The following is a 72,089-nucleotide window of genomic DNA, read 5'->3' on the forward strand; positions in this document are numbered from 1 at the left end:
GCCAAAATGGATTTTCCTGAAAAAATGTTAAGGAACATTCTTTCCAGGGTACTGACTTGTATATAAGGCAAAATAAATAACCATAAACAAAAAATGCTCCTCCACACCTTGGGCTATGTTCACACGTAGCACTTTTGATGTGTTTTTGCACTTTTGGTGTATACCGGACTATTTTAAATTGATATATTTGCCACTGAACAGTGAGCAACACACTCAAACTGTTTTTTTTTAGGTAAAAATGGCCCAAAAGTGGATAATACAGAGGTTTGAACCGTGGAACTGCAAAACTACACTTCTATTTCTCTGTCCTACACCAGACTCTTTTAAAAAAATATATTTGTGTCTGAACTGTCACAGACACACATTTTTTTTTTGGGGGGGGTGGACACCAAAAGGTTAATAAGGTGGGTATTTGTACAGTGTGAAGGAGGAAAAAAAAAAAAGAGGATTTAGATAAAAAAAAAAGGATTTTTCCTGGTCCCTGGTCCCTGAGACTTGGAGCTAAGTCCAGCAATTTCAGCAACAGGAGCACACAGGACTGTAATGCAGCGTTTGCTGGTATAACCACTGCGTCTCCTATACAGCCTGCCTGCCTGATATCTGGGATGGTTATTAGTCCTGAGAAAGACTGTTTGATCTGGCAGCCATTACAGACCCTACACTAACTATTTCGCAGTATATATCTCTCCTTAAATCAGCAGCGCTGTCCCTACACTGTCTGATCCGGAGCGACTGTGTCCAAGATGGCGGCGCCCGGTTTTAAATTCTCGAGGTGACGCTGTGCGGCCAGCCAATCAATGTAATGCCCACAACCAACATGGCTGCGGCATAATAGTGACTGGCTGGCAATCCCTGCATGTTCATTGGCTCTGTAAAGAGCGCCAAACATGCAGGGTGGAGAACCGAGCTCCTGCCCGAGTAACCCGGAAATGCTCGGTGCTCGCCGAACATCCCTAGTAACGTGATGCTCGGGGGAGTACCGAGCAGTGTCGAGCATGTTCGCTCAACACTAGTGCTCACACAGTAACTACAAGAATCAGACAGTAACCGCGCCGCCGCCCTAAGCAATCAGACAAGAGACATGCACACAGCAGATACTGGAGCAAAGTGTGCAGCCAGGACTGATAGGTAAGATGGCGGTCTTGCATGGTGGGAGGTGGTAAGCCATGCCAGCACGCCGCCAGGGATGTTACAGTACCCCGCCCCTTTATGCCCGCTCTTCTTCAAGCCTGCAAGGATTTTCTGCAGAGAATTTGTAGGCCGATCCTTCTCTTCAAGAAGATTACCTCTTCTGTCCACTAGAGGGAATGAAACATGTCTCACCATCTTGGTGACTAGGATGCTTCCTCCCATCGAGCCATCCTCAGCAACAGATGAAGTGAGTGAAGTACCCGGAACAGGACACAGGAAAGTCTCTTTCCATTTGTTAATATCGGGTAGCACCCCAAAGGATTCACGGGACAATTGGAAGTCCTCCGCCTGGTTGGAGGGGTGCAGAGACTTGGAGATAGCCACCGCCTTGATGGACTTATTGCCAGATTTATTAGAGATGGAGGAACCTTGTTTAGGGACCAACTTCAGTCTGATTTCTGAGATGACACGTCTGCGAGGCGGGATGGTACCTGAAGCCAGATCATTGGTACAATCATCGAGACTGTGTGGGGACAATGCCTCCGCTTCCCTTCCTTCGGAGACTTCAGCACACAGTCAGTCAGCGACTAGCAGATCTGGTGAAGAAGATGAAGACACTGCTGACAGTCATGAAGATATGAGGACTGGACACCCCTTGTACCTCAACAGTCCCCCAGGAAACACCATACAGGATCTCCAGACCTGAGCAGGCACTAGATCTCTCGGCTCTGGACGACCTGTGGGTAAACCAGACAGCACCTGGAATGTGAACTTCTTCATGTGTTATGCTTCAATCTGGAGCTTAATTTGTACAGACATATTTTGACTGTTTCTAAGTAGGGCTCGTCCTTCCACTGACAATGCCCAAACCAGATTCTGGAGTTGTCGGATGGGAATCAGACACCGACTCTTCAAGGCAATACGCCCGAAACTTCCGTTTAATCCGAGGTCTTCACTTGTCATGGAGACTGTCACGGTCATCTGTGGAGAGGAAACACTAACGCCAAGGGCAGCCTCTCCTACAGGTCTAATGTCTTGGGATTCTCCAACCTTCGCTGGACAAAGATCGTCAGGGTGTTCCAAACAACCGCAGCGGGACCGCAATCCAATTTTGTGACTGAGTTCCGGCCTCTGCTTTGCCTGACAAACATGATCATCCTTCATGGATTCTGTATGGGTAGCTGCCTCTACAGGCTGGGGATCAGGAGGTCTTTGGGAGGACAGAACCTGGCGTGATGATTTACCTCTACGCCTAGCACGTTTGGACTGCCTCTTGAGGTTGGGAAGAGAAGAATTCTGTGGAGCATTGTCATCCTGTGTGGATTCTGTGTGGGCAGCAGTCTCGTCAGGGTTAGGGTCATCGAAGACCATTAGAAAGGCCACCAGGAAGGCCTGCAGGTCAGAGACGATAGGATCCCATGCTTCCCATAGGGGGGTGATCCAATTCAAGGCATCACCCGCTAAGTAGGACATCATAAATGCTACTTTAAACCGATCAGTGGGAAAATAGTGAGCATAGAATTTGAAATGCTGCATACATTGCTCCACAAACGCATGGCTTTGTTTTGGATCCCCGTAGTACCGAGGTGGATCCGCAGGAACGAGTGCGGATAGCTCCATTTGGACTGGTGCGTAAATCGCCTGGACCTCAGCTTTAGAAAAAAAATTTCCTTGGAGCACGTATTCTCCAGACAAGAATTCAAATGTCTCCGAGAGCGAAGGGCCGTGGGGCTCAACGGGGACCATGGCCTGAGCAAACTGTTACGCACATGCCCGGACAGAATGGCGTGAGCGTGGTTAGTGATCCCACTGGACCATGAACTGAGGAGTGCCTGGAGGGGTGTGACTAAGTATCAACTCAGTCTGACCAAGGTCGCACTGCGGCTCAGTCGACTCCGTGAACCAGGGAGGAACCGAGCAGAGGGACCAGGTGCTACTCCAGGTCAGACCCCAGTCACAGCTGTTGACCCACACCAGGGAATGCAGGAACAGACAAGTTAGGCTGGCATACTGAGAGGTGGGTTCTGGCAGGCACGGATGGTATGCAAACAGGTGGGTACTGGCAGCTAGGAACACAGGCAGGATAGGGACCAGTACAGATTGGGATAGAGGAAAAGCGCCGCAGGTGCGGTAAACGAGCAGAGCAGAGCAAAACCCACAGGTGCGGTAGACAAGCAGAGCAAAGCAAAACCCGCTGGTGCGGTAGATAAGCAGAGCAAAGCAAAACCCGCAGGTGCGGTAGATAAGCAAAGCAGAGCAAAACCCACAGGTGCGGTAGACAAGCAGAGCAGAGAAAAACCCGCAGGTGCGGTAGAGAAGCAGAGCAGAGCAAAACCCGCAGATGCGGTAGACAAGCAGAGCAGAGCAAAACCCGCAGGTGCGGTAGACAAGCAGAGCAGAGAAAAACCCGCAGGTGCAGTAGACAAGCAGAGCAGAGAAAAACCCGCAGGTGCGGTATACAAGCAGAGTAAAGCAAAACCCGCAAGTGCGGTAGACAAGCAGAGAAGAGCAAAACCCGCAGGTGCGGTAGACAAGCAGAGCAGAGCAAAACCCACAGGTGCGGTAGACAAGCAGAGCAGAGAAAAACCCGCAGGTGCGGTAGACAAGCAGAGCAGAGCAAAACCCGCAGATGCGGTAGATAAGCACAGCAGAGCAAAACCCACAAGTGCGGTAGACAAGCAGAGCAGAGCAAAACCTGCAATTGCGGTAGACAAGCAGAGCAAAACCCGCAGGAGCGGTAGACAAGCAGAGCAGAGCAAAACTCGCAGGTTCGGTAAACAAGCAGAGCAAAACCTACAGGTGCTGTAGACAAGCAGAGCAAAACCCGCAGGTGCAGTAATCAAGCAGAGCAGAGCAAAATCCGCAAGTGCGGTAGAGAAGCAGAGCAGAGCAAAACCCGCAGGTGTGGTAGACAAGCAGAGCAGAGCAAAATCCGCAGGTTCGGTAAACAAGCAGAGCCTAACGCGCAAGTGCGGTAGACAAGCAGAGCAAAGCAAAACCCGCAGGTGCGGTAGACAAGCAGAGCAGAGCAATACCCGCTTTTGCGGCAGACAAGCAGAGCAGAGCAAAACCCGCAGATGCGGTAGACAAGCAGAGCAGAGCAAAACCCGCAGGTGCGGTAGACAAGCAGAGCAGAGAAAAACCCACAGGTGCAGTAGACAAGCAGAGCAGAGAAAAACCCGCAGGTGCGGTATACAAGCAGAGTAAAGCAAAACCCGCAAGTGCGGTAGACAAGCAGAGCAGAGCAAAACCCGCATTTGTGGCAGACAAGCAGAGAAGAGCAAAACCCGCAGGTGCGGTAGACAAGCAGAGCAGAGCAAAACCCACAGGTGCGGTAGACAAGCAGAGCAGAGAAAAACCCGCAGGTGCGGTAGACAAGCAGAGCAGAGTAAAACCCGCAGGTGCGGTAGATAAGCAAAGCAGAGCAAAACCCACAGGTGCGGTAGACAAGCAGAGCAGAGCAAAACCTGCAATTGCGGTAGACAAGCAGAGCAGAGCAAAACCCGCAGGTGCGGTAGACAAGCAGAGCAGAGCAAAACTCGCAGGTTCGGTAAACAAGCAGAGCAAAACCCACAGGTGCTGTAGACAAGCAGAGCAAAACCCGCAGGTGCAGTAATCAAGCAGAGCAGAGCAAAATCCGCAAGTGCGGTAGAGAAGCAGAGCAGAGCAAAACCCGCAGGTGTGGTAGACAAGCAGAGCAGAGCAAAATCCGCAGGTTCGGTAAACAAGCAGAGCCTAACGCGCAAGTGCGGTAGACAAGCAGAGCAAAGCAAAACCCGCAGGTGCGGTAGACAAGCAGAGCAGAGAAATACCCGCTTTTGCGGCAGACAAGCAGACCAGAGCAAAACCGCAGGTGCGGTAGACAAGCAGAGCAGAGCAAAACCCACAGGTGCGGTAGACAAGCAGAGAAGAGGAAAACCCGCAGGTGCTGTAGACAAGCAGAGCAGAGCAAAACCCGCATGTGCGGTAGATAAGCAAAGCAGAGCAAAACCCGCAGGTGCGGTAGACAAGCAGAGCAGAGCAAAACCCGCAAGTGCGGTAGACAAGCAGAGCAGAGCAAAACCCGCAGGTGTGGTAGATAAGCAGAGCAGAGCAAAACCTGCAAGTGCAGTAGACAAGCAGAGCAGAGCAAAACCCACAGGTGTGGTAGACAAGCAGAGCAGAGCAAAATCCGCAGGTTCGGTAAACAAGCAGAGCAGAGCAAAACCTGCAAGTGTGGTAGACAAGCAGAGCAGAGCAAAACCCGCAGGTGCAGTAGACAAGCAAAGCAGAAACACAGAAGATACTTACAATGAAGTAGCGAGTGAACACGAAACTCACAAACAGAATTACAAAGAAAATGAATTGGAGTTAGGTGCAGGTTCAGACACTGCAGGAAAAGGGAAGATACGGACATAGAAACAAACAAGTAACGGGCTAGGACACTGTTCAGACAGGAACTGAACCAGGAACAAGATACAGGAATGAGCCTGGGAACTCAGCCCCCAGGGTGGCGGAAACAGACTAAAAGTCACAGATACAGGTAACGGGCCTGGGTATACAGCCCCCAGGGTGGCGAAAAAGACTAGAAGTCACAGATACAGGTTACAGGCCTGGGTATACAGCCCCAAGGGTGGCGGAAAGAGACAAGATACAGGACAGGATCTGGCAACTCAGTTGCAAGAACAGACTGAAAGAAAGTGTTGCTCAGGCACCTCTTACTGGGTGGAGGGGATTTAAGTACCAGTGACTCACAACAATAGGCTGGGGACGCATTAGTAGTGCTCACACAGTAACTATAAGAATCAGACAGTAACGGCACCGCCGCCCTAAGCAATCAGACAAGAGACATGCAAACAGCAGATACTGGAGCAAAGTGTTCAGCCAGGACTGATAGGTAAGATGGCGGTATTGCATGGTGGGGAGTGGTAAACCATGCCAGCACGCCGCCAGGGATGTTACAGTACCCGCCCCTTTACGCCCCCTCTTCTTCAAGCCTGCAAGGATTTTCTGCAGAGAATTTGTAGGCCGATCCTTCTCTTCAAGAAAATTACCTCTTCTGTCCACTAGAGGGAACGAAACTGGTCTCACCATCTTGGTGACTAGGATGCTTCCTCCCATCGAGCCATCCTCAGCAACAGATGAAGTGAGTTAAGTACCAGGAACAGGACACAGGAAAGTCTCTCTCCATTTGTTAATATCGGGGAGCACCCCACCAGTACGGCTTTGTTTTGGATCCCCGTAGTAACGTGGTGGATCCGCAGGAATGAGTGCTGATAGCTCCATTTGGACTGGTGCGTAAATCTCCTGGACCTCAGGTTGAGAAAAAGTTTTTCCTTGGAGCACGTATTTGCCAGGCAAGAATTCAAATGTCTCCGAGAGCAAAGGGCTGTGGGGCTCAACGGGGACCATGGCCTGAGCAAACTGTTACGCACATGCCCGGACAGAATGGCGTGAGTGTGGTTAGTGATCCCACTGGACCAAGAACTGAGGAGTGCCTGGAGGGGCGTGACTAAGTATCAACTCAGTCTGACCAAGGTCGCACTGCGGCTCAGTCGACTCCGTGAACCAGGGAGGAACCGAGCAGAGGGACCAGGTGCTACTCCAGGTCAGACCCCAGTCACAGCTGTTGACCCACACCAGGGAATGCAGGAACAGACAAGTTAGGCTGGCATACTGAGAGGTGGGTACTGGCAGGCACGGATGGTATGCAAACAGGTGGGTACTGGCAGCTAGGAACACAGGCAGGATAGGGACCAGTACAGACTGGGATAGAGGAAAAGCGCCGCAGGTGCGGTAAACGAGCAGAGCAGAGCAAAACCCGCAGGTGCGGTAGACAAGCAGAGCAAAGCAAAACCCGCTGGTGCGGTAGATAAGCAGAGCAAAGCAAAACCCGCAGGTGCGGTAGATAAGCAAAGCAGAGCAAAACCCACAGGTGCGGTAGACAAGCAGAGCAGAGAAAAACCCGCAGGTGCGGTAGACAAGCAGAGCAGAGCAAAACCCGCAGATGCGGTAGACAAGCAGAGCAGAGAAAAACCCGCAGGTGCAGTAGACAAGCAGAGCAGAGAAAAACCCGCAGGTGCGATATACAAGCAGAGTAAAGCAAAACCCGCAAGTGCGGTAGACAAGCAGAGCAGAGCAAAACCCGCATTTGTGGCAGACAAGCAGAGCAGAGCAAAACCCGCAGGTGCGGTAGACAAGCAGAGCAGAGCAAAACCCACAGGTGCGGTAGACAAGCAGAGCAGAGCAAAACCCGCAGGTGCGGTAGACAAGCAGAGCAGAGCAAAACCCGCAGGTGCGGTAGATAAGCAAAGCAGAGCAAAACCCACAGGTGCGGTAGACAAGCAGAGCAGAGCAAAACCTGCAATTGCGGTAGACAAGCAGAGCAAAACCCGCAGGTGCGGTAGACAAGCAGAGCAGAGCAAAACTCGCATGTTCGGTAAACAAGCAGAGCAAAACCCACAGGTGCTGTAGACAAGCAGAGCAAAACCCGCAGGTGCAGTAATCAAGCAGAGCAGAGCAAAATCCGGAAGTGCGGTAGAGAAGCAGAGCAGAGCAAAACCCGCAGGTGTGGTAGACAAGCAGAGCAGAGCAAAATTCGCAGGTTCGGTAAACAAGCAGAGCCTAACGCGCAAGTGCGGTAGACAAGCAGAGCAAAGCAAAACCCGCAGGTGCGGTAGACAAGCAGAGCAGAGCAATACCCGCTTTTGCAGCAGACAAGCAGAGCAGAGCAAAACCCGCAGATGCGGTAGACAAGCAGAGCAGAGCAAAACCCGCAGGTGCGGTAGACAAGCAGAGCAGAGAAAATCCCACAGGTGCAGTAGACAAGCAGAGCAGAGAAAAACCTGCAGGTGCGGTATACAAGCAGAGTAAAGCAAAACCCGCAAGTGCGGTAGACAAGCAGAGCAGAGCAAAACCCGCATTTGTGGCAGACAAGCAGAGCAGAGCAAAACCCGCAGGTGCGGTAGACAAGCAGAGCAGAGCAAAACCCAGAGGTGCGGTAGACAAGCAGAGCAGAGCAAAACCCGCAGGTGCGGTAGACAAGCAGAGCAGAGCAAAACCCGCAGGTGCGGTAGATAAGCAAAGCAGAGCAAAACCCACAGGTGCGGTAGACAAGCAGAGCAGAGCAAAACCTGCAATTGCGGTAGACAAGCAGAGCAGAGCAAAACCCGCAGGTGCGGTAGACAAGCAGAGCAGAGCAAAACTCGCAGGTTCGGTAAACAAGCAGAGCAAAACCCACAGGTGCTGTAGACAAGCAGAGCAAAACCCGCAGGTGCAGTAATCAAGCAGAGCAGAGCAAAATCCGCAAGTGCGGTAGAGAAGCAGAGCAGAGCAAAACCCGCAGGTGTGGTAGACAAGCAGAGCAGAGCAAAATCCGCAGGTTCGGTAAACAAGCAGAGCCTAACGCGCAAGTGCGGTAGACAAGCAGAGTAAAGCAAAACCCGCAGGTGCGGTAGACAAGTAGAGCAGAGCAATACCCGCTTTTGCGGCAGACAAGCAGAGCAGAGCAAAACCCGCAGGTGCGGTAGACAAGCAGAGCAGAGCAAAACCCACAGGTGCGGTAGACAAGCAGAGCAGAGGAAAACCCGCAGGTGCTGTAGACAAGCAGAGCACAGCAAAACCCGCAGGTGCGGTAGATAAGCAAAGCAGAGCAAAACCCGCAGGTGCGGTAGACAAGCAGAGCAGAGCAAAACCCGCAAGTGCGGTAGACAAGCAGAGCAGAGCAAAACCCGCAGGTGTGGTAGATAAGCAGAGCAGAGCAAAACCCGCAGGTGCGGTAAACAAGCAGAGCAAAACCCGCAGGTGCTGTAGACAAGCAGAGCAAAAACCCGCAGGTGCGGTAAACAAGCAGAGCAGAGCAAAACCCGCAAGTGCAGTAGACAAGCAGAGCAGAGCAAAACCCACAGGTGTGGTAGACAAGCAGAGCAGAGCAAAATCCGCAGGTTCGGTAAACAAGCAGAGCAGAGCAAAACCTGCAAGTGTGGTAGACAAGCAGAGCAGAGCAAAACCCGCAGGTGCAGTAGACAAGCAAAGCAGAAACACAGAAGATACTTACAATGAAGTAGCGAGTGAACACTAAACTCACAAACAGAATTACAAAGAAAACGAATTGGAGTTAGGTGCAGGTTCAGACACTGCAGGAAAAGGGAAGATACGGACATAGAAACAAACAAGTAACGGGCTAGGACACTGTTCAGACAGGAACTGAACCAGGAACAAGATACAGGAATGAGCCTGGGAACTCAGCCCCCAGGGTGGCGGAAACAGACTAAAAGTCACAGATACAGGTAACGGGCCTGGGTATACAGCCCCCAGGGTGGCGAAAAAGACTAGAAGTCACAGATACAGGTTACAGGCCTGGGTATACAGCCCCAAGGGTGGCGGAAAGAGACAAGATACAGGACAGGATCTGGCAACTCAGTTGCAAGAACAGACTGAAAGAAAGTGTTGCTCAGGCACCTCCTACTGGGTGGAGGGGATTTAAGTACCAGTGACTCACAACAATAGGCTGGGGACGCATTAGTAGTGCTCACACAGTAACTATAAGAATCAGACAGTAACGGCACCGCCGCCCTAAGCAATCAGACAAGAGACATGCACACAGCAGATACTGGAGCAAAGTGTTCAGCCAGGACTGATAGGTAAGATGGCGGTATTGCATGGTGGGGAGTGGTAAACCATGCCAGCACGCCGCCAGGGATGTTACAGTACGCCCCCCTATACGCCCCCTCTTCTTCAAGCCTGCAAGGATTTTCTGCAGAGAATTTGTAGGCCGATCCTTCTCTTCAAGAAAATTACCTCTTCTGTCCACTAGAGGGAACGAAACTGGTCTCACCATCTTGGTGACTAGGATGCTTCCTCCCATCGAGCCATCCTCAGCAACAGATGAAGTGAGTTAAGTACCAGGAACAGGACACAGGAAAGTCTCTCTCCATTTGTTAATATCGGGGAGCACCCCACCAGTACGGCTTTGTTTTCGATCCCCGTAGTAACGTGGTGGATCCGCAGGAATGAGTGCTGATAGCTCCATTTGGACTGGTGCGTAAATCTCCTGGACCTCAGGTTGAGAAAAAGTTTTTCCTTGGAGCACGTATTTGCCAGGCAAGAATTCAAATGTCTCCGAGAGCGAAGGGCCGTGGGGATCAACGGGGACCATGGCCTGAGCAAACTCTTACGCACACGCCCGGACTGACTGGCGTGAGCATGGTTAGTGATCCCACTGGACCATGAACTGAGGAGTGCTGGATAGGCGTGACTAAGTATCAACTCGGTCCGACCAAGGTTGCACGGCGGCTCAGTCGACTAAGTGAACCAGGGAGGAACCGAGCAGAGGGACCAGGTGCTACTTCAGGTCAGACCCCGGTCACAGCTGTTGACCCACACCGGGGAAAGCAGGAACAGACACGTTATGCTGGCATACTGAAAGGTGGGTACTGGCAGGCACGGCCGCTAAGCAGACAGGTGGGTACTGGCAGGCACGGCTGGTATACAGACAGGTGGATACTGGCAGGTAAGAACGGAGGCAGAATAGAGACCAGTGCAGACTGGGACAGAGGAACAAAGCCGCACGTGCGGTAAACGAGCAGAGCAGAGCAAAACCCGCAGGTGCGGTAGACGAGCAGAGCAGAGAAAAACCCGCAGGTGTGGTAGACAAGCAGAGCAGAGAAAAACCCGCAAGTGCGATAGACAAGCAGAGCAGAGCAAAACCCACAGGTGCGCTAGACAAGCAGAGCAGAGCAAAACCCGCAGGTGCGGTAGACAAGCAGAGCAGAGCAAAACCCGCAGGTGCGGTAGATAAGCAAAGCAGAGCAAAACCCGCAGGTGCGGTAGACAAGCAGAGCAGAGCAAAACCCGCAGGTGCGATAGACTAGCAGAGCACAGCAATATCCGCAGGTTCGGTAAACAAGCAGAGCAGAGCAAAACCCGCAAGTGCGGTAGACAAGCAGAGCAGAGCAAAAACCGCAGGTGCTGTAGATAAGCAAAGCAGAGCAAAACCCGCAGGTGCGGTAGACAAGCAGAGCAGAGCAAAACCCGCAGGTGCGGTAGACAAACAGAGCAGAGCAAAACCCGCAGGTGCGATAAACAAGCAGAGCAAAACCCGCAAGTGTGGTAGACAGGCAGAGCAGAGCAAATCCCGCAGGTGTGGTAGACAAGCAGAAGAGAGCAAAACCCGCAGGTGCAGTAGACAAGCAGAGCAGGGCAAAACCCGCAGGTGCGGTAAACAAGCAGAAGAGAGCAAAACCCGCAAGTGTGGTAGACAGGCAGAGCAGAGCAAAACCCGCCGGTGTGGTAGACAAGCAGAGCAGAGCAAAATCCGCAATTTCGGTAAACAAGCAGAGCAGAGCAAAACCCGCAAGTGCGGTAGACAAGCAGAGCACAGCAAAACCCGCAGGTGCGGTAGACAAGCAAAGCAGATACACAGAAGATACTTACAATGAAGTAGCGAGTGAACACTAAACTCACAAACAGAAGTACAAAGACAATAAATTGGAATTAGGTGCAGGATCAGACACTGCAGGAAAAGGGAAGATACGAACATAGAGACAACCAAGTAATGGGCTAGGACACTGTTGAGACAGGAACTGAACCAGGAACAAGATACAGGAACGAGCCCGGGGACTCAGCCCACGGGTGGCGGAAACAGATTAAAAGTCACAGATACAGGTAACGGGCCTGGGTATACAGCCCCCAAGGGTGGCGGAACAGACTAGAAGTCACAGATGTAGGTAACAGGCCTGGGTATACAGCCCCCAGGGTGGCAGAAACAGACAAGATACAGGACAGGACCTGGCAACTCAGTTGCAAAAACAGACTGAAAGAAAGTGTTGCTCAGGCACCTCCTACTGGGTGGAAGGGGTTTAAGTACCAGTGACTCACAACAATAGGCTGGGGACGCATTAGTAGTGCTCACACGGTAACTATAAGAATCAGACAGTAACCGAGCCGCCGCCCTAAGCAATCTGACAAGAGACATGCATACAGCAGATACTGGAGCAAAGTGTGCAGCCAGTATTGATAGGTAAGATGGCGGTCTTGCATGGTGGGAGGTGGTAAGCCATGCCAGCATGCCACCAGGGAAGTTACACCTTATAACTATTCAGTATCCAAGCTGGACACGTGGCATGAACTGGCTCTCTATGCCTTTGAGGTTCTGGCCTGCCCTGCCACTAGTGTTTTGTCAGAGCAGGTTTTTACTACCCCCGAGGGAATTAAAACTGATAGGCGCATCCACTTGTCAACTGAAAATGCTGTCAGGCTGACTCTTATCAAAATGAACAGGGGCTGGATTGGGCCAGACTTCTCATCACCACCGGATGATAGCAGCGGAACACAAAGTTTTTGATTTTGTCTATTTTCTGTTGTCCTCCTTCTTCTCCTTCTTCTCATCCCCCACCACAGTATCATCAGGGTGACCGTGATGCAACACTCAAATAATTTTTTTAAGGGTGTTTACGATGCTCGTAGGAAATTGTTTTAGAGGCCTACCTCCAACATTCTGTATGTTATACAGTATGTTTTTGTGTACCCCCCAGGGGTAAATGTTTTTCAGCCCATGCTTTTAGTGCAAGTGTTTTACCAGTATAGGAGACCCACTCCTTACCAATATAATAATTATTTACAATTAAATAATACTATGGCATAATTTTTTTTAGTGAGGACCTCTTCTACGTCTCTTGAAAGGGGTATTGTAGTGCGGCCAATTTTTTTGAAGTCCTTGCAGTTACTTCATGGGCATTACCACTATAGGAGACCTACTCATTAATAATGGGAACAATTATTTTAATGACGCCATTCTTTACGTCTCTTCAAAGGGCTATTGGAGTGTGTCCTAGATTTTGGCAGCCCTTGCAGTTACTGCATACACAATAACAGTATAGGAGACCCACTTTTTAATAATCGTTTTTGTATGTTTTATTGTGAGTCAGTAAAAGTGGCGTAATACCACTGACAACATTATTCACAGCAGTGACCTGGGAGTCAGAAAAGCTTCCAGGGGTCTTCCCCATGCTGTTCCCATTTCATTTTAGCACTGTTCCCATCGATTTGGCCAATTTTTAAGTCCACTCCAGACTTCCGGGGGGTGGGCCACCAGAAAAATGCTCGAGTTTCCCATAGACTTACATATGACTCGTTGCTCGGGTCGAGCACCCGAGCATTACGATTTGCTCAAACCGAGCAAAGAGCACTCAAGCATTTAAGTGCTCGCTCATCACTAATAGAGACACATGGAGGCAGGATGGAGACACATGGGGAGAGAACATATGGCTGGGGCCAAAAATGAGTCTCATGGGGCTAGGAGTGAGACATAAGGGTGCCAGGATGGGGGACACTATTACTGTAGTAGCTAATTACCGATATTATTACTGCTATGATGAATTTTATTTTTGAAGATACTGTTTTCAGTGAGGGGGGTCATGTTACGGTGAAGGGCGGCACAATATCGCTTTTTTTTCTTCATGATGCGTAGTGTAGAAGTTGGGGATAAATTGGGGAATGTGCTCTGGAAGCTGCTCTAGATAACTGTGTTATTTTTTGCTGAGATGAGTCCTGGCTGGAAGAAGTGATGGCGCTGTGCCCTGGATGAAGAGGAAAAGTGAAGATAAAGGACTTTAACTAGAGATGTCACTGGTGAGTCAGTGTGTTACTTATACACTATACACTTCATACAGAGCTCTTGTGTATAAAGTCACTGGTGATCACTGTATTACCTATACACTTGCACTATACTCTGTATACTATGTACAGAGCTCCTGTGTATAATGGTACTTATGTTAATATGAGTATTGTGTTTTTTTTTAATGATCAGTATTGTAGTATTCAGTCACTATGTGGTGGTAATATGTGGTCGGGTCATGACGTGGCAGTATCTATCCCCAGTATGTGGTATTATTCGGTCACTATGTGGTGGTATTATTTGGATGATCATGATGTAACAGTATTTGTCCCTTGTATGTCGTATTATTCTGTCACTATGTAGTTCGGCCATGATGTAACGGTATTTGTCTCTTGTATGTGGTATTATTCAGTCACTATGTGGTGGTAATATGTGGTCTGGTCATGGCGTGGCAGTATCTTTCCCCTGTATGTGATATTATTGGTCATTTTAAAAAATGTATGTGACACATTCCCTTAAAGAAAAATAAAGAAAAATATATCTGAAAAGAGAACTGGATATTTTAAGACATGTTTAATAGATTAGAGTAGAGTAGGACCCTAACTTGTCGCAGTGGCGGCTTAAAAAATCTTTTGGCGAAAACAAAAGCTGCTGGCTATGTATGTGATCAGGTGTTCGATGGGAAATGATAACGTGTGATTGGTGAGGACGTGATGCAGAATGGAGTTTTTCCAACAGTGGGCGGTGGGACTGTAAAAGGTTTGAGGGGTGGAGGCGCAGCTGGGGTGGAGCGTGGGTGGAGTCTCAAAGGGACCCGAAGATTTTGCCAGCATGGGGCCCCAAAATTCCTGGTGGCAACCCTGCTGGAATACAACAGGATCAAGAGGCATGATTGTATTACAACATCATCAGGAGCCGCTGAATCGCCAGAGAGTCCTGATCTATCAGTAGACGTTATTTTACAGTCGTCATCTATGCGGTGAGAACCTGCTGTGAACGTCTCTCCTGTCTGTGGGAATCATTATTACAGCAGAGAGAATTATATAACGCTCCACCATCAACCACCAAGAAAGAGAACATCAGGTGGAAATTGACCGGCCTCCTAGTGACAAGAGAGGGAACAGCAACTCCTGAGAAGAGTGCGAGAGGTAGTGGGATCGATGCCTGCATCCTCTACTTCATTTTTTTTTAAACTGAGGGACTATTTTATATATTTTTTCTGTTAAGTTCAGAAAAACTCACTTAGTCTATGACACAGTACGAGACAACAATCACTGGAGAACTACGAGGTCTTACTGTGCAGAGGTCTACAACAGCCGAGTAACCGAGTGGTGACTGCACCGAGGTTGTACATCCATTGCTAATCACCAATTAATAGGAGCGAGCACCACACTTCTTATTACTTTCAATCTCTAAATGTTTGGGAAAAATTCCAGGATTTGTTGGATATTGACCTCAGCTCTTCTTGTGATGTTTTTCTAGACATTTTTCCTATTATTTCGCTGCTTTCAATAAGGACGAAAAAAACTCAAGATAAATATCACAGATTCTAGAGCTTTTTTTGCCTTTGTCTGGTTTTGTAATTTAGTTTTAATCCTTTAACCATAAACATTTATATAAGAAGCAAAACAAGAGCATCACAGCATGAAAGTCATGATTGAATTATACAAGCACCAAAGATGCCCCCCCCCGACCACAGGTTGTATCCAGTATTGCAGCTCAGCTACATTAACTTCAAAATACTCAAAAGATTTGTGACTGATCAGATCAATTTTACAAATGATGGATATTGATCCGATCTCGTCATTTACACATGGATAATTTGTCAGGATAGAACCAATTTTCATTTTCCTCACCAATTACCATCATTTTCCCCAGAGAGAAGCAAAATAAAGAAAGAACGTTCCCTTGTTTCATTATTAGTTTTCTTTTCATTTTTGTCTAGGCTGCTGACTAATTGGTCTCTCTCTTACTAAACTCTCCCCTCTCCAATCTACACCAAATGCAGCAGCAAAGGTCATATTTCTATCCAGCCGCTACATCGATGCCTCCACTCTGTGCCAGACATTGCACTGGTTGTCCATTAACTGCAGAGTACAATATAAACTTATCTCTCTCGGCCACGAGACTCTCCACAGTTCTGTACATCTCCTCCTCATCTCTGCCATATCTCTCCTCATTCTCTTCTCTCCACTAATGACCTAAGATTGAAATCCTCTACAAGATTTCTCTTGTGCTGCAACAGTTCTCCAGAACACTCCACCCCAGGCAGTCATACAGTATTAATTCCAAGTCTCCAGAGTTTTAAGCGTGCTCTAAAATATATTTCTTTAGACTCAGCATCATCAAAATGCCCTGGGGCTGAAGGCAGGAGCTCTTCACATTCCTTTTACAGGACATTTTCCTGTTTGTTTATTGGTTTTAAAATGTTTTCTAATAAAAAAGTGTTTTTTAGTTCTAATTTCTTGGTCGCTTCTGTTTTTTTCCGGATTGAAACTATAAATCTGGTAAATTATTGCTAAATTACTGTTAACGCGTTTGCAGTAAGTGCAAGGGCTGCCAAAAATAATGACGCGCTCCAATACCCCTTTGTAGAGATGTAGTGGAGGGCCTCAGTAAAAAATTTTTTCCATTGTTAACGAGGGGGTCTCCTAGACCGGTAATGCCCATGCACTAAGTGCGTGCGCTGAAAAACATTGACCCCTGGAGGGTATACATATATATTATACAGAATGTTAGAGGTAGGCCTCTTATAATAGTTCCTACTAGCGTCCTAAACACCCTTAAAAAAATTAATGGTGGTGTTGCATGATGGTCACCCTGTTGAGATGGTGGTGGAGGAGAAGGAGGAGGATGACATAAAAAGTCTAAATGCTGAAGCATCTACCCATGTCTGGGTGTGAAGGGGTGCATGGGAATAGACCAGAAAAAAATGTATTTCAGTTTATGTTCCGCTGATGTCATCCGGTGGTGATGAGACGTCGGCTCCAATCCAGAATTTATTCATTCTGATAAGAGTCAGACAATCAGCATTTTCAGTTGACAGGCGGAAATAGCACAATACAGCAATGCCAGTCACATCAACCAAATCTGGCTGTATGCTGCTAACTAGCAAATGGAGCAGTATGAATGGAATATTATATTACTGCTTACCAAAAGTATCAGGATTCAGAGCAAAAAGAATATTATCAGCCTGATATCTAGGGCTATGGATAGGAGATCCAGCAGCAGAAAGACCGTGCAGCGGCCTCTATTCTGTACTATACGAGGTCTCCACAAACTCTGCCTAACTACTGCTATCAGCGGGATTAATATCCATCAGAATTAGTCCTTACAGGGACTGTTAGTGTAGATGAAATAAATAATAGTGGTGGGATCCCAGCCTAAATGCAGGTAAAAATCTCTCCCTGACGCAGCAGCAGCAGCAACTCTCCCTACACTGTGTGATCCGGAGTGACTGTGACGAGCATGGCGGCGCCAGGTCTGATATACACCTGATGACGCTGTGCGGCCAGCCAATCACTGTAATGCCACAACCAACATGGCTGTCGCATTACAGTGACTGACAGACAATCCCTGCATGTTTATTGGCTCTGTAATGAGCGCCAAACATGCAGGAAGGAGACCTGAGCTCCCGACGAGCAACCCCAGAAACACTCGGTGAGCGCCGAGCATCTCGAGAAGTGAGATGTTCAGGCGAGTAATGAGTAGTGACGAGCACGCTCGCTCATCACTATGGGTCACTCATCGGAGGTCTCTTCTGTTCTGGCGCCTGGGGGATCTACAAATGATACAAGTCACATGGAGACCTTTCAAGCAAAATCTGCCCTCCAATATGGCGCTCCTTCCCATCTGTGCCCGGCCGTGTCCTCGGACAGTAGCGTCTGATCACATGTGGGGTATTACTGCATTCAGGAGTGATTGCAAACCAAATTATGGGGTCTATATTTTCCTATTACACCAAAAATTTGGGGATAGCCAAGATTTATGTGGAGAAATCTTTGGTGAATCTCCAGTGGGTTCATGTTCCTCACCACATCTATAGATGAATTTTTCAGGGGTCAAGTTTCAAAATGAAGTCACTTGTGGGGTTTTCTGCAGTTTTGGTCCTTAGGGGCTCTGCAAATACAAAATGACGTCCACAATTTATTACAGTCAAAATTGTGCTTCAAAAGTCTAATAGCGCTCCTTCCCGTCCTGCCGTCTGGCCAAACAGTAGCTTCTGACCAAATGTGGGGTCCTGCTGTACTCAGGAGATTGCTCAATATATTGCGGGGTCCACTGTTTCCTGTTATCTCTGTGAAAATGAAAAATTTGATGCTAAAGTAAAATTTTAGTGAAAAAAATAAAATGTCATTTTTTCCTTTTGTTTTCCTATAAAGCACCTGAAGGGTTCATACAATTCCTGAATGTGCTCTGAAAACTTTAAGGGTTGTAGCTTTGTAAACGGGGTCTTGTTTGGGCACAATATGACATATAGACCCCTTAAAACTACTTCAAGACTCAAGTTGTCACAAAAAAAAAACAGGTTTGGTAAATTTTGTACATTTCATTGAAAAAATAAAAGCTTTTAAGCCTTCTAACATCATAAGAAGATAAAAAGCGGATTAGAAAATGATGTGGAAGTAAAGTTGACATTTGGTGACAGAAGAGACTCAAGGTTTTCTCTCGAGCTCTATTTTTCGGAGGAGGATTTATTATACACAACTCAAAAAACTAAAGGGAACAGTGAAATCCCCCCTCCTAGATCTGATGAATGAAATCTCCTCATTGAATACTTTGTTCTGTAGAAAGCTGAATGTGCTGACAACAAAATCACACAACAATCATCAATGGAAATCACATTTATTAACCAATGGAGGCCGGGATCTGGAGTCACCCCCAAAATTAAAGTGGAAAAACACACTACAGGCTGATCCAACTGTGATGTAATGTCCTTAAAACGAGTCAAAATGAGGCTGAGTTTTGCGTGTGGCCTCCACATGCCTGTATAACCTCCCTACAACGCCTGGGCATGCTCCTGATGAGTCTCAGTATTGTGTGTGGCCTCCACGTACCTGTATGACCTCCCTACAATGCCTGGGCATGCTCCTGATGAGTCTCAGTATTGTGTGTGGCCTCCACGTGCCTGTATGACCTCCCTACAACGCCTGGGCATGCTCCTGATGAGGCTGAGTATTGTGTGTGGCCTCCACGTGCCTGTATGACCTCCCTACAATGCCTGGGCATGCTCCTGATGAGTCTCAGTATTGTGTGTGGCCTCCACGTGCCTGTATGACCTCCCTTCAACGCCTGGGCATGCTCCTGATGAGGCTGAGTATTGTGTGTGGCCTCCACGTGCCTGTGTGATCTCTCTACAATGCCTGGGCATGCTCCCGATGAGGCTGAGTATTGTGTGTGGCCTCCACGTGCCTGTATGACCTCCCTACAATGCCTGGGCATGCTCCTGATGAGGCTGAGTATTGTGTGTGGCCTCCACGTGCCTGTATGACCTCCCTACAATGCCTGGGCATGCTCCTGATGAGTCTCAGTATTGTGTGTGGCCTCCACGTGCCTGTATGACCTCCCTACAACGCCTGGGCATGCTCCTGATGAGGTTGCGGATGGTCTCCTGTGGGATCTCCTCCCAGACCTGGACTAAAGCATCCGCCAACTCCTGAACAGTCTGTGGTGCAACGTGACGTTGTTGGATGGAGTGAGACATGATGTCCCAGATGTGCTCAATCGGATTCAGGTCTTGGGAACGGGCGGGCCAGTCCATAGCTTCAATGCCTTCATCTTGCAGGAACTGCTGACACACCCCAGCCACATGAGGTCTGGCATTGTCCTGCATTAGGAGGAACCCAGTGCCAACCGCACCAGCATATGGTCTCACAAGGGGTCTGAGGATCTCATCTCGGTACTTAATGGCAGTCAGGCTACCTCTGGCCCCCAAAGAAATGCCACCCCACACCATTACTGACCCACTGCCAAACCGGTCATGCTGAAGGATGTTGCAGGCAGCAGATCGCTCTCCACGGCGTCTTCAGACTCTGTCACGTCTGTCACATGTGCTCAGTGTGAACCTGCTTTCATCTGTGAAGAGCACAGGGCGCCAATGGCGACTTTGCCGATCCTGGTGTTCTGTGGCAAATGCCAAGCGTCCTGCATGGTGTTGGGCTGTGAGCACAACCCCCATCTGTGGAAGTCGGACCCTCATACCACCCTTATGGAGTCGGTTTCTAACCGTTTGTGCAGACACATGCACATTTGTGGCCTGCTGGAAGTCATTTTGCAGGGCTCTGGCAGTGCTCCTCCTGTTCCTCCTTGCACAAAGATGGAGGTAGTGGTCCTGTGGCTGGGTTGTTGCCCTCCTATGCCCCCCCCCATGTCTCCTGGTGTACTTGCCTGTCTCCTGGTAGAGCCTCCAGCCTCTGGACACTACGCTGACAGACACAGCAAACCTTCTTGCCAAAACTCGCATTGATGTGCCATCCTGGATGAGCTGCACTACCTGAGCAACTTCTGTGGGTTGTAGAGTCCGTCTCATGCTACCACGAGTGTGAAAGCACAACCAACATTCAAAAGTGACCAAAACATCAGCCAGAAAGCATTGGTACTGAGATGTGGTCTGTGGTCCCCACCTGCAGAACCACTGCTTTATTGAGGGTGTCTGGATAATTACCAATAATTTCCAACTATTGTCTATTCCATTTGCACAACAGCATGTGAAATTGATTGTCAATCAGTGTTGCTTCCTAAGTGTACAGTTTGATTTCACAGAAGTTTGAGTTACTTGGAGTTACATTCTGTTGTTTAAGTGTTCCCTTTATTTTTTTGAGCAGTGTAGTTAATGCTGAAAAAAAAAAAAAATGCTCTGCATTAGCCGGGAATCAAACCCAGGTTAACTGCTTAGAAGGCAGCTATGCTCACCACTATACCACCAACACTTGAAGAGGAGGATGGCGTTTTTTTCTAGCTTCCATCGCTCTGCCTGGGGGAAGTACATGAAAGGTCACAGGATATTTCCCATACAGCTCACATACAGCTCAGGTACTTTTTTTATGGAGATTCTACAATCTTTCTTTCTCCCCTATCACCTCTGGACTTGCTGCTTAGCTTCTTTCCATCATTCTAACGCCAATGTCTCACTGTTGCGTCTCTGCCATATGGTCTAGCAGTTAGGATTCCTGGTTTTCATCCAAGCAGCCTGGTTTTGACTCCCGGTATGGGAAGATGTTTTTCCTTTTTTTGGCTGTTACCCTATTATTATCACAGTCAGAATCTTATTGACCAGTAATTAATGTACATGTATAATATATTATAGAAATGTCCAGTATTATGTGACCCATAAACCTGGAGACGCAGTGAGGTGATGATGGCAGGAGAGCTGCAGTACACAAGCCTTCGATAGCTCAGCTGGTAGAGCGCAGAGGACTGTAGTGGGGCACAGACATCCTTAGCTCACGGGTTCGATTCTGGTTCGTAGGACATTTTATTACTTATTGTTAGTAGAGTATAATTATCTCCAGAATTAAGCAGCCACATTACTGGTGGGGTCACATTGGCCAAAATATTAATTTTCCTTAACAATCCCTCCTCGCCGTCCGTCCTCCTGAAGTAGGGTTTCTATTAGGGTCATTACGGTTCTTCACTTACAGCGGATTATGCGGACAGAAGTTTCCTCCCTCTCTTCCTCCTCATTTTTGCCTTTTTCAGAAGATGATGTTTTTAGCTCTTTGGCCTCGATTCATGATTGTGTTTTTCGGCTGTACCTCAGTCATTACTTACTTTGAGCCTTTTTTAAGTCTATTTCCTCTGTGTTCACCTGTTTTTTCTTCTGGTCCCCATTGTGGGCGAGGTTTGGAGTTTCTACATCAGGGGTGGGGAATCTTTTCTCTTCCAGGGGCCATGTGGATCATTGTACCATCCTTCGGGGGGGCGTATAAATTACCCGCTAATTAAGTCCGTCGTGACGCGGCGCTGGTGTCAGGACGTAATATTTCATTGCACGCGCCTCAACGTTCGGCAGTGAAGACTGCGTACACATGCTCACCGAGCGAGGAGACATTAACCGTCACAATACAGCTGCCGGCCCCAAGTACTGGGGTCCCCGGATATCTACCCGGGGGCAGATAAAAGGCCATCGAGGGCTGTCAATGTCCCGCGGGCCTGAGGTTCCCCACCCCTGTTCCAGATGTTTTCGACTCATCCAATTGTCACTTTTTAAAAAGTCAACACATTTTTGTTAGAAGATGTTCTCCAGTCTCCCCATGGAGTGAATTTATGGACGTCTATAGTTTTTCTGCAAGTTTGGGGACATTTTAGCCGAACATGTCACTTTTCGCTCTAAAAAGACTCCTAAAAGGTGGAAGAGAAAAATGCTAAATGATTTTGCAACAAAATGTAAGAACCGCCTGCGACACTGAAGAAACTGGCGCATAAGATACGAATGAATGGTGCAAGCCGAAAAAGAAAAGTGACTTTCTGTGAATGATTTACCAGGAGACAAGTGAAGCCGCGTCGCTTGGTCGCTTGGTGGAGGCAAAGGACTATAAATCTGTTAATGTCTCCACGTGCAGGTTTGTATCCTGCTGACTACATGAGAAGTTCTTCTGATGGACACTAATTACAGATCTGTGCCTTATAGGGGCTGTCTTGCTGGGTTCATGTTACTTGTATTCCAAAAATGCGAATTATATAGAATCCGTGAATTTTGAAAATAATTAATTGACAACATAAAGCAATTTGGGTAGCTGTCCAAGCAAAAGACACCAACGTCCCTGGGTGGGCTTGAACCACCAACCTTTCGGTTAACAGCCGAACGCGCTAACCAATTGCGCCACAGAGACGTCTGTGCTCAGCAGCTCTGCCTGAACAGCAAATAACCAACATTTCGGCTCAGTGCACATTGCTCATTAGCGGCTGATGGTGACTATTGAGCTCCTGGGTCGGAGGACGACACCACAGAATCCTGGGAATTTCCTCTACATTCAGACATTCTCATTCTTATTCCAGTGACTTATGATCGCTCAGACGATGTCCTGGGAGGTTTCTACGTTTAGGTATCGGTGTCTCCTCTCTTCGGTTTTATAACACTGGATGATGTCGGGTTTTCATATGGACGGTCTTGGGTTCGATTCCTGGAAACGGAAATTAAGTTTCAATTGTTCCCTGAGAAATTGTATAGTTGTATTATGTGAATAAATATTGTTATTAACTAGAAAACAATATAACGGTATTGAATACATTTCATCACTGTCGTATTGTCTTTGAGCTTATAAAACTCCATCACAACTTTTATGTGATCTTCTTTTATGGGCTTGATGTGTTTTTTGTTCCTTGTATTTTATTTTATATATGAAGGTCTATGGGAAAACAGTTTGAAGACAATCTCCTACAGCGCGTCTCGGACCCCGGGGGCCATTACAATATGTTTTTCTATGAAATGCTGCAGCGTTTTAGAGTTAAACATGCCTGGCTGAGATCATACAGCCGGTGGCCACGAACGTGGCATTATGTATCAGATGTCAGGTTCACTTTACATGGGACAGGTTTCATCCCAAACACATAAAATCTCATTGAGCCATCAGATAAACTGAGAAATGTTCAGACCCCAGAGTCAGACTGAAGAACAATGTTCCCACCAGAGGATTTGATTCTGAGGGTCCTCCTTTCTCCCGCACTCAAGTGCCCCATAGCAGCTGCAAGATTTGCACTATGAACTCTCCTGAAGGAGAAGCCAGGGACCACCGGAGGATTCTCCGGTTCTCTGGTGGGCCAGTCCAGCCCTGCCAGACCCTATATATCACTTTTGAATCATGGCTACCATCCAACAACAATTAAAAACCAGATTTCAAAAGCCACCAGAATATCAAGGAATCATCTCCTACATTACAAAACTAAAGAAAGACATTGGATCCCTCTAGTAGTCATCTATCTGGATGGTAGGTGACTACAATTGCAAATCGCCAAATGATTAAAGGAAAAAGATTACCAGTGGCTAAAGATTTCTGTAGCCCTGATCATAGCATCATGGACATGAAATTGCTGGTATTGAAAGAAAAATACACATAGTTACATAGATACATAGTTTATAAGGCCGAAAAAAGACAAGCGTCCATCCAGTTCAGCCTATTTCTTGTGCACTGCAGCTATTCCGCAGCGTTGATCCAGGGGAAGGCAAAATAAACCATGCGGTATAGGCCAACTTACATCATTGAGAAAAAATTCACTTCCCGACACCAATCTGGCAGTCAGATTAAATCCCTGGATTAATTAACTGTCACTAAGCATAAGATGTAATTTTATTGTTCTCAAGAAAGGCGTACAGGCCTCTCTTGAACTGATTAAGTGAGTTGGACATCACCACTTCCTCTCCCAGAGAGTTCCAGAGTCTCACGGCTCTGACCGTAAAGAATCCCCTTCTATGCTGGTGCAGGAACCTCCTTTCCTCCAGACGCATAGTGTGCCCCCTCGTCTTTGTTACCATCCTTGGTATAAACAGGTCATGGGAGAGATCTCTGTAGTGCCCCCTGATCTATTTATACATGTTTATGAGGTCTCCCCTAAGCCTTCTCTTTTCCAATGTAAATAGGCCTAATTTTGACAACCTCTCTGGGTATTATAGTCCCTCCATTCCCTTTATTACCTTAGTCGCCCTCCTTTGTACCCTCTCTAGCTCCAATATGTCTTTCCTGAGCCCCGGAGCCCAGAACTGTGCACAATATTCTAAGTGCGGCCTTACCAGCGCTTTATACAGAGGAAGAACAATGTTCTCATCATATGCCCCTATTCCTCTTCTGATGCATGCCATGACTCTATTTGCCTTCGCAGCTGCTGCCTGACACTGGGCACTCCAATTTAATTTGCTGTTAACCAAGACGCCCAGGTCCTTCTCCATGTCAGATTTCCCCAACAGTTTCCCATTTAATATGTATGGGTGACTGCTGTTTTTCTTTCCCATGTGCATGACCTTACATTTATCGGCATTGAACTCCATTTGCCATTTTTTGGCCCAACTCCCCAATTTATCTAAATCCTCCTGTAGCTGTGCCCTATCCTCATCTGTATTAACTACTTTACAAAGTTTAGTATCATCTGCAAATATTGCTATTTTACTATGCAACCCTTCCACTAGATCATTAATAAATATATTAAATAATATAGGGCCCAAGACAGACCCTTGAGGCCCCCCGCTAGTAACCCTGACACCCCCTGAGCTTACTCCATTGATAACCACCCTCTGCTTTCTATCACTCAGCCAGCTATTTACCCACTTGCACACATTATCCCCCAGACCAAGCATTCTCATTTTATATTCCAACCTTTTGTGTGGCACGGTATCAAACGCTTTGGAGAAGTCCAGGTATACAACATCCACTGACTCTCCCCGGTCCAGCTGTGAGCTCACCTCCTCGTAGAAGGCCATCAGGTTTGTTTGGGAGGAGCAATCCCTCATGAATCCATGTTGATATGGAGTTAGACAGTTATTATCATTAAGATATTCTACAATAGCATCTCTAAGAAATCCTTCAAACAATTTACCCACAACAGACGTTAAGCTGACTGGTCTATAGTTCCCAGGGTCACTTTTAGACCCCTTTTTGAATATTGGTACCATATTTGCTTGGCGCCAGTCTAGTGGGACAGTCCCTGTCCATAAAGAGTGCTTGAATATAAGATACAGCGGCCTGTCTATCACATTACTTAATTCTTTTAGTACCCGGGGGTGTATGCCATCTGGGCCTGGTGACTTGTCTATTTTGATATTATTTAGGCGTATCTGAACTTCCTCCTGGGTTAGGTGGGTGATATTTAGCGGAGGGTTTACTTTATCACTCTGCATTTCCTCCGATAAATTGTTTTCTTTTGTGAAAACAGTGGAGAAGAAGCTATTGAGTAGGTTTGCTTTACCCTCATCGCCCTCTATGATTTTACCCAGGTTATTTTTCAATGGGCCAACTCCATCAGTTTTAATCCTTTTACTGTTTATATAGTTAAAGAACAGTTTGGGATTGGTTTTACTTTCCTTCGCAATTAGTCTCTCTGTCTCCTCTTTTGCTATTCTTATTTGTTTCTTACAGATTTTGTTTTTTTCCCTATAAGATATTAGCGCTTCCTCGCTGCCTTCTTGTTTAAGTTTACCGAAAGCCCTTTTTTTGTTTTTCATTGCCCTCTTGACTTCCTTATTTAGCCACATTGGCTTCCTCCTATTCCTAGCCCTTTTATTCCCATAAGATATGTACCTTCTACAGTGACTATGTAGGATTGTTTTGAAAATTTCCCATTTTCTATCCGTGCTCCTATTACTAAAGATACTATCCCAGTCTATAAGGTGAAGGGCATCTCTTAGCTGATCAAACTTTGCCCTCCTGAAGTTCAGTATTTTTGTGACTCCCTTGCTGGGCACCCTACTGAAGCACATGTGGAATTGTATAATGTTGTGGTCACTATTTCCCAGGTGCCCCCCGACCTGCACCTCAGTTATTCTGTCTGGCCTGTTAGTTAATCTCAGAGACAGAAGAGTCTGGGAGCACAAACTTATGATGACCGGTGACACAGAATAGGAAAGCAGATATTGGATGGATTTATGTCTTTTTACATGAATTAAGAAATGTGCACCTCTGACCTTGTGGGGTCATCACAAACCTGGACCAGAGCTCAATCATTATTTACTGCCACATCTGCTTCTCCCCTTCTCAGATTGATCGATCTGCTTCACGACACTTGTCTTATTACTGCATTATTCTGTATTATGTTGAGTATAAATATGTGACCCTTCAAATTTTGTATTATACTGAGCCTGATGAAGAGACCGGGTGGAGTCTCCAGAGCTGATGTTTATCACCATCTTTTCAGTTCAACATTAGAAGGTATCAGCCACTGAGGACTCTCAATTCAAAATATTTTTTTATCTACTGGTGAACTCAGTACAAAGATATCTCTATCCTGTGACAGAATTTCTCCCACAATTTTGTAGACTTGAAAGTAATAAGTAGTGCGGTGCTCGGCTCTATCGGCTCCTTAATGATTAGTAATGGCCGTACAATCTCGGTGCCATCACCTCTCGGAGCAGTTACTCTTCTGTTGTAGATTTATGTACAGTAGGACCTCGTAGTTCTCCAGTGATGGTCGCCTCATACTGTAATACAGTTTAAACAGGGGGATTACTTGATCAGGACTAAAAAATGAAAAGAATAACTCAATTATAACTGTTCCTCCATTTGAAGAAAAGGTGGAGGATGCAAGTATCGATCCCATTTCCTCTCACGTTCTTAGGATCTTGCTTTTCACTGCAACTTTTACCTCTCGTGTCACCCAATGGCAGGCTATACTTTCTGTTTTGATGTGTTCTTTAGGTGTGATGGCCACGATTGGTCGTGGTATCGAAGGCCTTAAACTGGCTACAGGAGTTAGGTAAGTATCCCGCTCTTCGTCTCGCACCTCTCCTCCTCTTTGTTTCCTTAGATGCCACAACCAATAGCGACCATAACACCAAAACAGTTAGAGGGGGTGGCTCCCACTGTCAACCCATCAACACCCCCATTGAATGTTATTGCAGGTCACCAACAGATGGTGTCGGCCTCCTAACTATCCAAATATGACACCAATCACTAATGTGAATCATGAACATGGAACAGCCATTGTGGGACCGGCATCTTCATACACAGACAACACCGGGCATCCTAGAACTGGACAGCATGGCAAAGAAAATAACTAAGAGCCTGCCATAAAGTCTCCAGACCCGTCTCCTGATGGCGGACGTTACATCAGTACATTACAGTAATCACCGATGAGGGAGGTTTCTACAGTCAGAGATCGTCCGGATCCATGGAAGCTCCGGATTCTCCTTATGACGATCTAGTTGGTAATAAGTTTTTATGTAATGTATCCAAGATAGATCCTCTCCATAAAGAAGAAAATGATCCTGTTAGTGGCCCTAAAGGCCCGTGCCTTGTAAATTTCTGTCTCTTTAGATGATTTACAGGATATCCACCTATAGGTGGCACTAACGAGGTGGATTACTTCTATAATCATATAGAAAATGATTTCTACAACTGATCCGTCAGTCATATAGAAATGACAGGAGTAGTCCGTCCACCTACGACAGCCTCGTATATACAACGGCCTCCCATTTTAGATTAAATTTGTATTTTTAAAAAAAAAAAAAAAAAAAAACAAGATCTTCCACATAGTCAGCAGGATTTGAACCTGCGCAGGGAGACCCCAATGGATTTCTAGTCCATCGCCTTAACCACTCGGCCACGACTACAGATGCATTCACTGGCTCACTATCTACACACACAGCTTTGTCTATTCTGAGGAGAAGACATTAGTGTCACCACCCAACTCCACAATGTGCTCCGAGGAGGAGACATCTATCCTACACGTGAGGTCCTACCGGCTGCCCATGACTGAGTAGTAGGATCACACTACTATGAATGAATACAGCAGGTAGGACAAAGTGTATATGTAGCGCCCCGAGGGTTCGGCCGCTACAGGGGCATTGCACCTCAGACCGGAGGTGTGATATTCCACTCCCGGGTAAGGATGGAGTATGGACCAGGGCTCAGTTAGCTGCATACAGCACACACACCCCATTTCCGAGGGACAGCTCAACGGTGCTCCCACCAGACATAAGTGCAGGCACGACCGACCATGTCCCTGCTGGAGTGGGGAGGGAGGGGTGGAACACCCAGTGCTGTAAGGGCAGATAGGGGGCGGTTCCTGAGTGTAGGAAGGAGCCCATTGGTTGCTGGTCACCTGGGCTCATGGCTAGAGGGAGGTATAAAAGGTGGGCACCATCTTAGATCTAGGTTCTGTGGAGAGGAGAAGACAGGGAGCAGCAGCTCAGGCTGAGTGCTGCTCCAGAGGCAGGCCTAGGGAAGAGGCCGGGGCCTGAGAGGAGAAGGAGAAGTGGGCCTGGAGAAGAGGCCGAGGAGGAGGTGAAGGGGAGCTGAGATTCTGGCTCATCTCAGCTCCAAGAGAAAGGAACAGAAACAGAAAGGAACTGCAAAGAAGGAGAGACAGAGAAACAGAAGGGCTCAGGAACAAGAAGGTGGAAGGGACCCTAAGAACCCACGAGAATCCAGGGTGCAGGGTCAGGCAGATTAAGGGTACCGGATCCCAAGTTGGTGGAGGAGAAACAACCCTCAGCCAAAGACCGGTCGTCGTGATCATATATTGGTGCGACACCTCATCAAACCTGCTAGGAAGGCACCATATAGGACAGCGGAGGACGGGGCCCACGTTTAACCGCACAGGTCCGCGGCAGCTGGACAAAAGTGGGTCACTGGTGAGGCAGGCCAGAGAAAGGATAAAAGGGGGTCCTGTGCCATGCTCCTGAACTGCCTGGGAGTTGACCGAGCCCCTCACCTGGTGGACGCAGCACGGCTCGGGCGGTCACTGCTGGCCGAAGTGACCTGGAACAAACGAACTGTGAGTAAAGACCCTGGACTGTAACTTGTTGTCTGTGTGCTCCTTCGCGCCTCCAGCACTATCAGCACCGGGACCCGCACTACCATCACTCCCAACATCCACTACACTGCCCTGGGGCTGCACTCTTCCCGTAGGGAGTCACATCACCTCAGCTGCACCCATCATCAGCCCCAGCGCACTGCCTTGCAGCGGCGGTTCCTAATAACCGCAATCCACGGGTGGCGTAGTCGGACATTATTTGGAGCTCATAGCAGACTACCATTGGCCTGACCACCCTGAGCCGCGGGACCGGGCCGCCACTACTACTACCCCCATTGTTCCCCTATCGCCCGGATCCGCGTGCCCCAGGGCCCAGGGGGCGAGTCATATATAATGTTAGAAAATCATTATATTACCACCAATTTTAATGAAAAAGGATGTTAGTGCTTTACTAACAACGCTATGGGGGCAGTGTAGATAGTAGCTAGGACATGACCAGTTTCCTTTAAGGTGTTAAGGGAATCTGTCTCCACTTTGGAGTTATCAGACCTCTATTATGGCCATACAGGGAACAGAAACGTAAATCTATACATACCTGTATGGCCCATAGCAGAGGTCTGATTGCAGAGAAAAGTGCTTTATTCAATTCTGTCTTGTACAGGCTTAGTGTCCGGGGAACGGCAAGAAATCCCCGCCTATGTGCTTATTATTCCCCCAAATCCCCACCTATGTGCTTATTATTCCCCCAAATCCCCGCCTATGTGCTTATTATTCCCCTAAATCCCCGCCTATGTGCTTATTATTCCCCTAAATCCCTGCCTATGTGATTATTATTCCCCTAAATCCCCACCTATGTGCTTATTATTCCCCTAAATCCCTGCCTATGTGCTTATTATTCCCCCAAATCCCCACCTATGCGCTTATTATCCCCCCAAATCCCCGCCTATGTGCTTATTATTCCCCTAAATCCCCGCCTATGTGCTTATTATTCCCCCTAATACCCACCTATATGCTTATTAATCCCCCAAATCCCCACCTATGTGCTTAGTTATTATATTCCCCCCCTCCCCTGCAGGTCACAGGTTCCTGTGATGTGCACTGTGCTCCCTGACTTCCCGGGCATATGCAAAGCGCCGCTCACATAGAGCTCACATAGAGCGCGCTTTGCATAATTCCGGCCCTGTCTCTCTGTGTACTGCTCTGCAGGGTTCTATTGCGCAGGCGCTGGAAAGTGACAGCGACTCCCCGGGACCTGCGCAATAGAAACCTGCAGCACAGTGCACAGAGAGACGGGGCCGGGATGAAGCAAAGCGCACTCTATGTGAGCTCTATGTGAGTGGCGCTTTGCGCATGCCCGGGAGGTCAGGGAGCACATTGCACATCACAGGGCCTGTCACAGATAATGATATGATAATTAAGCATATAGGCGGGGATTTGGGGGAATAATAAGCACATAGGCGGGGATTTGGGGGAATAATAAGCACATAGGCGGGGATTTCTTGGCGTCCCCCGGACGCCAAGCCTGTACAAAACAGAATTGAATAAAGTGCTTTTATCTGCAATCAGATCTCTGCTATGGGCCATACAGGTATGTATAGATTTACTTTTCTATATGGCCATAGTAGAAGTCTGATAACTCCAAAGTGGTGAAAGATTCCCTTTAAGTAAATGAATACATCACCAGAACCACAGTCAGAACATTAATACATTACCAGAACCAAGTTTTGAGTATTTGAAGCGGATTTGGAGAGTTTTGTCTAAAAAAAAAATCAGTGTTAAACTGGGTTTTTGGAGCAGAAACTTGCCAAATCCTCTGCAATTTAAAATCTCTAAGTTTGAAATATTTTTAAGTTTTAACACTGCCATGAAGCACATTATGGATTGCTACATGAATGCAGCACCAAAACCACAGTCATTACATGAATGAAGTGCCAAAACTACAGGCAGTACATAAATGCAGCACCAGAAGCACCGACAGTACTATAATGTTGTACCAGAACCACTAGCAGTTCATAAATGCAGCTCCAGTACCACGATCACTACATGAATGCAGCACCAGAACCACCATCAGTACATGAATGCGCAGCACCAGAGCCACCATCAGTACATGAATTTAGCACCAGAACCACCAGCAGTACATGAATGCAGTGCCAGAACCACTGTCAGAATATGGATGCAGCACCAGAATAGCAGGCAGTAAATAAATGCAGCACCAGAATCACCGGCATTACATAACTGCAGTGCCAGAACTACCCTCAGTATATTAGTGCAGCGCCAGAACCACCATCAGTATATGTATAAAGTATCAGGCTTAATACAGAAATTAATTGTAATGTCAGGTCAGCTCCATATGTAATTGTATCACATGAACCTACTATTCTCATTATGTCCTCAACAATGTTAATGAGATACTGGGAGTTATTGTTACCAGCAATCATCAGACTGCAGACCATGAAAGAATCACAGTATTGATGAGACGTAGTCAGTATCACAAAAACAAATATTTGCATCCAGGTGCCTTATAGGTGACATCTTCCCTGATTGGACTTGTTCCCATCACTTTCGTCTCCATGTAGCACAGATGTCATGATGAGACTCCACACCCAGAGCTCATCTCTGCAGACTTGTCTCTTCTCCATCTTCAGCAGCACATCCCGACATGGTGCCCTTAACAATAAAAGTATCATTATGCTGCCATATAAATAAAGATGTCTCCTATGCTGTGCCCCTGAATAAATAATTGCCCCTCACAGTGCTCCCTCTACAAAACATCCCCACAACACTGCCTCCATAATAGTCCCCCACACTGCCGCTCTCCATAATGTCCCCAACACACTGCCGCTCTCAATAATGTCCTCAGCATACTGCCCCTTTATATAATGTCCCTCATACTGCCCCTCTCCATAACGTCCCCCCACACTGCCCCTCACCATAATGCCCCCCCCCTCAATAACACTCTATATAATGTACCCCCATATTGCTCCTCTCCATAGTGTCCCCCTTTACACTGGCTCACTCCATAATGTCTCCCTTTCACACTGACCATCACCATCATTTATACCACCAGGTATAAATGAAGAGATGGCAACATTGAGAACCATAGACATTATGGAAAGGAGTTTGCTCCTCAATGAGCAGGTGCTCGCGGGGATAGATGTGGGGGAGGATGGTAGCACGGAGCTGCAGGACAGTGAGGCAGCTAGCTGGGTGACAGAAGTCAGAGTGTCAGGGAGGCTCGTCCTGTGATGGCACCCCAACAAGTTTACTAAGTTGGCAGATGATGGGTGTCAGTACAATGGTAGCATTATTGCTGCAAGATGTGTCCTCGAAAATCCGGCAGCATGTCTACTCCAGTATAGAATAGAACACATAAAGAAGTATATAAGTGCTGGGGACCATCGTATATTAGCATTTATGTTTATTAATGGCTTAGCATGCAAGAGGTAGCGAGATTGATTCCTTCAAAGCTTCTTTCGCTGATTTATTTTTTTAATCAAATAGTTATATTCTTTCTACTCCTAATCCCATAGTTACCCCAGCTACTCCTTATTACAGTACAAGACGACTATAACTGGAGAACTACAAGGTCTCAGTGTTCAGAGGTCTACAACAGCCGAGTAACGGCCCCGAGTGGTGACTGCTCCGACATTGTGCGTCTGTAAGGAGGAAGACCGGGGTGTAAGTACTTTCAGAACAAGGGATCCGGAACTGCCGGGCCTGTGCCTCTGGTTGCAGGGGGAAGACAGACTGCGAGCACAGGAGTCAGGTGACGGGAAAGCTGGGGGCGTGTCCAGGGGGAGAGCTGAGGAGTCAGGTGACTGGGGAGCTGGGGGCGTGTCTAGGAAGAGGGAGTAAAAGGAGTTTTGCACAGGAAAGCAGGGAGTTGACAGTTGGGGTCAAGCACGACTAGAGGGAGAAAAGACGCAGGGTCCGTGGAGCCGAGCAAGTGAGGTGCAGTGTTATGGACTAGGGGCTCAGCGGGTCAAACCGGAGACCGCCCGCTACCACCAGAAGACAAAGCAATGTTTAGACAGGGAAGCCAGAAGAAAACAACACTGGCATCAGCCGGCAACAGCTTTGTGGGGAACAAGAGTCTGCTAAGTGTAAAACTGCCTATTACAACCATGTCGACTCTGCTACATCTAGCCAAACTGGGGATTGCTGGTTATAGACTGCTACCTGCTACTCCCCTTGTTGTCCCCATAATTGCCCTGTTACACCCTGCATGGAGATTGACCCTGTTACAATAAATCCCCCTTGTTTATTAACCCTGTACTGGCTGCTCTGTGTTTCTGTGTGACTGCATCTAAAGTACCTGTGTTACACTTGGCGTAGTCGGCAGGATCATATCCAAATGTCCTGTGCCCACCGGACTAGTGGAGAGGACCCCTGAGGCCTGTGAAACGGCACCTGCATGGCGCATTGCAATGGCGACCACGCTGTGGTCCAAGATGGCGCCGAACACTGACAAGAAGATGGCGGTCAGTGGCGCGAAATCCTGGGGAGGCAGAGAAAGCGCGCAAAGAAGTGGCCCGCCCTCCGATAGCAAGTGTGTGCTGAGGGGACAACCTGAGAGAAGGAGGCAGTCCCCAGAATTTTATCTGCAGGCCGGCAGATGGAGGGAAAAGAGGAAGAACGCCCGCCCCAAGCAGCACGATGGGGGTAGGAGGATCCTCGTGTGGAGAAGTACAGGTGGCCTGTCGCCATTTGAAAGTTGGAGAGTGAATCTGAGTGGAAGACCGATGTTGCCGAGCCCTCCTGATACTTCCAGTGAGGCCCGTTGAGAGCTGAAGAGAAGTTTTCTTTGCTGAAAAAAGGTGTTGCCCCGCAAGCTGAGGGCGTTGAAGCCGGTCAAACTGGACCGAAGTGAAGCTGCGATGGCAGTTGTTGTTTTCTCCCTGATACCAGTTGGAGCCTCGACATCGGAGGCCTATTTTGGACTTGGACTTTGATGACCTCAGCAATTGCCTCTGGGGTCCGGATCGGTGCTGCCTTGCAGGAGCAGGCACACGTGTGTGTAACCCCTTTAAATGCTTTAGTACCGTTGTAGAAGGAATCGTGTCCCTGTTGCCACAGGGAATGTAATGGACTGTGCCCGGATGCAGTTGGGCATGCAAAGGACACTTTGCAGCAATTTTTGCATTTCTTAAAGGGACATTTTTGTCCCTTAAAGGGGAAGTGATTTTTCGCGGGGTCTTTCTTCTGTTTTGTTGCCTCGTCAAGTGAGGCTGGATTGTGCATGTTTTGGACTTCTATGCTTCATAGCAGTGGACTTGTTGCGATTCCGCCGGAGCAGAGTGTATGTGTGTGGGCTACCCCTTTAAGATGTGCACGTTGGGACTGTGTTTATGCTGTGTTTCTTTACAGGGTCCCTGCATGTCCGAGGACGGCCATGTTTAAGAAGGGGGGGAGTGTAAGGGGGATGGACGCCACCACCCTTTTAAGAAGGACTTTTCCCTGTTATTATTCCCACGTGCAGCAGTAGTTGTCCCCGTGTAAGTGTAATGTCTAATGTAATGTTGATGCTTTTATGTGTTCTCCCTGTATTGTACAGTGCAGTAGTTGCCTAGTTACAGCAGCATGGCAGAGCTGGCCGGGGGAGGAGCGCAGCAGGGAGGAGCAGAGGCAGTGAGCTTAGAGACAGGAGACAGGAAGTTAAGGAGCAGTGTCCAGGCGGCCATGCCCAGGACAAGGTGTCAAAAAAGAGCTCCAGAGAAAGGGAGCTTGTATGAAGATGGGGGTGTCCCCGCAAAGAAGGAGTCGAGGCAGTGGGGGCCGTAAGCCCACGAGAGAGGACCTGCTCGTGACAGGTCGGGACAGAGGACAGGTCGAAGCAGTGGGGCCGTGAGCCCATGAGTAAGGACCAGTGATGGTGTAAATGCACTCAGAGAAGAGGCCAGTACACGAGACATCAAGGGTCCATGTGAGTACCAGAGAGTCCGGCAGCTAGAGACCTGAGCCAGGGCCGAGGACAGAGACTAGGCACTAAGCAGAGTCCGGCAGCCATAGACCCAGGCCAGGGTTAGAAGGTGCGCTGATCCGAGGACAGAGACTCGGCACTAAGAAGAGTCCGGCAGCCATAGACCCAGGCCAGGGTTAGAAGGTGCGCGGATCCGAGGACAGAGACTAGGCACTAAGCAGAGTCCGGCAGCCATAGACCCATGCCAGGGTTAGAAGGTGCGCAGATCCGAGGACAGAGACTAGGCACTAAGCAGAATCCAGCAGCCATAGACCCAGGCCAGGGTTGGAAGGTGCGCGGGAGAGAGAGAGAGAGACTGCCGACAGCCCTCAGCAGGAGCTGAGGACCGAACAGAGGCTGCGGAAAAGGGATGTACATGTATATATCTATATCCGAGTAGCACAGCGAGAGAGGACAGGGACTGTGGAAAAGGGATAGGAGCCTTATCTGAGTAGCACAGCTTCCCTCGGACAAGCGACAACCAGCACAGAGGGTGTGCTGAAGGTGAGAGTCTGCCTGCTGTGATAAACTGAGTCGGAAGGTAGAAAAACGGCTTATTGTCCCTGCATAAGACCTGGGCCTGAGAATATCTGCTGCACCTGCCTGTACACTGCAATCTGTCAGTAAAGTTGGTTTTATTTAAAAGCACTGACTCTATCTATTTATTCATGTGCGAGGTGCCGAGGTGCTCGCTGAAGGTTGCTCAGTAGACTCGCCCACGGCTACCACCCCGTGCCACCTCGTTCAACGTCCATTACACATATATCACAAAAGAAAGCAACAAACATAAAGAAACAATGGCCGATCCCCAGGAGGACACTAGTCCCAGATGTCACCAGAGGAAAGTATCACATGGCTGCCGGCAGGACCTCACGTGTAGGATCGATGTCTCCTCCTCGGAGCACATTGTGGAGTTGGGTGGTGACACTAATGTCTTCTCCTCAGAATGGAGAACGCTGTGTGTGTAGATAGTGAGACGGTGACTCCACATCTGGTGTATGCAGCTGTAGTCGTGGCCGAGTGGTTAAGGCGATGGACTAGAAATCCATTGGGGTCTCCCCGCGCAGGTTCAAATCCTGCTGACTATGTGGAAGATCTTGTTTTTGAAAAAGAAAAATACTAATTTAATCTAAAAATGGGAGGCCGTTGTATATAGGAGGCTGTCGTAGGTGGACGGACTACTCCTGTCATTTCTGTATGACTGAGGGATCAGTTGTAGAAATCATTTTCCGTGTGAATATCCGATCATAGAAGTAATCCACCTCGCTAGTGCCACCTATAGGAAAAAGGCTAAAAGTAAGTAATGACTGAGGTACAGCCGAAAAACACAATCATGAATCGAGGCCAAAGAGCTAAAAACATCATCTTCCGAAAAAGTCAAAAATGAGGAGGAAGAGAGGGAGGAAACTTCTGTCCAGATAATGCGCTGTAAGTGAAGAACCGTAATGACCCTAATAGAAGCCCTACTTCAGGAGAGCGGACGGCGAGGAGAGATTGTTAAGTGAAATTAATATTTTGGCCAATGTGACCCCATCAGTAATGTGGCTGCTTAATTCTGGAGATAATTATACCCTACTAACAATAAGTAATAAAATGTCCTTCGAACCAGTGACTTAAGGATGTCTGTGCCCCACTACAATCCTCCGCTCTACCAGCTGAGCTATCGAAGGCTTGTGTACTGCAGCTCTCCTGCCGTCATCACCTCACTGCGTCTCCAGGTGTATGGGTCACATAATACTGGACATTTCTATAATATATTATACATGTACATTAATTACTGGACAATAAGATTCTGACTGTGACAAAAATAAGGTAACAACCAAAAAAAGGAAAAACATCTTCTTATGCAGGGAGTCAAAAAGTACCTGAGCTGTATGTGAGCTGTATGGGAAATATCCAGTGAGCTTTGATGTACTTCCCCCAGGCAGAGCGATGAAAGCCAGAAAAAAAACACCATCCTGCAGTCCAAGCGTTGGTGGTATAGTGGTGAGCATAGCTGCCTTCCAAACAGTTGACCCGGGTTCGATTCCCGGCCAACGCAGAACATTTTTTTTCTTTTAAGCTTTAACTATAATAAATTGTCCAAAAAATAGAGCTTGAAAGAAAACCCTGAGTCTCTTCTGTCAACCAAATGTACAAAATTTACAAAACCTGTTTTTTTTTGTGACAACTTGAGTCTTGAAGTAATTTTGAGGGTTCTGTATGGCATTTTGTGCCCAAACAAGACCCTGTTTACAAAGGTTTTCAAGGAGTATACCTCTTGACAAAGGCTCGTTTGCCGAAACGTGCGTCGGGGCTGGCGCACAGGTGGCAGTGACTGAAGGGTGGCTCTGTTAATGACAGGTTTACTATATCTCAAAGATGTGCATGATGTATAAGTATGTATTAATTATGTGTGGCGCCCCTGGGGGTTCGGTCGCCACAAGGGTACTGCATCTCTTTAATGAGGTATGGTATCTCTCTTTCGAGGTAAGGATGGTGCAGCTGTCAGGACCCCACCTCCGCATTCATCACTACATCTCTCCCACCTGAGGGGGCTTATTTGCACCAGGGTGCTGCCCCAGCCCGGATAGGAGGAGATGGGGGGGACCAAAAGATAGGGGGAACCTAGTAGTGGGTGAGGGTGGAGGACGCACTTTTAGGTTACACTTAAAAATTCATATTTAATAAACGGCCATCTTGGGCTTATGGTCTTTGATTGTGATCTTCATCACTGAACGTGGCTTTCTGTGTGAACCTGGAGCTGATTGAGGATACACGGTCCTCGTGCTCTGGCCTTGACGCAAGGAGCGGGCTAGAGTTAAGAGCTGTCTCTACCCAGTCAAGGTCCCTACCTAAGAAGACCTGGAGGGGAGCAGAGGAGGCAAGCTCCACAGGCAAAAGGATCCCAGGGGGATGCAGACGGAGCGGCATATGCCACCTGTCCTCACTATTCTGGCCTAGTCAGAGGGACTCCTGCTGCAAAAGGGGTACCGGCCCCCGTTACCTGACTTTGTCACTTCACGTCCTAGTCAGGAAAGCCTGGAAGGCTCAGTGGATCCCACCGGGTAACGGACGAAGTGGAGTCACCACCCGTACCCTTGTTCTGTGCATAGACCAGAGGGAGACCCGGCCTTACCACACGTAGTGCACCCAGACAGGAGAGGACTTAGTAATAAGTCTAGGAACACTCTGGTGTGTGGTCCTGACCAAAGCACCTGAACTACCCGGAGGTTGTCGGACCCCCGATCCTGGTGGCCGCAGAGCGCCGTGAGGAGCAGGGAGAAGCCTTGCAGCTGCATGCTCTACCGTGAGTAAAACCTGGAAGATTACCCCTATGGCCTCCGGTCCTTTATTCCCGCACCGCACGGCACTACACCAGAATTCACTACTACTCCCTCCATCCGCGTCTCTGCCCTGAGGCCCTGCTCCGCCTGTTGGGAGTAGCACCATCCAAAGCTGCCACTACATCCCGCCTCAGAGGACTGCCGCAGCGCTGGTGGCCATCACCAGGCACCACAGGTGGCGTAGTCTTTCACACCACTCGAATCACTGTCACCGTCCCTCCAAGCCCTTAACTTTTTATGTGACAACCCTGGGCATGGACCGGGCCTAGGTCACGACTACATCCACCTTGCTCAGTGGCCCGGTTCCGAGTACCCCAACTCTCAGGGTGGGCTAGCGAGCGGGGAAGGAGAGGCGTCCCTCAGTCCAACTGACTCGGACGTATTATTATCATCCATCTCTCTCCTCCACCCGGGCGTCACATATGTACCTACCATTGTTATGACACCTGGTGGTGTCACATTTTACCATACTATACAATCAGTTACCCTCAGGAGTCCTAATGATTTTTCACAGGACTATGGACAATTTGTTTCCACTATGTGCGCCATTCTAATACACTTTGTGGTTCCTATGTATGTTTATCCTCTAAATTACGTAATTGTATTTGCATAATAAAATTCATATATTTTGATAAAATACTTTTGTTGGATCATCATTTTTTTGAGCCTGGTGGCTCCTCCTGATTACACATCCAGGAATTGTATGAATCCTTCAGCTGCTTCATAGGAAAACAAAAGGAAAAAATGACATTTTATTTTTTTTCACTAAAAGTTTACTTTAGCATTACATTTTTCATTTTCACAGAGATAACAGGAAACAGTGGACCCCGCAATGTATTGAGCAATCTCCTGAGAACAGCAGGACCCCACATTTGGTCAGAAGCTACTGTTTGGCCAGACGGCAGGACGGGAAGGAGCGCTATTAGACTTTGAAGCACAATTTTGACTGTAATAAATTGTGGACGTCATTTTGCATTTGCAGAGCCCCTAAGGACCAAAACAGCAGAAAACCCCCACAAGTGACTTCATTTTAAAACTTGACCAAGGAAAAATTCATCTATGGATGTTGTGAGGAACATGAACCCACAGGTGATTCACCAAAGATTTCTCCACATAAATCTCTCCTATCCCCCAATTTTTCATTTTCATTAGTGTAATAGAAAAATATAGACCCCATAATTTGGTTTGCAATCACTCCTGAATGCAGTAATACCCCACATGTGATCAGACGCTACTGTCCGAGGACACGGCCGGGCACAGATGGGAAGGAGCGCCATATTGGAGGGCAGATTTTGCCTGAAAGGTCTCCATGTGACTTGTATCATTTGTAGATCCCCCAGGTGCCAGAACAGAAGAGACCTCCGATGAGTGACCCATAGTGATGAGTGAGCGTGCTCGTCACTACTCATTACTCGCCTGAACATCTCATTGCTCAAGATGCTCGGCGCTCACCGAGTGTTTCGGGGGTTGCTTGGCGGGAGCTCTGGTCCCCTCCCTTCATGTTTGGCGCTCATTACAGAGCCAAAAAACATGCAGGGATTGTCTGTCAGTCACTGTAATGCGGCAGCCATGTTGGTTGTGGCATTACAGTGATTGGCTGGCCGCACAGCGTCATCAGGTGTATATCAGACCTGGCGTCGCCATGCTCGTCACAGTCACTCCGGATCAGACAGTGTAGGGAGAGCTGCTGCTGTGTCATGGAGAGATTTTTACCTGCATTTAGGCTGGGCTCCCACCACTATTATTTATTTCATCTACACTAACAGTCCCTGTAAGGACTAATTCTGATGGATATTAATCCCGCTGATAGCACTAGTTAGGCAGAGTTTGTGGAGACCTCGTATATTACAGAATAGAGGCCGCTGCACGTTCTTTCTGCTGCTGGATCTCCTATCCATAGCCCTAGATATCAGGCTGATAATATTCTTTTTGCTCTGGATCCTGATACTTTTGGTAAGCAGTAATATAATATTCCATTCATACTGCTCCATTTGCTAGTTAGCAGCATACAGCCAGATTTGGTTGATGTGACTGGCATTGCTGTATTGTGCTATTTCCGCCTGTCAGCTGAAAATGCTGATTGTCTGACTCTTATCAGAATGAATAAATTCTGGATTGGAGCCGACGTCTCATCACCACCGGATGACATCAGCGGAACATAAACTGAAATACATTTTTTTCTGGTCTATTCCCATGCACCCCTTCACACCCAGACATGGGTAGATGCTTCAGCATTTAGACTTTTGATGTCAACCTCCTCCTTCTCCTCCACCACCATCTCAACAGGGTGACCGTCATGCAACACCCCCATTAATTTTTTTAAGGGTGTTTATGATGCACGTCGGAACTATTATTAGTGGCCTATCTCTAACATTCTGTATAATATATATGTATACCCCCCAGGGGTCAATGTTTTTCAGCGCACGCAGTTAGTGTATGGGCATTACCAGTCTAGGAGACCCACTCCTTAATAATGGAAAAAAATTTTTACTGAGGCCCTCCACTACATCTCTTCAAAGGGGTATTGGAGTGCGTCATAATTTTTGGCAGCCCTTGCACTTACTGCATACGCATTAACAGTAATTTAGCAATAATTTACCAGATATATAGTTTCAATCCGGAAAAAAAACAGAAGCGACCAAGAAATTAGAACTAAAAAACACTTTTTTATTAGAAAACATTTTAAAACCAATAAACAAACAGGAAAAGGTCCTGTAAAAGGAATGTGAAGAGCTCCTGCCTTCAGCCCCAGGGCATTTTGATGATGCTGAGTCTAAAGAAATATATTTTAGAGCACGCTTAAAACTCTGGAGACTTGGAATTAATACTGTATGACTGCCTGGGGTGGAGTGTTCTGGAGAACTGGTGCAGCACAAGAGAAATCTTGTAGAGGATTTCAATCTTAGGTCATTAGTGGAGTGAAGAGAACGAGGAGAGATATGGCTGAGATGAGGAGGAGATGTACTTGGTGCAGAACTGTGGAGAGTCTCGTGGCCGAGAGAGATAAGTTTATATTGTACTCTGCAGTTAATGGACAACCAGTGCAATGTCTGGCACAGAGTGGAGGCATCGGTGTAGCGGCTGGATAGAAATATGACCTTTGCTGCTGCATCTGGTATAGATTGGAGAGGGGAGTGTTTAGTAAGAGAGAGACCAATTAGTCAGCAGCCTAGACAAAAATGAAAAGAAAACTATTAATGAAACAAGGAAACGTTCTTTCTTTATTTTGCTTCTCTCTGGGGAAAATGATGAAAATTGGTTCTATCCTGACAAATTATCCATGTGTAAATGAAGAGATCGGATCAATATCCATCATTTGTAAAATTGATCTTATCAGTCACAAATCTTTTGAGTATTTTGAAGTTAATGTATCTGAGCTGCAATACTGGATACAACCTGTGGTCGGCGGGGGGCGTCTTTGGTGCTTGTATACTTCCATCATGACTTTCATGTTGTGATGCTCTTGTTTTGCTTCTTATATAAATGTCTATGGTTAAAGGATTAAAACTAAATTACAAAACCAGACAAAGGCAAAAAAAGCTCTAGAATCTGTGATATTTATCTTGAGTTTTGTTCGTCCTTATTGAAAGCAGCAAAATAACAGGAAAAATGTCCAGAAAAACATCACAAGAAGAGCTGAGGTCAATATCCAACAAATCCTGGAATTTTTCCCAGACTTTTAGAGATTGAAAGTAATAAGAAGTGCGGTGCTCGCTCCTATTAATTGGTGATTAGCAATGGATGTACAACCTCGGTGCAGTCACCACTCGGTTACTCGGCTGTTGTAGACCTCTGGACAGTAAGACCTCGTAGTTCTCCAGTGATTGTCGCCTCGTACTGTGTCGTAGACTAAGTGAGTTTTTCTGAACTAAACAGAAAAAATATATAAAATAGTCCCTCAGTTTAAATAAAATTAAGTGGAGGATGCGGGCATCGATCCTGCTACCTCTCGCATGCTAAGCGAGCGTTATAACATTTGAGCTAATCCCCCTTTGCTGAGCTAGTCATTGCTTTTTCCTCTCTCGTCACTAGGCGGCCGGTCACTTTCCACCTGATGTTCTCTTTCTTGGTGGTTGATGGTGGAGCGTTATATAATCCTCTCTGCTGTAATAACGATTCCCACAGACAGCAGGGACGTTCACAGCAGGTTCTCACCGCATAGATGACGACTGTAAAATAACGTCTACTGATAGATCAGGACTCTCTGGTGATTCAGCGGCTCCTGATGATGTTGTAATACAATCATGCCTCTTGATCCTGTTGTATTCCAGCAGGGTTGCCACCAGGAATTTCGGGGCCCCATGCTGGCAAAACCTTCGGGCCCCTTTGAGACTCCGCCCATGCTCCACCCCAGCTGCGCCTCCACCCCTCGAACCTTTCACAGTCCCACCGCCCACTGTTGGAAAAACTCCATTCTGCACCACATCCTCACCAATCACACTTTATCAGTTCCCATCCAACACCAGATCACATACACACATACATAGCCAGCAGCTTTTGTTTTCGCCAAAAGATTTTTTAAGCCGCCACTGCGACAAGTTAGGGCCCTACTCTACTCTAATCTATTAAACATGTCTTAAAATATCCAGTACTCTTTTCAGGTATATTTTAATTTATTTTTCTTTAAGGGAATGTGTGACATACATTTTTTAAAATGACCAATAATATCACATACAAGGGACAAATACCATCACACCATGACCAGATCACATATTACCACCACATAGTGACTGAAAAATACCACATACAAGAGAAAAATACCATTACATCATGGCTGGACTACATAGTGACAGAATAATACCACAAACAAGGGACAAATACCGTTACATCATGACCATCCACTTAATACCACCACATAGTGACTGAATAATACCACATACAGTGGATAGATACTGCCACGCCATGACCATACCACATATTACCACCACATAGTGACTGAATAATACCACATACAAGAGACAAATACTGTTACATCATGGCCGAACTACATAGTGACAGAATAATACGACATGCAAGGGACAAATACCGTTACATCATGACCATCCACATAATACCACCACATAGTGACCGAATAATACCACATATAGGGGATAGATACTGCCACGTCATGACCAGACCACATATTACCACCACATAGTTGTTATGATCTGTTACAAGAACTAAGGAAAGATAGGAAAACTGTCCCTACAATAGGACTAAGCTGATTCCCTACGATGCAGCGGGCAACCTGTTCCTTGCGAGCAGACCCGCCTTCGTCTTCAGCTAGTCTGAACTTAGACCTATAGATATAAGGGAGAGGTTCCCAAAAGTACTAAGGACTGGGACAAAATTGGACACCTCCTAGCAGAAGTTGTAGCGGAGCAAAAAGACAAACAGACAAAAATACTTAGAGGTCCAAGGACCAAGCAAACTATAGAGATAGGTAGAAAGCACCTGGCTAGATTAAGAGTTAAAGTAACACTGAAGTCCAGCAAAGCCAGAAGGGCGGAGCTGGATTAAATAGGCAGCAGGTCACGTGACCACAAAATAGAAAAAAAAACTAACAGGAGGGCTCTAACAGTACCCCCTCTTCTATGAGGATCCTCCGGATTCTCTAGGCCCAGGCCTATCAGGAAACCTGTGAAACGCTCTGATAAGTCTAGGAGCAGAGACATCATCTGCCCTTACCCAGGAGTTATCCTCAGGACCGAAACCTTTCCAAGCGACGAGATACTGCAACCTCCCTCTATGCATTCTGGAATTCAGGATACGAGAAATTTCATATTCACCGTCTTCCACCACCGGAGGAACTGTGACAGTGGCATCCCTATCCAATACATCAGCTTTTTTCAACAAGGAAACATGAAACACCGAATTAGTCTTCCAGGAGGAGGGAACCTCGAACCTAACAGCAGACTGGTTAACCACCTGAAGCACCTTAAATGGTCCCACAAACTTCGGACCCAATTTCTTAGCAGGAATCCTCAACCGCAGATTCTTTGAAGACAACCAAACCATGTCACCAACCGTAAACAAAACCTCTTGACGTTTCCTGTTAAAATACTTCTTAGACTTTTTGTTAGCCTCTTGAAGGTTACAACATACAGTACAGACCAAAAGTTTGGACACACCTTCTCATTTAAAGATTTTTCTGTATTTTCATTGTACATTCACACTGAAGGCATCAAAGCTATGAATTAACACATGTGGAATTATATACTTAACAAAAAAAAGTGTGAAACAACTGAAAATATGTCTTATATTCTAGGTTCTTCAAAGTAGCCACCTTTTGCTTTGATGACTGCTTTGCACACTCTTGGCATTCTCTTGATGAGCTTCAAGAGGTAGTCACCGGAAATGGTCTTCCAACAATCTTGAAGGAGTTCCCAGAGATGCTTAGCACTTGTTGGCCCTTTTGCCTTCACTCTGCGGTCCAGCTCACCCCAAACCATCTTGATTGGGTTCAGGTCTGGTGACTGTGGAGGCCAGTTCATCTGGTGTAGCACCCCATCACTCTCCTTCTTGGTCAAATATCCCTTACACAGCCTGGAGGTGTGTTTGGGGTCATTGTCCTGTTGAAATATAAATGATGGTCCACCTCGACCAAAAAAGGCTTGGTCTCATCAGGCTGCATAAGGATGGGGGCAGAACTGAACCTCTCCTTGAGATACACAAAAGCTTCAACGGCCGGTCAGCGGCTTAACAATTATAGAAAAATTCTTAATGAATTTTCTGTAATAATTGTCAAAACCCAAAAATCTCTGTATCGATTTTAAACCAATAGGTCTAGGCCATTCCTGCACAGCCTGAACCTTCACTGGGTCCATCTCAAAGCCCTCGCTGGAGATAATGTAGACCAAAAAACTAATTCTCTGTACAGCGAACTCGAATTTCTCCAGCTTAGCAAAAAGTGAATTGTCACTTAATAACTGCAATACCTCACGTACGCTCTGCCAATGAGACTCCAGATCTGGTGAATAAATCAGAATATCATCCAAATACACAACCACATTCTTACTAATCAAAGGTCTCAGGATGTCTTTCTGAAAAAAAGGTTGGTGCATTGGTAAGACCAAAAGGCATAACCAGATTCTCAAAATGACCCACCGGAGTGTTAAAAGCAGTTTTCCATTCATCACCCTCCTTCATTCGTAACAAATTGTATGCCCCCCGGAGATCAATTTTAGAGAACCACTTGGCCCCCACTAAATGGTTAAACAAGTCAGGGATTAACGGCAATGGGTAGGAATTGCGTACGGTAATTTTATTCATTTCGCAAAAGTCCAGACATGGACGTAAACCGCCGTCTTTTTTTTTTACAAAAAAAAATCCAACAGCCACAGGTGACTTAGAAGGTCTAATGTGACCAGCAGCCAAGCTTGTCTGTATGTATTCCTCCAAGGCTTTTCTTTCAGGGATAGTCAGATTAAATAAGCGACTCTTGGGAAGAGTAGCTCCAGGAACAAACTCAATGGTGCAATCATAGTCCCTATGAGGAGGTAAAACTTGCGACTCCTTCTCTGAAAAAACCTTCCAAAAATCCTGAATAGGTACAGGTAATTCCCCTCTTTCCACAGCAGCAATGCGCCCGTTACAACATTTATCATAACACTTAGGACTCCAAGATTTAATCTCATTAGTAGACCAGTCCAGTAAAGGAATGTGCAGTTTTAACCAAGGCAAACCTAAAACTACTGGAGAAGGTAAATTATTTAATACCACTAAATCCAAATTCTCTTGGTGAATACCATTGATAGTGAGGGGAAATTCAAAAACCTTATGAGTAACACATTTCAAAGGAGTGTTATCAACAGCAACCACAGAAATAGGAGATGACAAAGGTTTGGGTTCCAATTTAAGTATTTCCAAAAATCCCTTATCAATCACATTCAGTGTAGAACCACAATCCACAAATACCTGAAATTCAATCAACTCCTCCTGCAATGAGGTACTCCCTGAAAGAAATACTCCCTTAGTGTTTAAACAAGCAATACAGGCGTAACTGACCTTTTTGTTTCTTTGTTTAACAGAAGCTCACAGTTCTTAACAAAATGGTCAGATTTACCACAATAAAAACACAATCCTTGGAAAACCTGCGGTCTTTTTCCTAAGAGCGGAGTGACATCGCCCCAATCTCCACCGGTTCTCCGTCGTCTGAGCAGACCCTCTGATGACTAGGAGCTGCCATAGCAGTAGTTTTCTCCTCATTAACCCTGGCACGCAGTCTCCTGTCCACACGTATAGCTAATTACATGGCTTCTTGCAAGTTTCCAGGTGCAGGGAAAGCAATCAGCCGATCCTTAACCCTTTCACTTAGACCAGCAAGAAACAAAAATTTTAACGCCGAATCATTCCATCTCACTTCAAAAGACCACCTTCTGAAGTGTGTACAATAAATTTCAACATCACCTGACCCCTGCTTTAAACGTCTCAGTTGTGTCTCAGCAGAAGAGACTCGATCAGGATCGTCATACAACAACCCCATAGCAGAAAAAAAAATCTTCCACTGATCTAAACCACGGATCATTAGGTTGGAGAGAAAAGGCCCATCCCTGTGGTTCCTTGCGCAAAAGTGACATGATAAACCCAATGCGCTGTGATTCATTCCCAGAGGACTTTGGTCTCAAACGAAAATATAATAAACAAGCATTTTTAAAGGAAAAAAAATCTCATTGTTTACCATAAAAAAATCAGGCAGTCCTACCTTCAGTTCAACAAAATGCGCTACAGGACAGCTACTCACGTGTTGCTGGAGCTCGGCCACCTCAAGAGACAATCCCTGTAGGCGTTGAGCCAATTCCTGAACAGACACCCTGCTGATCTCCGGATATCATTCCTTAGGATTATTTTTTTTTTTTATTTTGGGCTGGACTTACTGTTATGATCTGCTACAAGAACTAAGGAAAGATAGGAAAACTGTCCCTACAATAGGACTAAGCTGATTCCCTACGATGTAGCGGGCAACCTGTTCCTTGTGAACAGACCCGCCTTCGTCCTCAGCTAGTCTGAACGCAGACCTATAGATATATGGGAGGGGTCGCTAAAAGTACTAAGGACTGGGACAAAATTGGACACCTCCTAGCAGAAGTTGTAGCGGAGCAAAAAGACAAACAGACAAAAATACTTAGAGGTCCAAGGACGAAGCAAACTATAGAAAAAGGTACAAAGCACCTGGCTAGATTAAGAGTCAAAGTAACACTGAAGTCCAGCAAAGCCAGAAGGGCGGAGCTGGAATAAATAGACAGCAGGTCACATGACCACAAAATAGAAAAAAACTAACAGGAGGGTTCTAACAATAGTGACTGAATACTACAATACTGATCATTAAAAAAAAAAACACAATACTCATATTAACATGAGTGCCATTATACACAGGAGCTCTGTACATAGTATATAGAGTATAGTGTAAGTGTATAGGTAATACAGTGATCACCAGTGACTTTATACACAAGAGCTCTGTATGAAGTGTATAGTGTATAAGTAACACACTGACTCACCAGTGACATCTCTAGTTAAAGTCCTTTATCTTCACTTTTCCTCTTCATCCAGGGCACAGCGCCATCACTTCTTCCAGCCAGGACTCATCTCAGCAAAAAATAACACAGTTATCTAGAGCAGCTTCCAGAGTACATTCCCCAATGTATCCCCAACTTCTACACTACACATCATGAAGAAAAAAAAAGCGATATTGTGCCGCCCTGCACAGTAACATGACCCCCCTCACTGAAAACAGTATCTTCAAAAATAAAATACATCATAGCAGTAATAATATCCATAATTAGCCACTACAGTAATAGTGTCCCCCATCCTGGCCCCCTTGTGTCTCACTCCTAGCCCTATGAGATTCATTCTTGGCCCCAGCCATATGTTCTCTCCCCATGTGTCTCCATCCTGCCCCCATGTGTCTCTATTAGTGATGAGTGAGCACTTAAATGCTTGAGTGCTCGTTGCTCGGTTTGAGCAAATCGTAATGCTCAGGTGCTCGACCCGAGCAACGAGCCATATGTAAGTCTATGGGAAACTCGAGCATTTTTCTGGTGGCCCACCGCCCGGAAGTCTGGAGGTGACTGAAAAATTAGCCAAATCGATGGGAACAGTGCTAAAATGATATGGGAACAGCATGGGGAAGACCCCTGGAAGCATTTCTGACTCCCAGGTCACTGCTGTGAATAATGTTGTCAGCGATATTACGCCACTTTTACTGACTCACAATAAAACATACAAAAACCAAGCCAAAATGGATTTCCCTAAGGAACATTCTTTCCAGGGTACTGACTTGTATATAAGGCAAAATAAATAACCATAAACAAAAATGCTCCTCCACACCTTGGGCTATGTTCACACGTAGCACTTTTGATGTGTTTTTGCACTTTTGGTGTATACCAATCTATTTTAAATAGATATATTTGTCATTGAACAGTGAGCGACACACTCAAACTGTTTTTTCTTTAGGTAAAAATGGCTCAAAAGTGGATAATACAGAGGTTTGAACCGTGAAACTGCAAAACCACACCTCTATTTCCCTGTCCTACACCAGACTATTTTAAAAAAATATATTTATGTCTGAACTGTCACAGACACACTTTTTTTGAGGGGGGACACCAAAAGGTTAATAAGGTGGGTATTTGTACAGTGTGAAGGAGGAAAAAAAAAAAGAGGATTTAGATGAAAAAAAAGGATTTTTCCTGGCCCCCAGGACCTGGAGCTAAGTCCAGCAATTTCAGCAACAGGAGCACACAGGACTGTAATGCAGCGTTTGCTGGTATAACCACTGCGTCTCCTATACAGCCTGCCTGCCTGGTATCTGGGATGGATATTAGTCCTGAGAAGGACTGTGTGTTTGATCTGGCAGCCTTTACAGACCCTACACTAACTATTTTGCAGTATATATCTCTCCCTAAATCAGCAGCGCTGTCCCTACACTGTCTGATCCCAGCCGTCTGTGTTCAAGATAGCGGTGCCCGGTTTTAAATACTCGCTGCGACGCTCTGCGGCCAGCCAATCACTGTAATGCCCACAACCAACATGGTTGTGGCATTACAGTGACTGGCTGGCAATCCCTGCATGTTTATTGGCTCTGTAAAGAGCGATAACATGCAGGACGGAGAACCGAGCTCCCGCCCGAGTACCTCGGAAATGCTCGGTGCTCGCCAAACATCCCGAGTAGCGTGATGCTCGGGCGAGTACCGAGCAGTGTCGAGCATGTTCGCTCAACACCACTGCTCACACAGTAATTATAAGAATTAGACAGTAACCGCGCCACCGCCCTAAGCAATCAGACAAGAGACATGCACACAGCAGATACTGGAGCAAAGTGTGCAGCCAGGACTGATAGGTACGATGGCGGGACAACTGGAAGTCCTCCGCCTGGTTGGAGGGGGCAGAGACTTGGAGATAGCCACCGCCTTGATGGACTGATTGCCAGATTTATTAGAGATGGAGGAACCTTGTTTAGGGACAAACTTCAGTCTGGTTTCTGAGATGACACGTCTGCGAGGCGGGATGGTACCTGAAGCCAGATCATTGGTACAATCATTGAGATTGTGTGGGGACAATGCCTCCGCTTCCTTTCCTTCGGAGACTTCAGCACACAGTGAGTCAGCGACTTGCAGATCTGGTGACGAAGAAGAAGACACTGCTGACTGTCCTGAAGATATGAGGACTGGACACCCCTTGTACCTCAACAGTCCCCCAGGAAACACCATACAGGATCTCCAGACCTGAGCGGGCACTAGATCTCTCGGCTCTGGACGACCTGTGGGTAAACCAGACAGCACCTGGAATGTGAACTTCTTCATGTGTAATACTTCAATCTGGAGCTTAATTTGTACAGACATATTTTGACTGTTTCTAAGTAGGGCTCGTCCTTCCACTGACAATGCCCAAACGGATTCTGGAGTTGTCGGATGGGACTCAGACACCGACTCTTCAAGGCTATACGCCCGAAACTTCCGGTTAATTCGAGGCCTTCACTTGCCACGGAGACTGTCACGGTCATCTGTGGAGAGGAAACACTAATGCCAAGGGCAGCCTCTCCTACAGGCCTAATGTGTTGGGATTCTCCAACCTTTGCTGGACAAAGATCGTCAGGGTGTTGCAAACAACCGAAGCAGGACCGCAATCCAATTTTTTGACTGAGTTCCGGCCTCTGCTTTGCCTGACAAACATGGTCATCCTTCATGGATTCTGTATGGGTAGCTGCCTCTACAGGCTGGGGAACAGGAGGTCTTTGGGAGGACAGAACCTGGCGTGATGATTTACCTCTACACCTAGCACGTTTGGACTGCCTCTTGAGGTTGGGAAGAGAAGAATTCTGTGGAGCATTGTCATCCTGTATGGATTTTGTGTGGGCAGCAGTCTCTTCAGGCTGGAGAGCTGGTGGGCTATCTACACGCATCACCCATCAGGACTGCTCCAGGATATTGGGATGGGAAGCTTTAGCAGAAACCTCAGGGTTAGGGTCATCGAAGACCATTAGAAAGGCCACCAGGAAGGCCTGCAGGTCAGAGACGATAGGATCCCATGCTTCCCATAGGGGTGTGATCCAATTCAAGGCATCACCCGCTAAGTAGGACATCATAAATGCTACCTTAACCCGATCAGTGGGAAAATAGTGAGCATAGAATTTGAAATGCTGCATACATTGCTCCATAAAGGCACGGCTTTGTTTTGGATCCCCGTAGTACCGTGGTGGATCCGCAAGAACGAGTGCTGATAGCTCCATTTGGACTGGTGCGTAAATCACCTGGACCTCAGCTTTAGAAAAAAAGTTTCCTTGGAGCACGTATTCTCCAGGCAAAAATTCAAATGTCTCCGAGAGTGAAGGGCCGTGGGGCTCAATGGGGACCATGGCCAGAGCAAACTGTTACGCTCATGCCCGGACTGAATGGCGTGAGCGTGGTTAGTGATCCCACTGGACCATGAAACGAGGAGTGCCTGGAGGGGCGTGACTAAGTATCAACTCGGTCCTACCAAGGTTGCACTGCGGCTCAGTCGACTCTGTGAACCAGGGAGGAACCGAGTAGAGGGAGCTGGTGCTATTCCAGGTCAGACCCCGGTCACAGCTGTTGACCCACACCGGGGAATGCAGGAACAGACAAGTAAGGCTGGCATACTGAGAGGTGGGTACTGGCAGGCACGGATGGTATGCAAACAGGTGGGTACTGGCAGGCACGGCTGGTATGCAGACAGGTGAGTACTGGCAGGCACTGCTGGTATGCAGACAGGTGGGTACTGGCAGGTAGGAACACAGGGAGTATAGGGACCAGTACAGACTGGGATAGAGGAAAAGCGCCGCAGGTGCAGTAAATGAGCAGAGCAGAGGAAAACCCGCAGGTGCGGTAGACAAGCAGAGCAAATCAAAACCCGCAGGTGCGGTAGATAAGCAGAGCAGAGCAAAACCCGCAGGTGCGGTAGATAAGCAAAGCAGAGCGAAACCCATAGGTGCGGTAGACAAGCAGAGCAGAGCAAAACCGCAGGTGCGGTAGACAAGCAGAGCAGAGCAAAATCCACAGGTGCGGTAGACAAGCAGAGCAGAGCAAAACCCGCAGGTGCTGTAGATAAGCAAAGCAGAGCAAAACCCGCAGGTGCGGTAGAGAAGCAGAGCAGAGCAAAACCCACAGGTGCGGTAGACAAGCAGAGCAGAGCAAAACCCGCAGGTGCGGTATGTGGCGCCCCTGAGGGTTCGACCGCCACAGGAATGCTGCACTTCTGCAATGGAGTGTGGTGTTCCTCCTCTGAGGTAAGGCCGGTGTGATGGTTGTGACCTAACCTTTTACATCCAACACCACATTTCCACCAGAGGGAGCTAGTATGCACTAGCTGCTGCTCCCCTGGTTACGGGGAGACTGGGGAACACCAAGTGGTAGGAACCAGTTAGTGGGTGTGGGTGGAGGAACCCTAGTTAGTTACACTTCAAATTTCATATTTAATAGAATGCCATCTTTGATCTTGGTCTCTGGCAGTCTGTCTGTCAAGTGGTCCTAGTTGGTCCTTAGGTTCTGTCCTGTCTTTGGTCCAGCAGTCTAGCCTTTGCTAGTCTGTAGTGTAGACTCTCACTGTGCTGTCAAACTACTGTGTGTGACATTACTCTGGGAGCGCAGATCCTGCGTGGGCCTGCACCGGCATGGGACTCAGTCCTCGTACCCCGATCTTTGGGACGAGAGGAAGGTTGCAGACAAGGAATGTCTCAACCCGGCCGAGGACCAGGATCAAGAAGGCCCGGGAGCTTTAGAGTGTGGCTCCCTAGCAAATGGGTCCCGGGGAGGATGCAGACGGAGCGGAGTACGCCACCTGTCCTCGTCTACCTGATCTATTCAGAGGGATTCCGGCGGCAAGAGGGGTACCGGCCCCCGACACCCGACCTTGTACTCCATGTCCTGGACGGGAAAGCCCGGTTAGGCCCTGAGGATCCCGCCGGGCGTCGGATGGAGAGGAATTGCCACCCGACCCCTACACCTGAGAGGAGCTCAGAGGGAGACCCGGCCTATCTACACACGCACAGATGGGAAAGGGTGAAGTCTGTAGTGCAGGAACCCTCTGGTGTAGGGTCGCTACCGAACACTGGACTTCCTCGGAGGTAGTCGGACCCCCCGTCCCTGGTGGCCGCACGACTCCGTGAGGAGCAGGGAGTCGCCTTCCCGCTAACGTCTCTGAGTGAGTAAAGCCTTGGAAGTTCATCCCTATGGCCTCTGGACTGTTCGTTACGCGCCATACCATGCGACGCGGTGCCCGTACTCTCCGCGCTACTGCTACCCCCCTTCATCCTGCCTTGCCTGCCCTGAGGTCTTGCTCCGCCTGTGGGGAGCAGTAATAACTTTAGCCGCCATGACATCGAGCCTCAGCGGACTGCTAGCGGCACTGGTGGCCCTTCACCAGACACCACAGGTGGCGTAGTCGTAAAAAAATCAGCTACTCAACCCGGAATAGCCCACACCATCTCTTTCTAATGTGACGGGCGGCCCTGAGCACGGGTCGGGCCCGGGCCACGGCTGCATCCCATCTCTTCGATGCAGGGCCCGACACCGAGTCCCCCAGCACCCAGGGTAAAACACAGGCTTTCTGAGTAGAGGCGTCACAGGTAGACAAGCAGAGCAAAACCCGCAGGTGCGGTAAACAAGCAGAGCAAAACCCGCAGGTGCAGTAGACAAGCAAAGCAGAGAAAAACAAGCAGGTGCGGTAAACAAGCAGAGTAGAGCAAAACCCGCAAGTGTGGTAGACAAGCAGAGCAGAGCAAAACCCGCAGGTGTGGTAGACAAGCAGAGCACAGTAAAACACGCAGGTGCGGTAGACAAGCAAAGCAGATACACAGAAGATTCTTACAATGAAGTAGCGAGTGAACACTAAACTCACAAACAGAAGTACAGAGACAACGAATTGGAGTTAAGTGTAGGTTCAGACACTGCAGGAAAAGGGAAGATACGAACATAGAGATAAACAAGTAATGGGCTAGGACACTGTTCAGACAGGAACTGAACCAGGAACAGGATACAGGAACGAGCCTGGGAACTCAGCCCCCAGGGTGGCAGAAACAGATTAAAAGTCACAGATACAGGTAACGGGCCTTGGTGTACAGCCCCCAGTGGGGCGGAACAGACTAGAAGTCACAGATGCAGGTAACAGGCCTTGGTATACAGCCCTCAGGGTGGCGGAAACAGACAAAATACAGGACAGGACCTGGCAACTCAGTTGCAAGAACAGACTGAATGAAAGTGTTGCTCAGGCACCTCCTACTGGGTGGAGGGGGTTTAAGTACCAGCGACTCACAACAATAGGCTGGGGACGCATTAGGAGTGCTCACACAGTAACTATAAGAATCAGACAGTAACCGAGCCGCCGCCCTAAGCAATCAGACAAGAGACATGCACACAGCAGACACTGGAGCAAAGTGTGCAGTCAGGATTGATAGGTAAGATGGCGGTCTTGCATGGTGGAGGTGGTAATCCATGCCAGCACGCCGCCAGGGATGTTACACCTTATAACTATTCGGTATCCAAGCTGGACACGTGGCATGAACTGGCTCTCTATGCCTTTGAGGTTCTCGCCTGCCCTGCCCACCAGTGTGTTTTGTCAGAGCAGGTTTTTAATACCCCCGAGGGAATTAAAACTGATAGGCGCATCCGCTTGTCAACTGAAAATGCTGACAGGCTGACTCTTATCAAAATGAACAGGGGCTGGATTGGGCCAGACTTCTCATCACCACCGGATGATAGCAGCAGAACACAAAGTTTTTGATTTTGTCTATTTTCTGTTGTCCTCCTCCTTCTTCTCATCCCCGGCCACAGAATCATCAGGGTGACCGTGATGCAACACTCACATAATTTTTTTAAGGGTGTTTACGATGCTCGTAGGAAATTGTTTTAGAGGCCTACCTCCAACATTCTGTATGTTATACAGTATGTTTATGTGTACCCCCCAGGGGTAAATGTTTTTCAGCCAACGCTCTTAGTGCAAGGGTTTTACCAGTATAGGAGACTCACTCCTTACCAATATAATTATTATTTACATTTATATAATACTATGGTATAATTTTTTTGTAGTGAGGACCTCTTATACGTCTCTTGAAAGGGGTATTGTAGTGTGGTCAATTTTTTGGAAGCCCTTGCAGTCACTTCATGGGCATTACTACTATAGGAGACCTACTCCTTAATAATGGGAACAATTATTTTAACGAGGCCATTCTCTACATCTCTTCAAAGGGGTATTGGAGTGTGTCCTAGTTTTTGGCAGCCCTTGCAGTCACTGCATACACAATAACAGTATAGGAGACCCACTTTTTAATAATGGAAACAACAAAGAATAGCCGACTGATGGTCCTCTAACAATAGTGAGGGATGACTGCTGATCCCCTAACAATAGTAAGGGCAGCCTGATGGCCTTGTAAAAATAGGCTTTGTGACTTTCACTGTCCCTCCTTCATAAATTAAACAGGATGTGTCTGATCATGTCTCACACACCACATGGCCAGATAAGGTAGTAAAATATTAAAATTACATTTACCAGTGAATACATTTTTCACCTTTGAAAGCAATGCAAAAGTGCAAAAACACATCAAAAGTGCTACGTGTGAACATAGCCCAAGGTGTGGAGGAGCATTTTTGTTTATGGTTATTTATTTTGCCTTATATACAAGTCAGTACCCTGGAAAGAATGTTCCTTAACATTTTTTCAGGAAAATCCATTTTGGCTTGGTTTTTGTATGTTTTATTGTGAGTCAGTAAAAGTGGCATAATACCGCTGACAACATTATTCACAGCAGTGACCTGGGAGTCAGGAATGCTTCCAGGGGTCTTCCCCATGCTGTTCCCATATCATTTTAGCACTGTTCCCATCGATTTGGCCAATTTTTCAGTCCCCTCCAGACTTCCGGGGGGTGGGCCACCAGAAAAATGCTCGAGTTTCCCATAGACTTACATATGGCTCGTTGCTCAGGTCGAGCACCCGAGCATTACGATTTGCTCAAACCAAGCAACTAGCACTCAAGCATTTAAGTGCTCGCTCATCACTAATAGAGACACATGGGGGCAGGATGGAGACACATGGGGAGAGAACATATGGCTGGGGCCAAGAATGAGTCTCATGGGGCTAGGAGTGAGACATAAGGGGGCCAGGATGGGGGACACTATTACTGTAGTAGCTAATTATGTATATTATTCCTGCTATGATGTATTTTATTTTTGAAGATACTGTTTTCAGTGAGGGGGGTCATGTTTCTGTGCGGTACTATATCGCTTTTTTTTCATCATGATGCGTAGTGTAGAAGTTGGGGATAAATTGGGGAATGTGCTCTGGAAGCTGCTCTAGATAACTGTGTTATTTTTTGCTGAGATGAGTCCTGGCTGGAAGAAGTGATGGCGGTATGCCCTGGATGAAGAGGAAAAGTGAAGATAAAGGACTTTAACTAGAGATGTCACTGGTGAGTCAGTGTGTTACTTATACACTATACACTTCATACAGAGCTCTTGTGTATAAAGTCACTGGTGATCACTGTATTACCTATACACTTACACTATACTCTGCATACTATGTACAGAGCTCCTGTGTATAATGACACTTTGTAACGGGTCTGGGAGGCGGAACCTCTGAGCTACTATACAAGGGGGCGGTCCTTGTAAGGGAGCGGGTGGCGACCAGGCAGGCAGTCACAGCAGGTGACCGGGACAGTCTCTGGAAGAACGGGCAGGAGGTCACGGCAAGTGACCGGGCAGTCTCTGGATGAACGGGCAGATGGTCACGGCAAGTGACCGGGGCAGTCTCTGGATGAACGGGCAGATGGTCACGGCAAGTGACCGGGGCAGTCTCTGGGTAAAGGGTTGGTACGACCTGTGGCGGCTGATGGTAGACGTGAGCTCCCAGGTGAGCAGGCGAGAGTCTCTGGATAAACGGGTGGTCACGGCATGTGACGGCGGAGCCTCCAGGAAGACCAACAGACAGGCGGCAGATGAGCGCTCCCAGGTGAGCGGGCAGAAGTCTCTGGACAGGCGGGTGGTCACAGCACGTGACGGCAGAGCCTCCAGGTAGGCTAGGAGACAGGCAGCAGATGAGCGCTCCCAGGTGAGCGGGCAGGAGTCACTGGACAGGCAGGTGGTCACAGCACGTGACGGCGGAGCCTCCAGGTAGGCTAGCAGGCAGGTTGCAGATGTGCGCTCCCAGGTGAGCGGGCAAGCTGGTCCATAGACAGACTGACAGGAGTTGGAAGGCAGACCGTCGGACCTCAGGTAAGCAGGCAGGTAGCTGATGTGCGCTCCCAGGTGAGCGGGCAAGCTGGTCCTTAGACAGACTGACAGGAGTTGTAAGGCAGACCGTCGGACCTCAGGCTAGCAGGCAGGTAGCAGAATATCAGGCAGGAATAAGACAGCAAGCTGGCAGGAATCTGGCAGGTATCTGGCAGGTAACTGGCAACGGGACCTGAGGGCTGAAGCAGAGTAGTGAACAGTGCAACAACATTGCTCGGGCACCTCCATTTTGGAGGAGGTGCCTTATATATGGTGAAGTCCTCCGGTCATTGAGGACTCCTTAGGACGGCGCGCGCGGCCCCTTTAAGAGAGGGGGAGCGCGCGCGCGCCCTAAGCACCGTAGCCGGGAAGGAGCGCGCGCTGCTAGCAGAGCGGGAGGAAGACGCCGGGCTCGGAGCAGAGGGGTGAGGGGAACAGCGTCCCTGCCTAGCAGAGGGCAGGGACGCCGGCGCTACACTCTTATGTTAATATGAGTATTGTGGTTTTTTTTAATGATCAGTATTGTAGTATTCAGTCACTATGTGGTGGTAATATGTGGTCTGGTCATGACGTGGCAGTGTCTATCCCCTGTATGTGGTATTATTCGGTCACTATGTGGTGGTATTATGTGGATGGTCATGATGTAACGGTATTTGTCCCTTGTATGTCGTATTATTCTGTCACTATGTAGTTCGGCCATGAATGATGTAACGGTATTTGTCTCTTGTATGTGGTATTATTCAGTCACTATGTGGTGGTAAAATGTGGTCTGGTCATGGCGTGGCAGTATGTATACCCTGTATGTGGTATTATTCGGTCACTATGTGGTGGTATTATGCGGATGGTCATGATGTAATGGTATTTGTCCCTTGTATGTGGTATTATTCTGTCACTATGTAGTTCGGCCATGATGTAATGGTATTTATCTCTTGTATGTGGTATTATTCAGTCACTATGTGGTGGTAATATGTGATCTGGTCATGGTGTGATGGTATTTGTCCCTTGTATGTGATATTATTGGTCATTTTAAAAAATGTATGTGACACATTCCCTTAAAGAAAAATAAATAAAAATATACCTGAAAAAAGTACTGGATATTTTAAGACACGTTTAATAGATTAGAGTAGAGTAGGACCCTAACTTGTCGCAGTGGCGGCTTAAAAAATCTTTTGGCGAAAGCAAAAGCTGCTGGCTATGTATGTGATCTGGTGTTTGATGGGAAATGATAATGTGTGATTGGTGAGGATGTGGTGCAGAATGGAGTTTTTCCAACAGTGGGCGGTGGGACTGTAAAAGGTTTGAGGGGTTGAGGCGCAGCTGGGGTGGAGTCTCAAAGAGACCCGAAGGTTTTGCCAGTATGGGGCCCCGAAATTCCTGGTGGCAGCCCTGCTGGAATACAACAGGATCAAGAGGCATGATTGTATTACAACATCATCAGGAGCCGCTGAATCGCCAGAGAGTCCTGATCTATCAGTAGACGTTATTTTACAGTCGTCATCTATGCGGTGAGAACCTGCTGTGAACGTTCCTGCTGTCTGTGGGAATTGTTATTACAGCAGAGAAGATTATATCATGCTCCACCATCAACTACCAAGAAAGAAAACATCAGGTGGAAAGTGACCGGCCGCCTAGTGACGAGAGTGGGAAAAGCAACAGCTGAGAAGAACTCAGGGGGATTAGTTCAAGAGCGCTCGTTTAGCATGCGAGAGGTAGTGGTATCGATGCCTGCATCCTCCACTTAATTTTATTTAAACTGAGGGACTATTTTATATATTTTTTCATTTTAGTTCAGAAAAACTCACTTAGTCTATGACACAGTACGAGGCGACAATCACTGGAGAACTACGAGGTATTACTGTGCAGAGGTCTACAACAGCCGAGTAACCGAGTGGTGACTGCACCGAGGTTGTACATCCATTGCTAATCACCAATTAATTGGAGCGAGCACCGCACTTCTTATTACTTTCAATCTCTAAATGTCTGGGAAAAATTCCAAGATTTGTTGGATATTGACCTCAGCTCTTCTTGTGATGTTTTTCTAGACATTTTTCCTATTATTTCTCTGCTTTCAATAAGGACGAACAAAACTCAAGATAAATATCACAGATTCCAGAGCTTTTTTTCCCTTTGTCTGGTTTTGTAATTTAGTTTTAATCCTTTAACCATAAACATTTATATAAGAAGCAAAACAAGAGCATCACAACATGAAAGTCATGATGGAATTATACAGGCACCAAAGACGCCCCCCCCCGACCACAGGTTGTATCCAGTATTGCAGCTCAGCTACATTAACTTCAAAATACTCAAAAGATTTGTGACTGATCAGATCAATTTTACAAATGTTGGATATTGATCCGATCTCGTCATTTACACCTGGATAATTTGTCAGGATAGAACCAATTTTCATTTTCCTCACCAATTATCACCATTTTCCCCAGAGAGAAGCAAAATAAAGAAAAAACGTTCCCTTGTTTCATTAATAATTTTGTTTTCATTTTTGTCTAGACTGCTGACTAATTGGTCTCTCTCTTGCTAAACACTCCCCTCTCCAATCTGCACCAAATGCAGCAGCAAAGGTCATATTTCTATCCAGCCGCTACACCGATGCCTCCACTCTGTGCCAGACATTGCACTGGTTGTCCATTAACTTCAGAGTACAATATAAACTTATCTCTCTCGGCCACGAGGCTCTCCACAGTTCTGTACTAATTACATCTCCTCCTCATCTCTGCCATATCTCTCCTCGTTCTCTTCGCTCCACAAATGACCTAAGATTGAAATCCTCTACAAGATTTCTCTTGTGCTGCACCAGTTCTCCAGAACACTCCATCCCAGGCAGTCATACAGTATTTTACTCGCCCCTTGGGCCGTGGGGCACCCGAAACCAGGCTGCAGTGCAATGTTGGGAGTAGTAGTGGCAACCCGATCCCGTGGCTCAGGGTTGTCAGACCAAATGCTGTGGCAGTCTATTTGTAGGGTTTTGAATGTCCGACTACGCCACCCGTGGATTGCGGTCAGGGATGACCGCCGCTGCAAGGCAGACCGCTGAGGCTGATGTGGGTATGCAGCACAGGGATAGGATAACTCCCCACGGGAGTATTGTAGCCTCAGGGCAGTGTAATAGGATGCTGGGGGTGATGGTGCAGGCCGCAATAATAAGGGTTCAGATTCTGCTTCAAACAGTCCAGGGTCTTTATTGTAGTTAGTACTAATGACCCAACAGGAGTACAGGGTAGGAATGGGCCTGGGGGTCTGAGAGCATTCGGGTGAGCCCCACTGGTCAGGGTGAGTGGGAAGGCCTACCGTTCTCTCTCTGCCCTTGCTGACTATCCCCCTTTTTGTGGTGTGATAGCCCACGTCCCTGAGCTGGCCATGTACTATGCCTGTATGGCTTGCGACTCGCGCCTTAGGTACCTGTTGCTTCTCCATGCTGTACCGGTCCCGCTGTGTGGTGGAGCCTCCAGGCTTCTTAGGCCAAGGGACCTAAAGTCCCTCGCGGGTTGGTTATCTGCTGCTGGGCTTGCAACCCTGACAGCCTCGGACCCCAGTGTCCGTTGTGTAGTTCTCTCTCAGCCAGGACCGGCTCTCGTTGCCTCTGTCCCTGGCTCAGTGCTGTTCCTCTGCCTCCTGGACTCCTCAGCTGCTGCTGACCTGTCCCTTTCCTCTGGGAACCCTTCTGGATGCTTCAGAAGTGGGTCCTGGTCTCTCTAACCCTGTCCTCATTTCCATCTTTTATAGGGGCAGCCTGCTCCCCCTACTGGCCTGGGACAGGAGGTGCTGCATGCTAATGGTCCCTGACCAGGGAACCTCCCTCCTGCTCTCAGACACAGCCTTTGATATTTGTGGCATCCAGGCCTGGGGTGACACATTCCCCCCTAGTAAATTTTAGTACTCCGGGACTAAACAAGAAACACAAGTACAGGGTATAAATGCATGACCATAAACACAACAGGGAAGGAAATAACAAACAACACCACATATTGAGTTCTTTAGGTCACAGTGTGGTCTGTGACCGGGTGTCCATTTCACCAACAAAAGAAGAGGGTCACAGTATGATCCGTGACTGGGTGTCCATTTCACCCAATAAGGCGAAGTTTTTGAGCGATGTGGGGACCTGTCTCCATAAACCCCAAGTTCCTGGCCTTGGGCGTGGAGACAAGGCTGAGCTACCTACTTTGGGCCACAAGGGGGCCACGCCGGACAGGTTTTTCTTCTGTGGCCAACTTCACAAGAGGGCACCAGGTGCAACTATCTACATGGTAGTTCCGGTTATTCACTGTCCATAACCTGTTAGTCCATTGCATCTAGGAAAAACTGTTGCCGTCTCATCAGGGCTCTTATCTCCTTCTGGAGAACCCTCTGTTGGCTGGAGCTCGCATTCATCGCCACCTGCTGCAAAATCACAATTACTTCTTGCTATGTGTCCTGGCTGACTGCAACGGCGGCAAATCGGCTGTCCATCCTCAGTGTAACGGTCGGCGGGCCTCCCTCTGAACGACGGGATCCTCCTCTGTCGACGCCACAGGACATCCTCTGGACTGGAAGCCAGCTTGATTGGTCTTGACTGTTCCACCTGCATCGACTGTACGGTCCTGGTCAATGCAGCCACACTCTTTGTTAGCTCTTGGACCTGATTGTGCAGGTTTGCAGGCTGGGATGGATTCAGGGCCTGTGCGTCAGCCCCCACAAGGTCTGCGGGGCAGGGCGCCGCCCCCTGGTGGTAAGTAATGGCAGGGCGCCGGGAAGCTACAGCGCCACTTGGTGCGGGTTCTCGGAGCACCCGGATGGCCCTATCCTTGAACTGTGCAAAAGTCAAATCGGGGTTCTGTAGGGCCATGAGGCGCAGCTGGGTACTGTGGGCGTTGGACAGCAGACCTTCTATAAACTGGTCAGTCAACAGTTTATCGGTGTCCTGCACGCTGCCAGGGTCAGCTTGTTTAATTGCTCCCAGAGCTTCTTGCAGGTTCAAGGCATAGTCTCTGATACTATCTTGGGCTCGCTGCTTACAGCCATAGAACTGCATTTTGATTTCTGCTGAGGTACGGGTATCAAAAGTACTCCGCAGCCGGGTCAGAATGTCCTTTACAGTCCTTTTCTCCTCATCTGACCATGATTTCACTTCCCGCTGGGCTGCAGCGGTTAGCTGCCCCGTCAGAATGCTCACTTTCTGTTCTTCTGTCAGGGGATAAACTTTGAATAAACTGTGCAGTCTTTCCTTAAAGTCAGTTAATGTATGGGATTCCCCTGAGTATTGGGGCAGCCAGGCTGCTCCGGGGATGTAGGGCATGGAGAACGGCATCACCGCTGCAGCCACGCTGGTGGTAGATGGTCCCTCCGCGTCCGTCATCTTCCTCCCCCCTAGTTAAGCGTGGCCTACCTTCCGACGATCCTCTTCTGTAGGCCGCGGCTCCGCTGGTGCTGCTCCGGGTGAGGACCTTGCGTCGCGTCCTGGTGACATCAGCGTCGCTCTCTCTCCTTCCAGGACCTTGCGCAGCGTCGGTGCGTAGGGCGGGGCTTCAGGTCTCACACGGTTTGGACGTCCACGCCCCTCTTCTTCCCGCACGGCATCCTGAAGATGGCGTCCGATGGCGGGAAAACGGCTGAAGTGTCACGCTGTCTCTGTATACTGGAGGTAGGGGGCCTAAGCTGACCCTAAGCTGGGGCCCTGACTAATCCCTCAACCTGGAGGTACTGTTAAAGGTACAGAGGTCCAGGCCGCCAGCATAACCCCTACCTCCTGAGGATCCCTGCACCTAAGTAATCTAGTCCTGAGAAGGACCCCGATCACAACAAAAGGGGACAAGTAATAATATGCCCACACACAGTACTTAGACGAACGAGACAGTACAAGGGAAAAACCAAAACCACCTTGCATACAAAAACTACACAACTACAACAGAGGGAACACCAACGGGAAAGGAGATAAATGATAAAGCGAGGAAGGGAAAAAACTCTCCGAATACACTTATCTCTGAAACTCCAAATACCACGATCCGCTCTGTTAGTCTGCATGAAATGCTTTCACCGACACTTCCCTAACAGACCAGCAGGCATTTGAAGGAGTCTCACTACAGCAGCATTGATTGCAGCTGGGCGAGGCTGGACCTCATCTAGCACAGAGAGAGAGAGAATTAACTCCCTCACTGCCGAAAAACACAAAGCACCAAAAAGTCAGCTACGAGAAGTCAGGCTGTGTAATCGTGACGATCTTCGTGGCGACACACCCGTGACAGTACCCCCCCTTCTACGAGGGGCCTCCGGACCCTCAGGGCCAGGTTTATCCGGGTGAGTCGTGTGGAAGGCCCGAACTAATCGGAATGCGTTAATATCCGACGCAGGAACCCACATCCTCTCCTCAGGACCATACCCTTTCCAATGAACCAGGTACTGAAGGGACCGGCGATTAAAGCGTGAATCGATGACCCTCGATACCTGGAACTCCAAGTTACCCTTGACCACCACTGGAGGGGGAGGTAAAGGTGACGGTACCACCGGCACCACATACCTCTTAAGCAACGATCTGTGGAACACGTTGTGAATTTTAAACGTAGGGGGGAGGTCAAGACGGAATGCCACCAGATTAATAATAGAACTGATTCTGTACGGCCCGATGAACCTGGGACCCAGTTTCCAGGAGGGAACCTTAAGTTTTATATTTCTGGTAGACAACCATACCCGATCGTTCACACTTAGGTCCGGACCAGACACTCTCCTCCTATCAGCCATACGTTTGTATCGGTTCCCCATAGTATTCAGATTCTTCAGCACCCCTCTCCATACTGAAGCGAGTGATGAGGAAAATCGTTCCTCCTCAGGAACCCCCGAAGAGCCCCCCCCTACTGAAAGTACAAAACTGGGGGTGAAAACCATATGCCCCAAAAAACGGGGACTTACCAGTGGACTCGCTCCGCCTAATCTTAAGAGCAAACTCTGCCAGAGGTAAGAAAGAAGCCCAGTCCTCCTGGTTCTCTGACACAAAACACCGGAGATATGTCTCCAAGCTCTGGTTCATACGTTCCGTCTGACCATTGGTCTGAGGATGAAAAGCCGATGAGAACGACAAATGCATACCCCGCCGTGCACAAAACGCCTTCCAGAACTTGGACACAAACTGAGACCCCCGATCAGACACCACCTCGGTGGGTACCCCGTGAAGCCTCACAATCTCCCCAATGAACACCTGCGCAAGAGTTTTAGCATTAGGGAGAGCCGGAAGAGCGATAAAATGTGCCATCTTGCTGAACCTGTCCACTACAACGAGTATGACCGTTTTACCCGAAGACGGAGGGAGGTCCGTAATAAAGTCCATAGACAGATGAGTCCAAGGACGCTCTGGGATCTTCAAAGGTAAGAGGGCCCCAGACGGACGGGTATGTGAGGTCTTAGAGCGCGCACAAACCCCACAGGACGCGACAAAAGTTACCACCTCCTTATGTAAGTTAGGCCACCAAAACCGACGCGAGAGGAGATCCACAGTTGCTCTACTCCCCGGGTGTCCTGCAAAAACTGAGTTATGGTGTGCCTCGATCACCTTTTGTCGCAACTGATCTGGAACAAACAGTCTCCCCGGAGGTCCAACAGGGGCGTCCCCCTGAGCCTCCAATACCTCCTCCTCCAGCTCAGAGCATACTGCCGAAACCACCACCCCCTCCTGAAGGATAGGAATCGGGTCGTCCGTATTCCCGGCCCCAGGGAAACTACGAGATAAGGCATCCGCCTTTACATTTTTTGACCCAGGACGATATGTAACGACAAAATTAAACCTGGTAAAAAACAATGACCACCTGGCTTGTCTGGGATTCAGACGTTTCGCGGACTCCAGATATAGCAGGTTCTTGTGATCGGTGATGACGGTGACCGGATGGACTGCCCCCTCCAAAAAATGGCGCCACTCCTCAAAAGCTAACTTAATGGCCAAGAGTTCCCTATTGCCGACATCGTAATTCCTCTCAGCGGATGACAATTTTTTAGAGAAAAAGGCGCACGGATGCCACTTACCAGGGGACGAACCTTGTGACAATACTGCTCCCACCCCTACCTCGGAAGCGTCTACCTCTACAATGAATGGCTGTGACGCATCCGGTTGAATGAGTATGGGTGCCGAGGCAAAACATTTTTTCAAGGAGGAGAATGCTTGACAAGCCTTGTCAGACCACCTAGAAAAATCCGTCCCCTTTTTAGTCATGTCTGTGAGAGGCTTAACCATGGACGAGAAATTACGAATGAACTTCCGGTAATAATTAGCAAACCCCAGGAAACGTTGTAGTGCCTTAAGATTCTCTGGCCGATCCCACTCAAGAACTGCCCGCACTTTCCCAGGGTCCATACGAAAACCGGACGCTGAAACCAGGAAGCCTGAAAACTGGAGTTCCTGTACGGCGAACACACACTTTTCCCATTTGGCATACAGTTTATTATCCCGCAAGATCTGTAACACCTGCCTAACGTGCTCCTGATGAGACACCAGATCCGGCGAGTAAATTAAGATATCATCCAGATATATGACAACAAACTGTCCCACCAGGCGGCGAAAAATGTCATTAACAAAGTGTTGGAACACCGCCGGGGCATTAGTCAGACCGAATGGCATGACAAGGTTCTCATAATGCCCCTCCGGAGTGTTAAACGCCGTCTTCCACTCATCCCCCTCCTTCATCCTAATCAGATTGTACGCCCCCCTGAGATCCAACTTAGAGAACCATTTGGCGCCCACGATCTGATTAAAGAGATCGGGAATAAGTGGGAGCGGATACGGATCTCGGACCGTAATCCGATTAAGTTCACGGAAATCCAGGCAAGGGCGTAGGCCTCCATCTTTCTTCTTAACAAAGAAGAACCCTGCAGCCACCGGTGAAGATGAAGGTCTAATATGCCCCTTAGCCAGACTTTCTGAAATATAATCCTTCATGGCCTGCCTCTCAGGACCAGAAAGGTTATACAACCTAGCTTTAGGTAACTTGGCCTCAGGGAGCAGTTTTACAGAACAGTCATACTCGCGATGAGGAGGTAGTTCCTGACACCCTTTCTCCGAGAATACATCCTCAAAGTCCGCCAGAAATGGAGGTAAGACCCAAGGAGTAACCGCACCGATGACCGTGTTCATGCAGTTTTTATTACAGAATTTACTCCATTGGCTTATCTCTCTGGTTTGCCAATTAATAACCGGGTTATGCTTAGTTAACCAAGGAAGGCCCAACACTATAGGAGTGGGAAGACCCTCCAACACGTAGCAAGACAACAGTTCTTTATGTATCGCCCCCACTTGAAGTTTTACGTCATGCACAGCTTGCAAAAAACTTCCCTGACCGAGAGGCCTGGCATCGATCGAGAATATGGGGATGGGTTTAGCCAACTCACTCAATCGCATACCTTGAACCCGGGCAAACCGAGCATCAACCAGATTAGCCCCGGCCCCACTATCCAGAAGAACAGATATCCTCTCAGTTCTCGTACCCACCACCACCTCCGCCGGTACGAGAAACTGAGACGAACCTAGGGACGAAATACCTACTCCCAGATTGCCGTCCACCACACAACCTGGGATCAACAGTTTTCCGACGACTCTTCACTCTGCAAGGGACGGGATGGACACCCCCCAATAAAATGTCCCTTTCTCCCGCAGAAGAAACACCTTCCTGTCTTATGGCGCACCACCGGTCCCCTCCCCCGAAATGATGTCCCTCCTAATTGCATAGGCTCCTCTGGACTGACCAGGGGAACCACCATATGAGGGGACCTTGTAGGAGGTGGAGTCATCACAGGGGGTAGAGTTATCCCGCACCTCTCCCGAAGCCGTCTGTCAACGCGAATAGCAAGGGCCATAGCGGCTTCCAGTGACGCGGGAGAGTCATACTGTGCCAACACATCCTGTAATTTGTCGGATAAACCTTGACAAAACTGGCTCCTAAGAGCCGGGTCATTCCACTGGGTGTCCGTGGCCCACCTACGGAACTCCGAACAGAATTCCTCCACCGGACGATCTCCCTGCTGGATCCTACGTAACTTAGACTCAGCAAGGGAGATCCGATCTGGGTCATCATATACGAGTCCCAGAGCAGCGAAAAACCTATCCACTGACTGGAGAGCCGGGGAGCCCGGGGGAAGAGAGAACGCCCAAGATTGTGGGTCCCCTTGTAGGAGCGAGATGACAATTCCCACCCTTTGTTCTTCACTCCCCGATGACCGAGGCCGCAGCCGAAAGTACAACTTGCATGCCTCCCGGAAAACAAAAAACTTGTCCCGCCCCCCAGTGAACCTGTCAGGGAGAGCTACTTTAGGTTCTGGTCCGGCTTGCTCCTGAGGATACAAAACCTTGGACCTAACGTCCGCCAGCTCCATGGACAAACTCTGCAACTGCCGAGCTAGACCGGCTACTGGATCCATGGTAGCTGGAGAAAAACTAAGTGGTCGGTGAAAATGTCACGCTGTCTCTGTATACTGGAGGTAGGGGGCCTAAGCTGACCCTAAGCTGGGGCCCTGACTAATCCCTCAACCTGGAGGTACTGTTAAAGGTACAGAGGTCCAGGCCGCCAGCGTAACCCCTACCTCCTGAGGATCCCTGCACCTAAGTAATCTAGTCCTGAGAAGGACCCCGATCACAACAAAAGGGGACAAGTAATAATATGCCCACACACAGTACTTAGACGAACGAGACAGTACAAGGGAAAAACCAAAACCACCTTGCATACAAAAACTACACAACTACAACAGAGGGAACACCAACGGGAAAGGAGATAAATGATAAAGCGAGGAAGGGAAAAAACTCTCCGAATACACTTATCTCTGAAACTCCAAATACCACGATCCGCTCTGTTAGTCTGCATGAAATGCTTTCACCGACACTTCCCTAACAGACCAGCAGGCATTTGAAGGAGTCTCACTACAGCAGCATTGATTGCAGCTGGGCGAGGCTGGACCTCGTCTAGCACAGAGAGAGAGAGAATTAACTCCCTCACTGCCGAAAAACACAAAGCACCAAAAAGTCAGCTGCGAGAAGTCAGGCTGTGTAATCGTGACGATCTTCGTGGCGACACACCCGTGACATGAAGATGGCGGGAAACGACTGAAGATGGCGGGAGACGACTGAAGATGGCGGGAAATGGCTCCGGATGGCAGGAAACTTCCTTTTGAGGTACGTGTACAGTCTTTTTCAGGCGCGCAATACCCGTTTCTGGCGGGTTGGTCACAATCCTGCAGACTACGCCAAAGCTGACTCGCCCCCTGGGCCGTGGGGCACCCGGAACCGGACTTCAGTGCAATGTTGGGGGTAGTAGTGGCAACCCGATCCCGTGGCTCAAGGTGGTCAGACCAAATGCTGTAGCAGTCTATTTGTAGGGTTTTGAATGTCCGACTATGCCAGCCGTGGATTGCGGTCAGGGATGACCGCCGCTGCAAGGCAGACCGCTGAGGCTGATGTTGGTATGCAGCACAGGGATAGGATAACTCCCCACGGGAGGAGTGTAGCCTCAGGGCAGTGTAATAGGATGCTGGGGGTGATGGTGCAGGCCGCAATAATAAGGGTTCAGAGTCTGCTTCAAACAGTCCAGGGTCTTTATTGTAGTTAGTACTAATGACCCAACAGGAGTACAGGGTAGGAATGGGCCTGGGGGTCTGAGAGAATTCGGGCGAGCCCCACTGGTCAGGGTGAGTGGGTAGGCCTACCGTTCTCTCTCTGCCCTTGCTGACTATCCCCCTTTTCGTGGTGTGATAGCCCACGTCCCTGAGCTGGCCGTCTACTACTACTCCTGTATGGCTTGCGACTCGGGCCTTAGGTACCTGTTGCTTCTCCGTGCTGTACCGGTCCCTCTGTGTGGCGGAGCCTCCAGGCTTCTTAGGCCAAGGGACCTGAAGTCCCTCGCGGGTTAGTTATCTGCTGCCGGGCTTGCAACCCTGACAGCCTCGGACCCCAGTGTCCGGTTGTGTAGTTCTCTCTCAGCCAGGACCTTGCTCTCGTTGCCTCTGTCCCTGGCTCACTGCTGCTCCTCTGCCTCCCGGACTCCTCAGCTGCTGCTGACCTGTCCCTTTCCTCTGGGAACCCTTCTGGATGCTTCAGAAGTGGGTTCTGGTCTCTCTAGCCCTGCCCTCAGTTCCAGCTTTTATAGGGGCAGCCTGCTCCCCCTACTGGCCTGGGACAGGAGGTGCTGCATGCTAATGGTCCCTGACCAGGGAACCTCCCTCCTGCTCTCAGACACAGCCTTTGATATTTGTGGCATCCAGGCCTGGGGTGACACATGTTAATTCCAAGTCTCCAGAGTTTTAAGCGTGCTCTAATATATATTTCTTTAGACTCAGCATCATCAAAATGCCCTGGGGCTGAAGGCAGGAGCTCTTCACATTCCTTTTACAGGACATTTTCCTGTTTGTTTATTGGTTTTAAAATGTTTTCTAATAAAAAAGTGTTTTTTTTTCTAATTTCTTGGTCGCTTCTGTTTTTTTCTGGAATGAAACTATAAATCCGGTAAATTATTGCTAAATTACTGTTAATGTGTATGCAGTAAGTGCAAGGGCTGCCAAAAATTAGGTCGCGCTCCAATACCCCTTTGAAGAGATGTAGTGGAGGGCCTCAGTAAAAATTTTTTTCCATTATTAAGGAGTGGGTATCCTAGACTGGTAATGCCCATGCACTAAGTGCGTGCGCTGAAAAACATTGACCCCTGGGGGGTATGCATATATATTATACAGAATGTTAGAGGTAGGCCTCTAATAATAGTTCCTACGGGCATCATAAACACCCTTAAAAAAATTAATGGGGGTGTTGTATGATGGTCACCCTGTTGAGATCGTGGTGGAGGAGAAGGAGAAGGAGGAGGATGACATAAAAAGTCTAAATGCTGAAGCATCTACCCATGTCTGGGTCTGTACTATAGGAGGTCTCCACAAACTCTGCCTAACTACTGCTATCAGCGGGATTAATATCCATCAGAATTAGTCCTTACAGGGACTGTTAGTGTAGATGAAATAAATAATAGTGGTGTGGGATCACAGCCTAAATGCAGGTAAAAATCTCTCCCTGACGCAGCAGCAGCTCTCCCTACACTGTCTGATCCGGAGTGACTGTGACTACCATGGCGGCGCCCGGTCTGATATACACCTGATGACACTGTGCGACCAGCCAATCACTGTAATGCCACACCCAACATGGCTGCCGCATTACAGTGAGTGGCAGGCAATCCCTGCATGTTCATTGGCTCTGTAATGAGCGCCAAACATGCAGGAAGGAGACCCGAGCTCCAGCCGAGCAACCCGGAAATACTCGGTGAGCACCGAGCATCTCGAGCAGTGAGATGTTCCGGCGAGTAATGAGTATTGAGGAGCACGCTCGCTCATCACTATGGGTCACTCATCGGAGGTCTCTTCTGTTCTGGCACCTGGGGGATCTACAAATGATACAAGTCACATGGAGACCTTTCAAGCAAAATCTGCCCTCCAATATGGCGCTCCTTCCTATCTGTGCCTGGCCGTGTCCTCGGACAGTAGCGTCTGATCACATGTGGGGTATTACTGCATTCAGGAGTGATTGCAAACCAAATTATGGGGTCTATATTTTCCTATTACACTTATGAAAATGAAAAATTTGGGCAGAGGAGAGATTTATGCGGAAAAATCTTTGGTGAATCACCTGTGGGTTCATGTTGCTCACCAGATCCATAGATGAATTTTTCTGGGGTCAAGTTTCAAAATGAAGTCACTTGTGGGGGTTTTCTGCTGTTTTGGTCCTTAGGGGCTCTGCAAATGCAAAATGACGTCCACAATTTATTACAGTCAAAATTGTGCTTCAAAAGTCTAATAGCGCTCCTTCCCGTCCTGCCGTCTGGCCAAACAGTAGCTTCTGACCGAATGTGGGGTCCTGCTGTTCTCAGGAGATTGCTCAATACATTGCGGGGTCCACTGTTTCCTGTTATCTCTGTCAAAATGAAAAATTTGATGATAAAGTAAAATTTTAGTAAAAAAAAAATAAAATGTTATTTTTTCCTTTTGTTTTCCTATGAAGCACCTGAAGGGTTCATACAATTCCCGAATGTGGTCTGAAAACTTTAAGGGTTGTAGTTTTGTAAACGGGGTCTTGTTTGGGCACAATATGACATATAGACCCCTTAAAACTACTTCAAGACTCAAGTTGTCGCAAAAAAAAAAACAGGTTTTGTAAATTTTGTACATTTCATTGGAAAAATAAAAACTTTTAAGCCTTCTAACATCATAAGAAGATAAAAAGCGGATTAGAAAATGATGTGGAAGTAAAGTTGACATTTGGTGACAGAAGAGACTCAAGGTTTTCTCTCGAGCTCTATTTTTCGGAGGAGAATTTATTATACACAGCTCAAAAAAATAAAGGGACCCCTGAAATCCCCCCTCCTAGATCTGAACGAATGAAATCTTCTCATTGAATACTTTGTTCTGTACAAAGGTGAATGTGCTGACAACAAAATCACTCAAAAATCATCAATGGAAATCATATTTATTAACCAATGGAGGCCTGGATTTGCAGTCACCCCCAAAATGAAAGTGGAAAAACAGACTACAGGCTGATCCAACTTTGATGTAAAGTCCTTAAAACGAGTCAAAATGAGACTGAGTATTGTGTGTGGCCTCCACGTGCCTGTATGACCTCCCTACAACGCCTGGGCATGCTCCTGATGAGGCTGAGTATTGTGTGTGGCCTCCACGTGCCTGTATGGCCTCCCTTCAACGCCTGGGCATGCTCCTGATGAGGCTAAGTATTGTGTGTGGCCTCCACGTGCCTGTATGACCTCCCTACAACACCTGGGCATGCTCCTGATGAGGGTGAGCATTGTGTGTGGCCTCCACGTGCCTGTATGACCTCCCTACAACGCCTGGGCATGCTCCTGATGAGGCTCAGTATTGTGTGTGGCCTCCAAGTGCCTGTATGACCTCCCTACAATGCCTGGGCATGCTCCTGATGAGGGTGCGGATGGTCTCCTGTGGGATCTCCTCCCAGACCTGATCTAAAGCATCCGCCAACTCCTGGA

General features: G+C 47.9%; 4 non-coding genes across 4 annotated transcripts; 2 read left to right on the top strand and 2 right to left on the bottom strand.

Moving 5' to 3' along the window:
* Positions 1-22,483: 22,483 nt before the first annotated feature.
* On the bottom strand, positions 22,484-22,557 carry TRNAN-GUU (transfer RNA asparagine (anticodon GUU)). Its single transcript has one exon. It is a non-coding gene; the product is annotated as a tRNA-Asn (tRNA).
* A 5,341-nt stretch (positions 22,558-27,898) lies between these two features.
* TRNAS-AGA (transfer RNA serine (anticodon AGA)) lies at positions 27,899-27,980 on the bottom strand. Its single transcript has one exon. It is a non-coding gene; the product is annotated as a tRNA-Ser (tRNA).
* An 8,110-nt stretch (positions 27,981-36,090) lies between these two features.
* Positions 36,091-36,172, top strand: TRNAS-AGA (transfer RNA serine (anticodon AGA)). The gene has a single exon. It is a non-coding gene; the product is annotated as a tRNA-Ser (tRNA).
* Positions 36,173-37,053: 881 nt separating this feature from the next.
* TRNAG-UCC (transfer RNA glycine (anticodon UCC)) lies at positions 37,054-37,125 on the top strand. Its single transcript has one exon. It is a non-coding gene; the product is annotated as a tRNA-Gly (tRNA).
* The last annotated feature ends 34,964 nt before the right edge of the window (positions 37,126-72,089 follow it).

The sequence above is a fragment of the Phyllobates terribilis genome, unplaced genomic scaffold, assembly GCF_046119375.1.
Source record: "Phyllobates terribilis strain yellow unplaced genomic scaffold, ASM4611937v1 Scaffold_3__8_contigs__length_932513732, whole genome shotgun sequence".
NCBI lineage: Eukaryota > Metazoa > Chordata > Amphibia > Anura > Dendrobatidae > Phyllobates > Phyllobates terribilis.